This window comes from Corylus avellana, chromosome 5 (genome assembly GCF_965113065.1).
Source record: "Corylus avellana chromosome 5, dhCorAvel1.hap1.2, whole genome shotgun sequence".
In the NCBI taxonomy this organism is placed as follows: domain Eukaryota; kingdom Viridiplantae; phylum Streptophyta; class Magnoliopsida; order Fagales; family Betulaceae; genus Corylus; species Corylus avellana.
Window position 1 is genome coordinate 22,744,843 of NC_142494.1, and position 70,448 is coordinate 22,815,290.

The 70,448-nt window shown below is 34.4% G+C and overlaps 7 protein-coding genes across 9 annotated transcripts; 4 read left to right on the top strand and 3 right to left on the bottom strand.

Annotated features, from left to right (window-relative positions):
• Positions 1-260: 260 nt before the first annotated feature.
• LOC132182899 (endoglucanase 9-like) lies at positions 261-3,592 on the top strand. 2 transcript variants are annotated; one of them, XM_059596266.2, is made up of 6 exons: positions 261-467; positions 553-1,062; positions 1,225-1,374; positions 2,251-2,362; positions 2,488-2,651; positions 2,736-3,592. In XM_059596266.2, exons 1-6 carry the CDS (start codon positions 261-263, stop codon positions 3,069-3,071), a joined length of 1,479 nt encoding a protein of 492 aa, XP_059452249.2. In that variant the 3' UTR covers positions 3,072-3,592. The 2 variants fall into 2 exon arrangements, with proteins under 2 accessions (XP_059452249.2, XP_088372368.1); XM_088516242.1 differs by lacking the exon at positions 261-467 and adding an exon at positions 2,122-2,126 and having other exon boundaries at positions 595-1,062; positions 2,265-2,362.
• Positions 3,593-4,532: 940 nt separating this feature from the next.
• LOC132182900 (RNA-binding (RRM/RBD/RNP motifs) family protein) lies at positions 4,533-6,937 on the bottom strand. Its single transcript, XM_059596267.2, has 4 exons — positions 6,770-6,937; positions 5,679-5,890; positions 5,087-5,258; positions 4,533-4,988 (listed from the first exon to the last, which is right to left on the bottom strand). The coding sequence occupies exons 1-4, from the start codon at positions 6,801-6,803 to the stop codon at positions 4,819-4,821; spliced, it is 588 nt and encodes a 195-aa protein (XP_059452250.2). The 5' UTR covers positions 6,804-6,937; the 3' UTR covers positions 4,533-4,818.
• A 10,214-nt stretch (positions 6,938-17,151) lies between these two features.
• On the top strand, positions 17,152-18,932 carry LOC132181391 (cytochrome P450 89A2). The gene has a single exon (XM_059594593.2). It carries the CDS (start codon positions 17,344-17,346, stop codon positions 18,874-18,876), a length of 1,533 nt encoding a protein of 510 aa, XP_059450576.2. The 5' UTR covers positions 17,152-17,343; the 3' UTR covers positions 18,877-18,932.
• A 5,071-nt stretch (positions 18,933-24,003) lies between these two features.
• Positions 24,004-28,290, top strand: LOC132182606 (Galactose-binding protein). 2 transcript variants are annotated; one of them, XM_059595903.2, is made up of 5 exons: positions 24,004-24,244; positions 25,321-25,541; positions 26,256-27,511; positions 27,651-27,736; positions 27,859-28,290. In XM_059595903.2, exons 2-5 carry the CDS (start codon positions 25,379-25,381, stop codon positions 28,103-28,105), a joined length of 1,752 nt encoding a protein of 583 aa, XP_059451886.2. In that variant the 5' UTR covers positions 24,004-24,244; positions 25,321-25,378; the 3' UTR covers positions 28,106-28,290. The 2 variants fall into 2 exon arrangements, with proteins under 2 accessions (XP_059451886.2, XP_059451884.2); XM_059595901.2 differs by lacking the exon at positions 24,004-24,244 and having other exon boundaries at positions 25,179-25,541.
• Positions 28,291-31,297: 3,007 nt separating this feature from the next.
• LOC132182060 (putative glycosyltransferase At5g03795) lies at positions 31,298-33,444 on the top strand. Its single transcript, XM_088516836.1, has 4 exons — positions 31,298-31,522; positions 31,611-31,783; positions 31,862-32,210; positions 32,785-33,444. The coding sequence occupies exons 1-4, from the start codon at positions 31,298-31,300 to the stop codon at positions 33,442-33,444; spliced, it is 1,407 nt and encodes a 468-aa protein (XP_088372962.1).
• Positions 33,445-35,584: 2,140 nt separating this feature from the next.
• On the bottom strand, positions 35,585-49,228 carry LOC132180616 (dynamin-2A). Its single transcript, XM_059593504.2, has 22 exons — positions 48,755-49,228; positions 47,981-48,031; positions 47,748-47,868; positions 47,322-47,414; positions 46,137-46,198; positions 45,930-46,047; positions 45,334-45,676; positions 44,746-44,893; positions 43,452-43,553; positions 43,216-43,335; positions 42,749-42,832; positions 42,466-42,593; positions 42,078-42,162; positions 41,794-41,932; positions 40,852-40,928; positions 40,615-40,671; positions 38,488-38,635; positions 38,216-38,370; positions 37,772-37,885; positions 37,615-37,682; positions 37,222-37,394; positions 35,585-36,265 (listed from the first exon to the last, which is right to left on the bottom strand). The coding sequence occupies exons 1-22, from the start codon at positions 48,902-48,904 to the stop codon at positions 36,012-36,014; spliced, it is 2,790 nt and encodes a 929-aa protein (XP_059449487.2). The 5' UTR covers positions 48,905-49,228; the 3' UTR covers positions 35,585-36,011.
• A 5,285-nt stretch (positions 49,229-54,513) lies between these two features.
• On the bottom strand, positions 54,514-57,915 carry LOC132181299 (uncharacterized). The gene is made up of 4 exons (XM_059594459.2): positions 57,608-57,915; positions 56,541-57,260; positions 56,273-56,454; positions 54,514-56,176 (listed from the first exon to the last, which is right to left on the bottom strand). Exons 1-4 carry the CDS (start codon positions 57,764-57,766, stop codon positions 56,149-56,151), a joined length of 1,089 nt encoding a protein of 362 aa, XP_059450442.2. The 5' UTR covers positions 57,767-57,915; the 3' UTR covers positions 54,514-56,148.
• Between the last annotated feature and the right edge of the window lie 12,533 nt (positions 57,916-70,448).

The window sequence follows — 70,448 nt, forward strand, 5'->3', positions numbered from 1 at the left end:
AATTAGTATGTGAACTTGATCTTTTAATAGAACTATAAAAAAAGCATTTTCTTTTCTAGATATTCAAGAGACATATGACAGTTTTGTAACTTATTTCGGAGGAATTCTAAATTGGAGGAAATTTCTCTCCATTAAATAATAACAATAAACAAAATGATTATCTAAAGGAAAACTATATATAGTGTTTTGTGCATCCTCTTCTTATATAAAGGCATGTTAAAAGTTAAAACAAACCATATTTGATGCATTAGCAAATACCAATGACAATGATAAAGGGAGCTTCTTTGTGCCTCTTGTTTTTCACATCTTTATTTGTTTTGGAGACTGTTCAAGGCAATCCCAACTACAAAGATGCCTTAGAAAAGTCTCTGCTGTTCTTCCAAGGCCAAAGGTCTGGGAAGCTCCCTGAATCCCAGAAAATTACTTGGAGGTCAAGCTCCGGCCTGTCGGATGGTCAGCTAGCCAACGTATGTCGTTTTCATCGTCATTGCACTTATGTTTTCTTTCGTGTCAGAATATTTGAAACTCATATTTTACTTTTAACTTCTACAGGTGGATTTAACCGGAGGATACTACGATGCCGGAGACAACGTGAAATTCAATTTTCCGATGGCCTTCACCACCACCATGCTATCATGGAGCACGCTTGCATATGGGAAGCGAATGGATAGCCTGAGCCAATTAGAAAGTGCAAGGGCTGCAATACGATGGGCGACTGACTACCTTCTCAAGTGTGCGACTGCCACGCCTGGGAGGCTCTACGTTGGTGTGGGAGATCCCAACGCGGACCACAAGTGCTGGGAAAGGCCCGAGGACATGGATACGGTTCGGACCGTTTATTGGGTGTCTTCTAGCAAACCCGGCTCGGAGGTGGCGGCCGAGACTGCAGCTGCTTTAGCTGCTGCTTCCATGGTTTTTAGGAAGGTTGATTCCAAGTACTCCAAGCTACTGTTGAAGACGGCCAAAGATGTCATGGCATTTGCAATGCAATATCGAGGCTCTTATAGCGATTCCCTCGGCTCTGCAGTCTGCCCATTTTATTGTTCATATTCTGGATATAAGGTAAAAGAAATAAAAGGATAAAAAAATATATATTTAAGTGAAACGAAATCATCATTTACCATTATCCTTTTTTTTTTAATCAAGGACACTATTTTTCTATTACGTCCTTAATTACTTATATTATTCTTATTGATTTTTTTCTTTTTCTTGTAAAATTTTCAGGATGAACTGCTTTGGGGAGCTGCATGGCTGCTAAGGGCTACCAAAGATGTTTCTTATTCGAATTTCATAAAATCATTGGGAGCTGATGATTCTTCAGATATCTTCGGCTGGGACAACAAATTGGCTGGTGCTCGTGTTCTCCTAGCAAGGGTAAAGGAGCCTACCTATATATTATCATTAATAAGGAAAACTTCATTTAACCTTTTTGAATTGTCAATATTTTTACAATTATCTCTATAAATTTAAAAAACTCTTAATTTAATGTATTATTCTTTCAATTTTTTTTCAATTTCACCGATTTCTGTCAAAATACCCATGTGTTTTTTTTTTTAATAAAAAAAAAAAATTAGGGCATGGGTATTTTTGAAAATTTTGTTAAATTTTGACCAATGTCTAAATTCTTACAAAAATTTTCCTTTAAAAAAAAAAAAAAAAAAAAAAAAAAAAAGGGGTATTTTGAGAATTTTCACACTTATCCGTTAGGATTTTCTGTTAAAATCCTAACTGATGGGTGAAGTTAAAAAAATAGAAAAATAAACACACCAAATTGAGAGTTTTTAAAGTTTAGTATAGTAATTCCAAAGGTGATCGATGAAAGTTCATGCGGGTTAAATGAAGCTTCTCCTTGAAAAATGATTCACGTCAATATTTTCCTTATCTTTTCTCCATCTCATCCTACAAATTCAATAAATCAACTATTATATTTGTAGACTCATGTTTACCCCCCACACATTAAATGGTGGATTCATTCATTCATTCACCAAGGAGATAGTTAAAAAAAAATGGTTGAAAAATGAATAAATTATATCATTTCTCTTAATAATTACAAAATGTTACCAACTTATCAAGTTAAATTAAATAATAATAATAATAAAAACTTCCAATGCTAAGTAGGAGGAATTGTTTTGGATTTTCCATACACTTTCAACAAATCTGAACCAAGTAAACCTGAATATCTCTATCAATTGTATTATTCCCGTTATTTGTCTCTTAGCAATATTTGACATGCTGTTTTCCTTTATGTAGCGAGCCTTGATAAGCAAAGACAAGGACGCTGAACCATTCAAACAAAAAGCTGAAAATTTCATATGCATGATTTTGCCCGACTCTCCTTCCTCATCTACAAAATATACACCAGGTATTTAATTAATTAATTAATTAATGCCACCTATTTCAAGATTTCAAGAGCTTTTATTCAAGTTTTCATCCTATAAATTTTGCTTAATTATATTACTAACCAATATTAATTCATTTGAAATGAAGGCGGGCTTATCTTCAAGCTACCTGACAACAATCTTCAGTATGTTACATCCACAACATTCCTGCTTACAACATATGCCAAGTACATGGCCAATACCAAATACACATTCAACTGTGGGAGTCTTTCGGTCACTTCGAAATCACTAAGAACCCTAGCAAAGAAACAGGCAAGTCATCAAACATGTTATTTGTCTACTTCTCATTTTATTTTTCCTGGGTTTTCTCCTCTAACATGTGGAAATTAATTACAGGTTGATTATATATTAGGAGAGAACCCGCTGAAGATGTCATATATGGTAGGATATGGGACAAATTTTCCAAAGAGAATTCACCACAGAGGATCTTCCTTGCCTTCAGTAACAAGCCACCCAGATGCCATATCTTGTCAAGGCGGTTTCGACCCCTTCCTTCATTCATCGAACCCGAATCCTAACATCTTGACCGGAGCCATTGTTGGGGGTCCAAACGACAACGATGAATTCCCAGATGAACGGACTGACTACAGTCATTCAGAACCTACCACCTATATTAATGCTGCTTTTGTTGGACCTTTAGCATACTTTGCCAAGAGCAGCTACAGCACTTGATGCCATTTCCTTCAATAGTAGTGCAATGTGTATGTATATATATATATATTCTAATTTTCCCACCTAAAACCAAGCATGCACCACCAAGATATTGGTGGACTATGTGATCGTGTTTGAATTTTTTCATATAATTCTGTGATCCAAGGATCTTCAGATTGATAGGACAAGCTCAAATTAAATTTAAGTTTGAAGAGTCATGTAGTCGGCAGAAACAAATATGGAAATGATATTTCAGCAATCAACACTCTTATCAATTTATTTTAATTACGTCACTAACAAATGACCCGTCAGTTTGTAAAAGAGTTAATAATATCATAAACATTTTCCCTCTCGCATATGGATGGTATATATTCACATGTGAGAGACTTGAGTAAAGGAATATATATATACAAATAAAAAAAATAAAAATAAAAAAGATAATGATATATCATAACTCGAATGAAAGGTGCTCTGCCACAGAATCTATTATATCACTTGGGAAGGGAAAGATAGTGTTCTGCCAGCTTCCGTACCTTCATAATAATGTGTAATAATTTTTTTTTACCAAAAAAAAAAGATAAGATCACATTAACAACTAACTAAAATACTATTCATTTCATGATAATATTTTAAGTTTGTGCATTTTATGGTGTATAATTTTACATTATTTAATTTTTTAAAAGACGTCAAAATTAATTTTATGTACACGATTAAATGCACCAATTTTAAATTCTTAACTATTTTATAGATATTATCCATTTTATTTGAAATAGAAAGATTCATATTCCAAGGAGAGAGGGTAAGATGCCCCAAGGGCTACAAACAAAAACACATAACTATAAAAACAAACAAACAAAAGTACAACATACAGCAAAGGACACCATACGAGGAACATCAAAATGTATGCAACAATGGCAAAGGTACTGAAAAAAGAGCGAGTGAAAATGGATGAGAAACCCAATCCAATAAAGACCTTGACCCAAATATCAAGATCAAGATCAAGGGCTGTCGTAAATTAGCGATTACAAGCATCGCCAGCACAAAGCTCCGCTTAATCGTATTGTTTAATCGCATTTGAATGTTAGTTATCTAACTTAATTGGATGTCCCTGATTCCTGCCTGTGGGCTTGTTATAACTTCATCAACTTTTCAAATTATTTGCTTGCTGATTTCTTATTATTACATTAACTTCATTATGCAATTAACACCATGTATGTTTCCTCACCTCTTCTTTATTAAGATTGTGCATAATGAAGTTGGAAGATTTTTTTATATCAACAATATAATGTATGAGAACTACAGAAAAATCTGTCAATTTTATCCCAGAAAACAGTAACTAATGATCACAACAAAATACTCCTCCTTTTAATGATAAAAAGTAGGAGAGAAAAAAAAAAGTACGAAAAGACCACAAAAACAGGACAAATTTCAGCTGCTACAAAGGTTTAAGACCCAATCACTAAGAGACTTGCTATTAAAATATCAGAGTCAAGAGAAACCTTCACTATTAGATAAAACTGCAATATCAAAGAAGAGTAAACAAAGAACTACACCCAATAAGTCTATTTCTAGGAAGCACAACACAACAAACATAGCTGAGTACAACCTACCAACATGGCTTAGTGATGAAACAAATTAACTTACTGTTTAGCATCGTCCACTATCCTTCTACACATCCAGAACAACAGTAACACTTACGTTGTTTGACTGTTAGGAAGACTCACCAAGGTGGGAGTTTGATTGATCTCTAACAATCTAATAATAATTATCACAATGAAGGATAGTAGATTGGGTTACTTGTATCGTGGCGGCGTGACCTAATATGGTTAATGCTATCCATCGTCGCCCCGAAAACTCTTCGACTGTATTCATAATTGTTGTCATTGAAATGTGATCCATACCCATTAGATTGACTACTTACACCAGGGGGGGCAGGCACTGTATTGAAAAGAAGCCTTTTTTAGAACCTAGACATTACAATTTTTTGGGATAGGAGAAGGAAATAAGGAATTAAAGGGAAGAGAAAAATACGTAACCTTGAGGAGGATTCTCTTGGTAAGCTGAAAACCTCGATGGTTCTGGTAACCTCATGGAGTGCTGAGAAATCTCCATATTGTTAATTGGAACGGGGTGAGACCTCGGTCTATGAGATGAGTTTGATGCGGGTGTCGTTGACATTGGAGGTGAGGGCTTGTCTTGTCCAGATATCTGTTCACCAAGGATCAAATATAATTATCAAGAGCATTTTCAAACTTTTTTTGTAATTAGGCCCAACTTTTCTATATAAAGATGAAAATGCTAGTCTACTGCCAATCACTGCGAACCCCACCATCAGCAAATATGCCAGCAATTTAATCAGAAGAGCACGAATCAAACTAGTGATTCCTTAATCTGACTGGGTTAACTGAGGCAGAAGTCTCCATTAGATCGTTGCTCATGCACTAACTGGATACAGGCTGGGCTAAATTACAAGAGAAAAAATTCCATCCCATAAAAGAGCTTGAGAACCTAAGAAAGTAAAGAAAATTGATATATAATGATATAAATCCTAGACTAATAAAACTATTTGGCAGAAAATGACACTAAACAAGTTACAGCAAGTGCAAGCAATAGGCAACAGGTACATACTGCAAATTTCAGTGTTCGATTATAGAGAGTCACAAGACCAGAGAAAAGCCTGACAGCATAGCCCGCAATCTCTTCAGTTTCATATTCTACAAAGGCAAAACCTTTGGGTTTATCTGTTTCCTTGTCTCGTGGGATGTACAAGTCTACCACCCGCCCTGCTTGAATCAAAATATCATACAAGACCCTTTCATTCACCCTCTCATCCAGATTACCTGCATAAGATTGAAAAAGAACAAGTCAGAACAAATTCTGCTCATGAATAACTATCAAGAAAACAGGCAAAAGAAGCCACATGCCAGTACAACAAATCGTATCAAATACATTTGTTTCAATTTAATAAAAGTATAAGAAATACATCAATAAAAAGGATTCTAACCAGCCAAAACACAACCAATGATATCCACTTGGGAGCAGAGAATACATCAATTTGAAGGAAAGAAATCAAGAATTTTTCAGGCTTACTCTATCAACTCAAATAGAGATCAGATGTCACTCTATCTCACACACTCTATCTCCGGGATCAAATTGTTTAAATGACGAGAAAATTTGGGACCCAGATAAACAACTAGTCGTCCAACAAAAGAAGCCTAATTCAAGGCTCCATTCCAGCGCAAACCCATCCCAAAATCATATTCAATTTCTCAAATTACTCTTCAAATTCCAAAACGCAAAAATATCCGCAGGTTTCTATCTAATCAACCTAACATAACAAAATTCATAACAACCTCAGAAACCATCAACAATAAACAGGGGGGGAAAAAAACTTGACTCAATTTTCGGATTCCAAATTTTGTAAGGGAATTTTACTAAAAATAATAAAACTTTTATTTTCAAAATGTAATTACAGATACCTCGAATTCTATCACAAACATTTTACATAATTTTTTTCCTCGAAAAAATCAAATTTCCCGGGAAAATTTTTTTTCCACGTTTGAGAACATTTTCGCAGAAGAAAAAAAAAATCCTTTAATGTTCAGGTATTTCTGATTTTTCGTAATACTATTTTTCCGGGGAAACATTTTCCTTCAGAAGCAGAGACAGCGAAATGGAAATCAAAATCGAAGAAGGTGAAGGAATTGTCTCGATCTTACCTACGTAGACGCTGCAACTTGAGCTTCCTGACATGGTTGGTATACTTGAATTTCTGAAACGTGATGCGAAACCCTAGCTCGAACGACGCCGTACAACGATGAGATCACTTTCTTTTATCTACTCTCTTTCCGGAAGATAACAGGAATAAAGTCTGCGACAGAGAGACTTCCGATCATAGTCAGAACAGGAATAAAGGTTGCGACGTCGTTATATGTATAAGGTTGGAATCACCTACGTTGGATTTACAGCGATTTATGTACAACCGCATTTAGGCTACTGACACGTGGCTTAGAGTCCTAGGTTATCATTCTTAATTAGTTTTTTTTTTCTTTCTTTAATTAGGTCGCCTCAATTAACAAGTACTAAGAACATGTTTAAGATTGCTTTGAAAAATAAAACTTTTAAAGTCAAAATGAATTTTTTAAAATGCATTTCGACAATTTTTAGAGTAAAAAAGTCAGAAAAAATACTTTTGAAATTTTTTATCAAACATACGAGCTTCTTGTTTGGCATAACTTTCTAAATATTAAAATTATTTTTTACCCTTCTTAATATAATCCCAAACAGATTCTAAACAAAGCCGCACTGTGGTTTTTAATTTTCAATTTGCTTCACTGGATGAATGTGGCAGAAAATCTCTTATGTCTATCAATTGGTGCTACCTCTTAAGTTTTCATCAATGTGTTCATTTTTCATCTTTTGCAGTTACATATCTCAGCATTCTGATTTCTATCAACTGTTGGACAATATTGACATCTTGGTATATAGATAAGGTGATAAGAGTATCACTCTGCCAATAAGCCCCAATTAAAACCTTGAACAAATCCTCAATGTGTAGAATATAACTAGTTGAACCTTTGGTTTAAGTATCTATTTGGGTGTGCGTTTGAGAAGCCTAAAAGTACATTTAACACTCAAAAAGCCCGTTTGAAGAAAAAAATATCAGTTTAGTAAAAAAAAATTAAAAGCGCTTTTAAAAGTCCAAAAAACTTAAAAATAGCTAAAACACACTTTTAACAAAAGCTTAAAAATAAAGCTTCTGCTAAAAAAAATGGTTTTTTTTTACTTAAACAAAGATTCGAAGCACACTAGGGTAACCCACATAAAGAACAGAATTCATTTAAGCTTGGAGAAAAACTCATGATATCAGATAACTTATTTAATTAGAAAGAAAGGTCCTGTAACTCACAAAGTCCACCTTGATTAAATTTGCTCGTGTAGAAGGCTGAATACCTTGGAATCTTCTGAATAGCCAAACGTGGACTGCCAAATCCACGAGAATGTCTTGTTGTTGGATCCTACAACCATAGCAGAAACCAATTTGTCATTCATCTGCAGAAACCCACCATCCAATATACAGTTAATTTGCAGCATATATGGTTGAAAGACAATGAATCTATGTCATGTAATGCGTAATAGCATTACCACTAAAGTGAGGTCAGTGCTTGCTGATTAAGCCAATGAATGTAAAATATTAGTTCCCTGTTTAGCAAGGTAGAATTTCAGGTGATCATCAACCACTAGTCCCCATTTGCATGCAAGAATTTCACCAAAACTGGGCAACTGTAACTTCTTGCAGCCTAGGAGGGTAAAATATTAGAGACAGTTAAGGCCCATTCTACCAAAAATTCAAAGAATCAACTGTAAGAACAAGTCTTGCATGAGCAGAGGACAGATACTGACAACAGGAACCACATATCAAAGTATCCTTAAGCAACATATCCATAATGGACTGACATACACAAATGAATTTTTCACCAGTACCTTCATCACTGTTACATTCCCAGATTCACCAAACCAACTCATGTATTGTGACACCCTCGGAAAGTTAGTCTCATATTGGAAAGATGAATTGTCATATTAAATGGATGGATTATAAAAGTACTCGTGGGCTTTAAGTCTTACATTTGTTCCTTACAAGATTGGACTTTATAAGTGATTTTAAGGAACTCTAATTATAACTTGACTAGTCCTTTTGAAGTGATAGTGCAGATGTACTTAGTACTTTCCTAATGGTCGTTACATGCCCTTCACTATCAACATCCCAAGGAATACTCCAAACCTACCAAAAACCACATCGAGAAAAGGATTTATACAATATTAACCACAAAAAAAGTGGTGTGTGTATAAAAGTGTAAGGGTGGTTTTCTGCTCAGCGTGTTATTTTTATCACAAATTGCAATGAGGAAATGCCCCAGAAGCCCACACACTGAAAGAAAAGGCCTTCTCACAACTTACAACAAATTTCACACCAATTACAATTTTTGGTAGGCTAGAAAAACTGGCTTCATGAACTGCATACAGGCCATAGTAAGCCGCCTTATGACTTTGGCAGTAGGCAACGTAACAAGGGGCCAGGAAAGACAGAGCATAGCTTTATGAACCTTAAAACTAATGAGACTTTATCCAAGATACAACAGGTTTAATTGGAAAGTTTCCATGGAACATTGTTACAAATACTGAAATGTTTATAGTAAAAAACCAACAAACCTTAAACAACCAGTTCCTTAATAGACTTCTTCCCCTTCCAAAATCAACTAAAAGCCTATGTTATAAACGAAGAGTCCAATGTCTGCAAAATTCAACTAACAATTTAAAGGCATACAATGACCAAATGACATAGCCTTTAATATCTCGAGCACCATGCATTTGATTTTCCCCTACAACCCTTGTCTTGTCTACAACAACAGGACACCATCAAGCACATAATACCAAACTGCAGAGCCTTATCCAAAAGGACTACATTTACACTGACTCCTCCTTTTAATCGCCTCATTCCCCACCAAGCTTTCATCTATGGCATTATATTTGATTGAATGTAAGATTTGAGCCCCACATTTTCTTTGCCAAGAAGTTATCGTTCTGTTTCTGTTTAGATTACATTTTCTCAAATCCTTCATTCTCATATTGTTCCCAAAGGCAATTAAGCATACAATGTTTACTTCTCCCACGTTATATACGCATTCAAAATTTACTTTATTCGTTTATCTATAAATAAAATAGAAACAGTAGGAAAAAAAAAAAATTACTTTCAAAATATTGACAACTAGTAAAGATTCCAAATTCTTGTTTTCTTTTCGTTCCCAAAGTTTCTCAGCCACCAAACAGATGTCAGAGGCACATAAATACAGGATAAAAGGAAAATCGGCTACCTAGAGCTATGATTTAGTTTGCGTATGTTATCGCACCTGAATCGCAGAAACCAGGGAAGTGGTTTGATAGGAGTAGAAAATCCGGAGAGAGAGCAAGAGAAACATCTATTTATTTCTTTTCTATCTAATTTTAGTTTGCAATGTCCACGTGACCTAAAGATTGCATTATTTTTTTCACAAACTATTAAAAATTTGTAATTTATCCCAAATGTCAAAAATATTTCTAAAAAAAAAGGGGGATAAGAAGAGGTGACCGAGCCACTTCATTGGCTAATTGGAAGGTGGCTGAAACCATCCCCAAATGACCTAGAGGTTCGACTACCCTTCAATTTTTTTATTTTTTATTTATTTTTTTCATTTAGGGGTGGCTCACTATGGTAGTGGTTTGGCCAACTCTAGATATGGCCAAACTGTTCTATAACCTCTTCGACCTATTTTTTAAAAAAGAGAGAAATTAGTTTTTAGTTCTAGTTTGGCTTATTTATTTTTCAAGCGAAATTTAGTTTGTTCACGAACTATCAATTAACTAATTTATTCCTTATATAAAGTAAATATCATAATTGTTTATTTTTTCATAAATCCATACTAATGATTAGTTAATTGATTTTTGTTAAGATTTTATCATTTGATTCAATTAAACAAATTAACTAGAATATATCTTAACTAATCTACTCTCGAATTTATATGTATGTTTCATAGTATGTATGTAAATTTATTATGCGCGCACATACACATATTTATACATACATACAAACACACATTTATCTATATCAAGGCTCACATTAACAACAATTCAAGCTATATCTATTATATTAGGACAAGAATTCATCTTTCCTTAAGATGTTCTAATTACGAAATTAAAATAATATTATAAAATAAAAATAAAGTTATATAAGTTTATTCGAGCTTATATAAGTCGATCAAATTTTATATGAGTATAGCTCACTAAGTAATCAAACATAATTTTGTGTTCACGACTAGTTCATATATTAAATGAATGTTAGTTTAAAGAGAATATATATATGTTTTTCATGAGTAATGCTATAAACCATCTTTTTATCCTTTTTTTTTATTTTTCTAAAGCTGATATGACTTTTAAAATCACCATTAAATTTTAGATGAATCATACTTGAATTTTAATCTAATAGTGATTTTGAAAGCCACATCAGCTTTAGAAGGATAAAAAGAGGATAAAAAAAATGGTCTCTAGCATTACTCGTTTTTTATATTCATTTTCATTGGCATGATGATTTTTTTTTTTTTTTTTTTTTGACATGTCCACACAAGGGAAGGAGAAGGAAGATTCGAACTAGTGACCAACCTCCGCTTTATGAAGCGTGGTTCAACAGCCGATTGAGCTACCCCTTGGGGACAGCATGTTGAAAATTAAGTCGTCGCTAAAGTTTCTTTTTTTTTTTTGTGACGAGCTTTGTTTTCAACAAGGCGAAAAGCAGCCTCTATAAACAGCTAAAAAAAAAAAAGAGCATCTATATAAAACCATTTGCTAGTGCTAGAGGAGGAGGTGAACCACCTCCTCCTCCTCTTTTCCTTTTATTTAGTTTTATGCTTTTCTTTTTGCTGGGTTTCTCTCTTCAGAAGTGAACTCTTATTTCTCTAGAGCTTGCTCTAAATTCATCCTGACCTTCACTAAACAAAAGCTACACCTTCCTTCCCTTTACGGCCACTTCTCCCCCATCGTGGATCGTCTCCTTCAACGTTTCGCCAACCAGATCTATGGAGTCATGAAAATCGACCTTTTTCAAAGCTCGATCTACTCCTCCCCATCAGCCCTTGGCCGAAACGCACTCCTCCACCAGCATCCCCGACGATCCAGTTGCCTAGCGCTGTGTTCGATGCCCTGTTCCGACATTGACGCGCCGGCGCGTGGACCACACATTCCTGCGTGTGGATCTTACTCGCCGGCGCGTGGGTCCCATGCGCCGTGCAGTTCACCACCGACGACCTCCTCTGGAGCAGCCGCTGTTTTTTGAGTTTATGCTGTTATTTTATATAACTTTTTGTTGTTGTATTGCTTATTGGTTAACCCGAACTAGATGGGACTCTTTGGAGTTGATCTTTTTTTCTTTTCTCTTTGGTTTCTTTTTGGAAACCTTTTTTCCACAGTTACTTTTCATCTAAATCTCCATGGTTTTTCAGGAAGTCTGTTTAGATGTTTGATAGGGGTATTCGTACTCCCTATGGTAGTATCCATCACCAGTATACGCCACGACAAGGGTTTTCTTGGGCTGCATTCGCATCTCTTTTTTTTCTTTTATGATCTCATTCCTGTTTTTGAGATTTGTTCGGTTGGGGTGCTAGTAAACTTGCATTTCTTTATTTTCTGTCCTCTGTAACCTCTCTCTTTGAATGGAAGTTGGTTTGTTAAAAAAAAAAAAAAAAAAAAAAAATGAGCGCCTTTATACACCATAATAATCGAGATGGCTACTCCTCTATCCCTTGATGGGAAGGAAACGGACGTGACATTGAAGCAATTAATGTAGAGCTAGTAAGGCTAATAATTGAGATCAATTATGCAAATTCAAACATATATAATTAGTGATTTAATTTTTAGGATAAATAATAATTTAACATATATTGTAAAATAGTCAATAGCATTTAATTATGTTATCACTTCAAAATAATTTTTCAAGTTGTAATTAGAACTTTTCACAAAAAGCTCAATCTCATTTATTAATAAGTCAATAGAAAACTTAGCACTTATAAGCATCTTTATAATTCACTTACTCAATGCTAAAAGCATACAATTTTTTTGGAAATTTAATGATTTATTTTGTATTATGACTTTAGGCACTAGGCATGCATGTCTCTAGAACCAACCAATAAGTTTTGAAGTTTGATATAAACATTGGGTCTAAGTTATAACTCACCCTTAAAAACTAGCTTGCAAAGGGAAAGTACTCAAAAACTTATATACATATAGTTAATATTAGATTTAACCCATGTGATCGAGACATAAGGATCATAACATACCATCATGCTTCTACAGCCGATACACACAGTGGCCCACTATATTGACACTAACCCGATGGTAACATTTTCTCTTTTGGCAACTTCACTCACCTATCGGTATTTTAATCTAACCCCTAAGTCACCTCCTCCGTGACTTGAACATGTGACATGTTATTTGGTTCTAAAACCTAATGATACAAACATTGGGTAAAACATACCTTTAAAAACTGGGTTACAAGTGGCGAGTGCCTAAAAGTTTATATACACATGGTTAAGATTAGACTTAACCCATGTAAGACACAAGTATCATAACAAAGTTCTAAAGGGCTGAAATTAATTTCAATCTACCATTTTTTCTTTGCTTATGAACAATGACGGAGGAAGAAGGGCCGGTATAAGCCTAGCTTATTGGCCCCTACCAACAAACTTTGTTGACTTTACCCAATAAAAATTTTGGCCGTATTCACTAATTATTTTGGCCCACTCAATAAATCTTTTGACTCTTACCCATTCAAACCTAGAAGTTTTAATTGTATAAAAATTTTGTAGTCCAGACCCAATAAATATTGATCCTTACCCATTCAAACCTAGAAGCCCTAATTGTATAAAAATTTTGTAGTCACTACCAATGTCAGCTACCACAAGCAAACAAGTTAGTCGAATAGAAATGAGAAAAAAAGAATAGATTGATAAGACATAAAGGTGAATTTGAAGAAATTTATGGCTTAACTCATCTCATAAAACTGATTCTATAGGAAAAAGGTTGTCAATTCTTTACAAACATGCTCAAAGTCTTGTCCACAAACAATAAATAACTTTTTTGAATAAAATAAAATAAAATAAAAAGTAATCCTGAAAAGTTTGTACGTGGAGTTTGTTCTTTTTATTGGTATTTTAGTATTGTATAAGAAATTATTGTTATTTAGTTGTAACTATAGCTATTTGATTGTAGACTGCAATATTTTTTTTAATTTTTAGTTGATATTTATAGTCTGGGGTAGTCTTTAATTCATAAAAAAATAAAATAAAAATCGTGAGAACCAAAAAATAAATAAAAATCTGTTTTGGTTTGGCCCTACCCATAAGACTTGTCCCTGCTCATGAACGTCTTCAAATCGTGCTTATGAACGTCTTCAGTAGTACAACGTTGTAGAGTTGTTGAATAGATCCGCATCATGCTTCTGAAGATGTAGGGCATTATTTTATTTTTATTTTATTTTTATAGAAATTTCTTCCAAATCAGTATGAAGAAAATATTTTTCAACACATCTAAAATAGTGCCATGTGTCTATAAATATTTAAAAGACACATTAAATTTTTAACCTCATTAACAGGGAACAAGATCCTCTCCAGTCCAAGATCCTCTTGGACTGAAGAATATTCAACTAATGATCAGGGTCTCTCTAAAGAGATCATAAGGTCATAAATGAGACACATGTTTATTAACAAAAAATAATAATAAAACAATATATATTTTTAAAAATAATTAAAAATAATAATAATAAAAAATTTGGTTAAATACCTATACCCCTTGGGTTTCAAAACTTTATTTTTTCTTCACTAGAGTTTGATTTTTATCACAGGAGGTCCTTGTGGTTTTGATAAATGACCAAATTAGTCATTCTGTTTGTTGACCATTAGTTGACTTAACAAACTGACACATTGACCAATTAAAAGTTGACATTTGGCATAAGTAATCACGTCATCACTAACTAATTTTTTTTTAATAAAAAAAATTAAGAAATTAAAATTTTTTTTTTTCCCAAAAGAAAAAAAAATCCTTCCTTTGGCCCAGGCCACCCCCATTTGGCCGGATGTGGGTGGCCGAAACCACCCTCATGGAGCTAAGGCCACCCCCATTCGGCCAAATGGGGGTGGCCAGGCCACCCCCATGGCCATAGCCACCCCCAAATGGTCAAGGATTTTTTTCTTTTATCTTTTTATGAAAAGAATATATTTTTTATTTTTTTTAAAAAAAAAAAAAAAAATTCATCACTGATGATGTGGCCACTTATACCAAATGTCAACTTTTAATTGGTCCATGTGTCAGTCCGTTAAGTCAACTAACGGTCAGCGGACGGAATGACTAATTTGATCATTTATCAAAATCATAAGGACCTCTTGTGATAAAAATCAAACCCTAAGGAAGAAAAAATAAAGTTTTGAAACCTCATGGGGTATTAGGTATTTAATCCTAAAAAATTTTAAAAAAATAACTAAGGGGTGGCCGGCCACCCCCAAGAGCCAAATCAATTTTTTATTTTTATTTTTTTGATTGATCCTTGGGGGTGACCCCCAACTAGGGTGGCAGGCCACCCCTTAGATTTTTTAAATTTTTTATTATTTTCTTTTTTTATTATTTTTAAAATATATATTTTATTTTTTTATTAATGGGACATGTGTTCCATTTATGGCCTTATGATCTCTCTAGAGAGATCCTGACCATTAGCTAGATATTCTCCAGTCCAAAATAGACTGGAGAAGATCATGTTCCCATTAATAGCAGTTTACTAATTTAGACTAAATTTAATATGTCTTTTAAACGTTTATAAACACTTGGCATTATTTTACATGGGTTGAATGATATTTCCTCCATACCGGTTTGGAGGAAATTTCTATCATTCAATTATGTCTAAGGGCCTGTTTGGGATTGCGTTTAAAGGACCTAAAAGTGCTTTTAATACTCAAAAGCCCGTTTGAAGAAAAAAATACTCGTTTGATAAAAAAATTAACAGCGCTTTTAAGAGTCCAAAAAGCCTAAAAATAGCTAAAAATCACTTTTGACAAAAACTTAAAAATGAAGCTTTTGCCCAAAAGCTCTTTTTGACTTAAAAGCTCTATTTCTCAAACGCAATTCTAAACAGACTCTAAGTTAGTAAACTGCTATTAATGACGTTAAGAATTTAATGTGCCTTATAATGTTTATTGACATATGACACTATTTTAAATAGGTTGAAAGATATTTCTTCTAAACTTATTTGGAAAAAAGTTCTCTCTAATTTTTTTTTTTTTTTTTGGATGTAACGGCACCAGAATATGAGACGTACATTACGCGGACTTAGACAAGAGGCGGAGAAGACTCTAATAAGGGAGGCCTCACACACGGATTTGGCTTCTAGGCGGTAGTTAGTTGTGGTAATTACGGTGCAGTTTTGAATTACAGCTGGAAGGAAAATTTGTGGGCCCCGCCCACTAATAATTACAAATATTAAAATTTTAGAAATTTTAAAAAAACTGAAAACAAGAAAATATTAAAAAATTATATATATAAACAAAATGGTGGTTCCAACCATCCTTGGTCAAAATGGGGTGGGTGGCCGGCCATAACCGGATTTGGCTTCTATGCGGTACAAATGGTGCAGTTTTGAACTACATGAAGGAATAATTGTGGGTCGCGCCCTCTAATAATTAAAAGTATTAAAACTTTAGAAAAATTTAAAAAACTAAAAACAAGAAAATATTAAAAAAAAAATAGAAAAAACAAAAATAAATAAAGGGGTGGCGGGAACCAAAATGGGGTGGCCGCCAAGGGTCCACCTTCCTCGTCCTCCGCTTCACCCTCACTCTCTCTCTCCCCCTCTTCCTCCTCCTCATCCAATTCTTCATCAGACCCATCAAATTCCTCATCAAAATCCTCACTTTCCTCTTCCACAACACTCCTCCCACCACACTCCTCCTACCCTTTGATAATTGATTCCTTCTTCTCAACCTCTAGAACCTTCTTGAGCTTCGAGATCTCTCCTGGGTTCTTCTCGAACTGTTTCACCTCGCAGCGGATAGTTGGCAGAGGGGGATGCGCTTGGGGGTCCATTTGCTGCCATATCTGCTCGGCGTCGAACCCCTGGGTCAAGAGCTTGTCGAAGGGCGTTTTGGGCGTGAATGGAGTGAGCGAGGCGAAGAGGTGCTCCGAGGCAGTTCAAGCTATTTGGGAGAGCGAGGGGCTCGGCGCCAACTACACCGGTGGGGTGGCCGCACCACCCCATGGCCCTTGGGGTGGTCCGGCCACCCCAAAAACCGGCCATGCGAGGTGGCTCCTTTTTGTTTTTTTCTTTTTTTTAAAAAAAAAAAAAATTAATATTTTTAGTTTTTTAATATTTTATTGTTTTTAATTTTTTAAAATTTTTTAAAGTTTTAATATTTGTAATTATTAGTGGGCGAGTCCACAATTATTCCTTCCAGCTGTATGCGGTAGTTTGACCGCCGAATAGAAGCCAAATCCCTCGCACACACTTCATGCGGAGGATATATAGACGTACAATTCCAAAGAGAGAGCGTAGAGGTGCCAGCAGGCTGATCACTTCTTCATGGTGATCATGGTCTTACAGAGTTTGCCATGGTTGTTGGTTTGTTGCATATAAATGAGGCCAGGCGGCATATGCATCCATCTTCAAGCTAACACATTGTAATTCACCATAATATTAATACTTCGAGCTAGCTAGCTAGCTAGATCCATGGAGTTCTGGCTCATCATCCTCCTATCTCTCTCTGCATGCTTTTCCATAAAAACCCTCTTCACTCTTCTCTTCTCCTCCAAAACCACAAAAAAGAATGAATTTCCACCAGGACCCCCTTCTCTTCCCATAATAGGACACCTCCATTTACTTCCCAAATCAACAATTGAACTTCGATCCCTCCTCTCTAACCTCTCCCAAAAGTATGGCCCCATCATGACACTCCTCGTCGGCTCCAAACCCCTCGTTTTCATAACCTCCTACCCCATCGCCCACCAAGCCCTTGTTAAAAACAGCGCCATCTTTGCAAATCGCCCACCAGTCGTCCCCGTCAGCTACATTCTCAGCAACAAGCGCAAAGATATTGGGGGATCCCCCTATGGCCTTACTTGGCGTGTCCTTCGTCGTAATCTCATGTCCGAAGTTCTCCACCCTTCGAGCTTGAAATCCTACTCCTTCGCCCGCAACCGATCCATGGAAACATTGGTTAACAGCTTCAACCAGTGTTCCAAACAAGAGGGCGACGCCATACGACTCTTTGAGCATCTCCACCGCGCCGTGTTTTCCTTGTTCATTCTAATGACATATGGCGACATCGGCGAGGATGCAATTCGCGAAGTCGAACACATACAATATACATTTCTTGTCAGCTATGCCGAGTTCAGCGTGTTTGCTTCCTGGCCGAGACTAGGGAAGCATGTCTATAGAAAGCGCTGGCAAAGGTACACTCAATTTTTAAGGCGTCAATACGACATCCTGATGCCTCATATTAGAGCCTGCCAGAAGTTGAAGCAAGAGAAGGGCGCCAAAGAATTGGAGTTGGTTACATACACAGACACCTTACTAGATTTGGAAATTTCTGAGGGCGCCGGCAAGCTTGAGGAGGCCGATGTACTTAGCTTGAGCTCTGAGTTTATCAACGCAGGCGCCGACACAACCGCAACGATGTTCCACTGGGTCATGGCGTATTTGGTGAAGCACCCGCGTATTCAAGCCAAGCTTTTTGGTGAAATCAGCCGAGTTGTGGAACAAGGAGCGGAGGAGGTTAAGGAGGAGGATTTGCAGAGGATTCCGTATTTGAAAGCGGTGATCCTCGAATGTCTCAGAATTCACCCTCCAAACACCTCCTTAGTTCCACACACAAACACAAAAGATATGGAGTTATGCGGCTACACTATCCCCAAAAATACAACGGTGCTCATCGGGACAGCAATAATAGGGCGCGATCCAACGGTGTGGGAGAATCCTATGGAGTTTAAGCCTGAAAGGATGATGAGTAGGTCTAGTAGTAGTGATGACAGTGGAGAAGAAGTGGGTGACGTGTCGTCGTTTAAGATGTTGCCCTTTGGTGCTGGGAGGAGGATGTGTCCCGGTTACAAATATGGATCCCTTATTCTTGAGTACTTTGTTCCAAATTTGGTTTGGAATTTTGAGTGGAAAGCGGTGGATGGTGTTGATCTGTCGGAGAAGGAAGAGTTTTTGGTTGTTATGAAGAATCCAGTGCGAGCTCAGGTTATCCCAAGAGTCAAGTAGATAGTACGTACGTACGTAGTTGTCAGTTGTTTGTATATGAATAATTAAAGAACTTATCGTTCGTAGTTGTTGGTGTTTTTTTTTTTTTTTTTTTTTCTTTTCCCTAATTGTAGTTCTTCAGTTGTTTGTAAATGAATAATCGTACGTAGTGGCCTCATGGATGACATGCATGCTGCATACGTGCGTTGTTTGTCATGACTACCTTCTTTCTTTCGGTCACAAATACATGTACTTACAATAATTTCACAAATACTTGCAGAGGAAATTAATTCTTATATATTCTCAAAGTCATCACTGGATCATCTGACAATTTAATATATAATCACATGATCAAAAGATAAACCAATTCATTTCAACACCTAGCACTCCAAAATAAAACAAACCGTCGCAAGTTGTCAATTTGTACATAACAAATTCACCTCATAATATTTATAGGGAAAAATGCAGTTTACCCCCCTAAAGTTTTAAGAGTTTTTCAATTTTAACCTCAAAGTTTAAAAATTGACAATCTACTCCATTGAAGTTTAAAAAATTAGCAATTTAAACCCTCCGTTTAATTTTTCTGACTAAATGGACGGAAATCTATGAAATTACATCATTGCCCTCATGCTTTTTTAAAAAAAATTTCATCCAATTTAACGGAAATTAGTAACGGAAGGTTTAAATTGTCAATTTTTTAAACTTTAGGGGAGTAGATTGCTAATTTTTGAACTTTTGAGTTAAAATTGAAAAACTCATGAAACTTCAAGGGGGTAAACTGCATTTTACCCATATTTATACCTCTTTTGAAGTGATAAAATAATCAAATGACAAAAAGAACAGTACATAAACTATGGTGTTCGTAGTAGGTTCTTGAAGTATAAAAAATGGTATATATAGGAATATTAGCTGAAATGGGGCGGAATATTCAAATGAAATTGATAATTATTGTAATGTCATGACAATGATAATTATTGTACTGTGTCATTGGATCTTGACATTAAAAGTTTTATAATTCAGATAATAAAACAAGAAAAAAATAAAATAAAATAATTCACGATAATGACACAATACCTTTAATCAATGTGACATGAATTATTTTTTACATAAAAAAATTTAAAATTTTTAAAAAAATTTTAAATTTTTTTTTTTTTTTTTTATTTTAAAAAAAGTGCTAGTGTATGGTGGTGAGCTAGAGGGTGCAAGCAAAAAGGAACAACACAAAGTTTTACCCATGCGTGCATGATTATAATGTTCCTTCTCAAGCGGAAATAGAATCCTCAAAATGAACTGGAGAATATTCATTTAGTTGTAGTGGAGAAGTATTTTTGTCTTTTCACTTTTTAAAATGACAAAAATACATCTCCACTATAACTAACTGGATATTCTTCTATTCAAATAAAATGAAGAGAATCTTAATTCTTCTCGGCTAGTCTTTCTTTGACATTCTGGACCCACTTGTTACCAATTCGATATTAGCCCCTATAGAAAATGAAGCCAATAGGGGCCCTCAAAGGTAGGGTTAGTGAGTGGGTTTGTCAATGGCCATTGGCCAATTACGTAGGATGTTAATAAAAACACAAATTGAAAAAGGGTAACGACCCTTGCTTATAGATGAAAAGCCTCAAGTGTGAATCAAGAGTAAGGATTCGAATATTTAAGGGAAAACTCCTATATATATAATTTATAAGTTTTCCCGCGATTTTAATTTATTCATTGAATTTTTAATTTAATAATTATGTCTTTAAGATTTACTTTTAGTTTCAAACAGATCATTTTATCAACTCAATGTGCCATGTCAAACCAATAAATCGATACCATGTGACTCATGTTTGACATCATGTGCTAACTATATATAAATCTCTACATGACAATTTTACTTTAAATTATAAATATACTCTAAATAAATTTTTTTAAAAAAATGTGGTCAGCCACTCCCTCTATTAGGGAGCTGCAGCCCTCATTGGTGAGGGGGGGAGCTTCTACTAGGATGAAAAATCGCCCCTTTCCTTATATTTAAATTTGTCTAGTCTAATAGGCAACGGCGGAACCACTTTAATTAAGGCTTGAGTAGTCCCAAAAAAATAAATTTTTTTTAAATATATATATATATATATATATATATATATAACTTTAAAAATTAATTTTTGCCCTCTCCCGACTTTTTTAAAAATAAAAATAAAAAATAAAAAATAAAAATTTGCCCCCTAAGTTAAATGTTCTAGTTCCACCCCGGCTAATAGAATGAAAATAGCTACTAATAGAGGGAGAGAGAGTTACATTACATTTTTATTTTACTTTTTGACATGTCTATGCAAAGGGAGGAAAACGAGGGAAGGAGATTCGAATTAATAACCTCTCCTTCATGAGCGTAGTCCTCAACCAATTGAACTACTCTTTGAAGACAATTACAATAAAATTTAAAACAAAAGGCAACAACCAGTTGATGAAAACTCTCATTTGGGTCCAATAGGAGAAAAAATCATCCTATTGGACCATCCTATTTGATTCCCCATCCTAATAGTAATAGGATGAAAAATCATCATTGGTCCAAAAGTTTGAATATGATTGAAATTTTAATTGACTAAATTATATTCTAATAGATTTATAATTATAATACTTGTCCCCAATAGGTATTTTAATCAGCTTAGAACCACGCCTCATAAAGCGGAAATCACTACTTCAAATAAATAAATAAATAAAACTATAATTATAATACTCCCAAGTTGTAAAGCATGACTTGTATAATGTTTTGGGTAAGCTTTGACGCTAAGAAAAAAGAGTAAAAGAGAAAATGGGCCTGGCTAGTTAAGGATGTGATTATTCATTTTGGATCTCTCTTTATTGATAGGCTTTGATATTGGGTCGATATTTTTATTGAGTTGAGGGTATTAGGCCATTTTAAAGCTGGTGGACTTGGGTGATTGAATGGGCTTTTAGTGGGCCAAACCCATCTATCGAAAAAAATAAAAAAAAGAGAGAGATGATCATGTTTGATTAACCAATAATGTTGAGCTTTTCTCCAAGTGACAACATGCTTGAAATTATGTTTGAAAAATAAAAATTTTAAGTCAAAGGCAAATGAATACTTTTTAAACCCTTAAAAATGTTTTTTATTTTTTTTTACCAAACAAATATTTTTTTCTTTTTTTTTTCAAATCGACTTTTTAAATGTTAAACACACTTTTAGGCTCCTCAAATACACTCCCAAACAAACCTTGAATAGGCATTACTGGGCTTTTGGATTTAGACATCCCAATCAATATTGATCCCCATTCCCCAGTCCTTGTGAAGCCTTATCCTTTTCATGCCACTCGTTCTTATAAAATCATAGACAATCACAATCGTCGTCTTTGTATGGCAATTATTGGCGGTATAGCTGATTTGGAACACTTGATAGAGTCATCGAATCTTTTAATGTTGTCGAAGGACCACTAGATAGTTCATCGCTCAATGGCTTGTCAGTTGTCACATAAAGTTCTGGCTGTCCGTCTTTCTCTGATCAGCTGCCCAATATAATGTGATATTGTATTGTGATCATGCAATAGCAATGACCTTAAGAATAAGAGCACTTAATACTGTATTGCGATCATATATTATGGGCTCCGGATCCATATTTTTTCTGTTAAAAGAAATATGATGGGGCCGGAATTGGCCCATTAAAATGAGGTTGTGGCGCTTCTTGAGTTGCGCCCCACATCTTATCGTTTGAATGTGGGCCCGCACTCAGCAGTCCTTGATACCAAAAATAGCCCTCAAATCAAAATTTCCCCCCCCCCCCCCCCCCCCCCCCCCCCTTTCCCTTTTGTCGCTGACGTGCACCCACTCGAAATCGAATAACGCGATTCCAGGTCAGACCCCCCCTCCCCCCCCTAAAAAACGGCATGATGCAAGCGACCAATGGGATGCCTCATTAGGACGTCACCACCTGTCCGTGGCATTTCTTTATTTGTCCGGTTCAAGGCTGCAAGCAATTGACAGCTATTAGCTCTTGTTTGCTTTAGACATGTATGGGTCCCTTTTTTAACTAAAATAATTGAACAAGTCGGCAAATGGAAACTTCATAGCTTAAATCCAGCGCCATTTTTTTTTTAATATTTCAAATAATAAAAATTTGATATATTAGATTTTGTTTTAACTAAAAAGGCGAATAATTGTCTCCGAGATTAGCTCAATCGGCTGGAATGACGCCTAATGAAGCGGAAGTTACTAGTTCGAATTCATCTTCCTCTCTTATGCAGACATATAAAAATAAAAATAAATAAATAAAGAAAGTGAAGAATTAGTTTAAGACTAAAGAGAGTGTAGTTGGCAAGGACAGGTTGCATGCCAAAAACACCCAGCAAATTGTCTTAGTAAGAAATCAAATGTTCTCTCTTGGCCAGCATAAAAATAATGCTCATTCTAAAGTCCTTTCTTTTATTAATACCCCCAAACATCCTTGTTTGGAAGTAGATTCAACTCAAATCTGAATTTTAAATCTAGAAAATTCATGCACCTCTTTTGGATTTCGTTTTCCAAATTCAACTAATATATTATTATTTTTTAAGTGTGAATTTCATTAATTATAAAAACACGATAACTTAATTTTAAATTTGTAATGAAAACATAAACAAGAACAAATCCATTAGAGTTTGTTTTCAATTTGCATATCAAAAACACCAATTTCCATGAAATCCCTCGCCCCAAAACATGAAAAGCCTCACTAATCATATACATGATTCCTAAACTCCATATATCTGCGATCTTTTTTTTTTTGACATGTCCACACAAAAAAGAAATAGAGAATTCGAACTAGTGACATCTACTTTATATGGCATAGCCCCGAGCCGATTTACCTGCTATCTTAAAGATAGACAAAGAACATCTCAATTCCATCCCAAAGGGATAATAATAATAATAATAATAATAATAATAAGAGTAAATAGTATTAGAGTGGGTTTTGCATTGTGACTTGGTAGATAAAAATATTTGAGAGTGTTTTAAAAAAAAAAACTATAATTTAAAAACACAAATAAGGAAATATTTTAAAAAATGCATAATTTTAAAAATAAAACTGTAATTCTTTCAAACATTTTAACTGTTTTAAAATTACTCAAACAAATCCTTAGAAGGCCTTTAGAAAGGCTTCGAAACAAAGACAGAGTATTAATATGAGACGCTGGGTGGAAGGCAATAGGGCCGTTACTGAAGAACGAAGCGACAAGAAAGCATATGAAAACGGCAAGGACGCCCAAACCACACGGCAACGCCGAGAAGATTCGCGTTAGTCTACGCCGTTTCCATGATGACTCCGATTTCCCTCACTCTGATCTCCAACATTCTCCAATAAAATATTGATATTGTAGTTGTTGTTTGTTGCCAATCCCGAGAGAAAAAGAAAAAAAAGGTAAGAATACCCAGGTGATTTCCAATTTGAATCTCTGTGCGCGTATCTATCTACTTCTAATTTAATCTAATCATTCTGGTTTGCATTTTTTGGATTAAAAAATTATTGTATTAGATCTAAAAGTAGTTTGATTTATATACTCTAGCTTGAACTGTAGCTTTTTGTTAATCACCCAGTGAGATCTCCGTTCTCTTTGATTTCTCTCTTTCGAGGTTTGTGTTATGCTATTCCTGTATATGTTTGCATGTTTGAATGGTTTTATATCTTATTTTTTGTTTGGAAGGTCAGAAAGTCGAGGAATGGAAGAGAAAGTTATAAGATTGTTGGTGTCGTTTTCTCGTGTTTTTTCAGAATCATGAAATGATAAACTCAATTAAGTTACTAATTGGGTGGATTTTTTTTCTTCTTCTAATTGGTATTATGTGGGAGGATGATATGTTACATTCGAAATTTTTGAATTATATTTTGTACTACTTTTTCTTCTCTTTGGGTTTTCTCTGTAACCAAACATGGTTTGAAAAGAATGGAATTTAAGTCTTTGTGACTTGCGCTTGAATTCAGTTAAGGAAACTTGTTAGGTGTTGTCTTTTTCAGATTTCACCATCGGTTTCGTTGACACAGTATTTCTTATGAACTAAGGGTGATTTTGCTTGACTGCTACGATGGAGTAATTATTTAAGAATACCCATTACAATTCTCTAAGTGTCAATGAGTATATGGGGGTCGATTTTCTTACACAAAGAGTCTTGATTTTAGAAATATTTAGTATGGTATACTGTAGAAGAATGATCATCATCGTATTGTTCAATATGTGGAAGTGGGATTGATCCAAAAAAGATGAAGATAATTGTGTGTGTTTGAATCGTTTAAGTTATTTAAGCTGAAGCTACAAGCAAAATGCTCTTTTTGTTAATTCAAAGGTACCCTTGGGAATTTGAGCCATTGGACTTGGATCCGATCTTCATTTACAAGCAAATTAGATTATTTATGTATTTTTTGATTTATTGTTTTAATTATATAAAAAAATGATTTGTGAATGTAGGAGTAAGAGAAGGTTTCTGTATTGTGTGGTGCAGGGTATTTCCTGTTTTCTTTAGTTGTTCAGCCGTCAGCTTTGGATCAGATTGATGAGCGATGCAGAGATCACGCCGAGCTCTTCTGCAAAGAACAGCTTTGGAGAAGGGTATAACTGGGAGAAGAAATTGCTTCTACAAGGTTTCTCTTTCCTTGGTTTTTGTTCTGTGGGGACTTGTCTTCCTTTTTAGCTTATGGATCAGTTTTGGCCATGGTTATAGAGGTAAGCTCTTTAAACTAAGTTTTCCTTATACACTATTACTGAATCTTCTGATAAATTGCTGTTGTGAGCTCTAAAGAATCTGTAGGATGCCGAGCTGTTTTACATTCTTGCAATGAATAATTGTTATGTGAGATCTCATATTAGAGGTAATATGAGAGGTGTTTCAGTGGTTCGTCTTTCTGCTTTCTGGTTATGTTGGCAAGCCTATGCTTAGCATAAGTGTATTTATTGTAGTTGGCAATCTACACATTTCCTTTGTGGCTCTATACATTTCCAAGATCCATCATTTGTACTGAGTAGCCTCCCCTTGATTGCTTTCCCATGAAGCATTGGCTTGATTGTCACATTGCAGCCTTTAACCCACTTCTTGGGATTTATGTAGTCGTGGTGTAGGAACTGTTATGTTGTTTCCTATGGGTACAAATAAGATGGGGTTTTGATGCACTAAGCATATGGGGCAGTTTGGGGAGGACACGAACAAATTATTTCTGAATTATACTATCCAAGTTAAAGTGAACAGAAAATCTAACACCATGAACAGCATATTAGGTGAATATTTGTAATTGCTATATATATACTTATCAAAATATATATATATATATAAGGATGCACTCATCTTTAGTCTTGTTTTCCACAATGCATTTTGTTTTTGGTTTGTGCTGTATTAATAACTTGTTCTGATTAGCTACTCTTTATTCATTTTTTTGGACTTAGGTGAATCTGCAGTACTTCCGGTTGGCATATCCACTTGGGATGAAGCTAAGGCAGGACGTAATGAACACTCAGATAGAGTAGAAAATCATCAACTGAAAGAAACTGATTCTTTTTGTTCTCCTGAGGCTTCGTGCACAAATGGTGCTGAAACCAGAGGTTGTGGTAGTAAATTAGTTTGTGGTGAAGGAAGTACAAACGATGTCTCAGTTGAAGGGAGAAGGGATGATCTCTCAACTGTTCGAGAGCAACCTGAGGTGGAGAACTCCAGTTCAACTCTGAAATCTGAAAATGATGATCCAAAGACCGATCATCTGTCTCATAGTGTTCCACTTGGTCTTGATGAGTTCAAGAGCAGAGCCTTCAGTTCCATAAGTAAACCTGGAACTGGTCAGGCTGGAAGCGTGATACACAGAGTGGAGCCTGGAGGTGCTGAGCACAATTATGCTTCAGCATCCAAGGGAGCAAAGGTTTTGGCTTTTAACAAGGAAGCCAAGGGTGCCTCTAATATCTTAGGTAGAGATAAGGACAAGTATCTTCGAAATCCATGTTCTGCAGAAGAGAAATTTGCTATTATAGAGCTTTCAGAAGAAACCTTAGTAGATACAATCGAAATAGCTAACTTTGAGCACCACTCTTCTAATTTAAAAGATTTTGAGCTGCTTGGCAGTTTGGTTTATCCAACAGATGAATGGGTCAAGCTCGGGAATTTCACTGCTCCAAATGTGAAGCATGCTCAGAGGTTTGTTCTTCAGGAGCCAAAATGGGCAAGATACCTAAAGTTGAATCTTCTGAGCCATTATGGTTCGGAATTCTATTGTACACTGAGTTTTGTTGAAGTTTATGGTGTAGATGCTGTTGAACGAATGCTGGAAGATTTGATATCTGCTCAAGATAAAAAAGTGTATGTTCCTGAGGAAGTAACTGGTGACCAAAAGGAAATACCCACCCAGCCAGAGCCCACTGAAGGTGTGAATCCTGATCAAGATATTATAGAAACTAGGGTGCCTGATCCAGTTGAGGAAATGCGTTACCCACAACTTGGCAGGATGCCTGGGGACACTGTTCTCAAGATATTGATGCAGAAAGTACGGTCACTGGATTTAAATTTATCTGTTTTAGAGCGATATTTGGAGGAATTGATTTCCAGCTATGGAAATATTTTCAAAGAAATCAACAAAGATATAGGAGACAAAGATATAATTTTAGAGAAGATCAGAGAAGACGCAAGGAATCTTCTGGACAGTCAGGAGGTCATTGTATGTGAAATTCTTATCTTTCTGAATCTTGCTTATTGATATTATCATTGTTTTGTGTTGTTCTTATAAAATATCATGATCAGTGCTAGTATTACCATTATACTTGCGATTAATTTTGTAATGGTTTATTTCATTGCAGGCTAACGATGTCGACGATCTTATTTCTTGGCGATCCGATGTTTCCAGGCAGTTGGATAATTTACTCCGGGACAATGCTGTTCTCAGGTAGAATTCATTTCTTGCTCATATGCTTCCCCCCCAATTGCTTAGCAACGTTAACCCAAAAATTGATTTTGGTTTTATCCAGTTTGTTTTTGCAAGCCCTGATAAATGCCATTCATTTGCAGATCTCAGGTTGATAAGATCCATGAGAATCAGAGGTCTATGGAGAATAAGGGTGTCATAGTATTTTTGGTATGTTTAATATTTGCAGTTTTGGCTCTTGTGAGGCTATTCTTAGATCTGGCGGTGAGTGTTTATAAAGCATCGAGTGTTTATAGAACAAATATGTCCGGGAAATTTTGTTGGATGAACGCTTCCTGGCTATTCTTACTACTGAGCTGTACTACCATTATTTTCATACTATCAATATAGAGAAATAGAGAAATGTTTGTTTTCTATATTATGCCCCTCTCTTGTCCATCTCCGGACAAGAGACGGGTAAGTCCACCATTAAATATGTTGAACTATGTGAGTTCCACATATTCAATGGTAAATTTGTAGAAGAGAAGTATGTGTAACGGTTCACATCACTATAATACATATTTTGTTGGAATAAATGCCTATTGCGCCTCAATCTTTCTTGCATAATGTCCTACTTTTACATCCATCTTGGGACAAGTTATATCGAGCGAGATCTCCTTCATTTGGTTGTCCAAATTGCAGCGATTGAGAGAGGTCTCAATGGAGTTCACTTATGATGCCCTTTTTTATTAGCTACACGGCCGGCTATAATTTTTAAAAAACGCATTATGAAATGGTAATTTATGTGATTTTGTTTAAGGGTTAAATACCAAATGCCTTCCTGGGGTTTGGTAACTTTATTTTTATCCTCTTGGGGTTTCATTTTTATCACAGGACCCTTCCTGGGGTTTTGATAAAGGACCAAGTTAGTCCATCCGTTAGTTGACCATTAGGACTGATATGTGGACCAATTCGATATTGACACGTGGCACCTATTTAATTTTTTTAAAAAAAAAAAAGAAAAAAGAAAAACAATTGGCCACCCCCTTAGCCATTTGGGGGTGGCTCAATTGTTTTTCTTTTCTTTTCTTTTTTTTCTTTCTTTTTTTTTTAATTAAAAAAAAATTAAATAGGTGCCACATATCAACATCTGATTGGTCCACGTGTTAGTCCTAACGGTCAACTAACAAATGGACTAACTTGGTCCTTTATCAAAACCTCAGAGGGGTCCTGTGATAAAAATGAAACCCCAAGGGGGTAAAAATAAAGTTACCAAACCCTAGGGGAGTATTTGGTATTTAACCCTTTGTTTATAATTGTACTTTTAACTTGTGAAATTGCAAAGCCAAATGACCTCTATCTAAACTGTATGCAAAATAAAAGCAAACTGCCGTACTCATTAATCTCTTTTCCATATACATAAAATTAGTATTTGTACCACATCTTGTTTTGTTATTCAATAACATTGCTTTTCACACTCATTATCACACAGGCATATGAAACGTGTTTTAAGTGGCTTTTCTTTTGATTTTTTATTTTTAATGGCTGACATAAGAAACCACTTAAAGCATGTCACATCAACTCATTTGAATTTGCTACGACTCATGTGAATTTGCTACGATATATGGGCGGGAAGAGTATCATTACTCTTTCATATTTTTAGTTTGCTGAACTCTCCCAAGATGCATGTTTGAAGAGTGGGTGGAAAAGCCACAGGGAGGAAAAGAAGAAAGTAAAAGTAAAGACAAGATTTAGGAAAGGAAAGAACGATCATTTCTTTTCCATCAAAGTGTTTCTTAAGAGAGACGGAAAAGAACAAACGAAAAATAACGACAGAATTTAGGAAAGGAGATTAGAAAAGAAAGATACTTTTCCTTTCCATCACAATTCACAAGTGTTTCGTAAGACAGAAGGAAAAGTAGGTGGTGAAAAAAATAGATTTCCACTTTCCGTTGTTTGGTATAAGAGAAGGACGAGAGGAAAAAAAATAATATATATATAGTAATTTGTTTCTTATAAGAGGGAGAGGTGGATTCAAACTAGTAACTTCCGTCTCATGAGGCGTGGTCTTCAGCCGATTAAGTTACTCCTTGGAGACATAATTTGTTTCTTTTAAAAGAAAATGAAAATATTAAGGCTTTAAAACATAAGGAGTAAAAGGTAATTTGAAAGCACATCAACTCTGATATAAAATGTAATAAAGATAATAAATACCAAGGAGATAAATCTGAAACAATTGTTTTAAAATATTTAGAATCTGAAGAACTCTACTAATTAATATTGAAAATTTAGAATATTTGATCCCAAATTGATTCAAGTTGCTTTTTTTTTTTTTTTTTTTTTTCTTTTGACATATCCGCACAAGATGGGGAGGGAATTCGAACTAGTGACCTTCACTTCATTAGTCGTGGTCTCAGCCGATTGAGCTATCTCTTGGAAACTATTGATTAGCGTTGCTGATCCAACATCGAAAGACTTTTTAGTGAAATTTTTGTCATAAAACAAAATTTAACATCTTATGCTAAAGGTAACAAAGACTTTTCTAATGAACTAATTAAATTTATTTGTTTCCATGTTTATCATATTGTATCTCTACAGAATAATTAAGTTTAATTATGATTTATTTATCATTTTTGTAAATCCAGTGAAGGATATTTAAAAGTCATAATGGTTGGAAAGGTGTGAAAAAAATTAGAGGTCTTCATCCTCTTAATTAAACATTGGAAAAACTAATCAAATAATGAAGGATGACGTGGCAGACCCATAAAATTACCTTATTAATTTGGTTGAATCGGACATTTATATCTTGACCTTCCATATATATATAGATATTACATACACCCTATTCTAAAAAATTTATGATATATTCATTTTATAGTTTCCAGCAATAAATAGCTTCGAATTAACGTTTCATCTTTAGAACTTGTTTTTGGATACTTCATTAATGTATTGTTTTAATTAGTTGATGGTTCATTTTTTAGTATGTAAAGTTGAGTAAACATGAGTTGTCTAGCTAGTGGAAAATAAAATATATCCTTAATAATGTCCTTTTCTTTTTCTTTTCTTTTTTGGACCACCTTAATAATCTCCTTAATTAAAATTCTTATAATTAACTTTGTTTCTTTATATTTTGATTTCGACATGATATATATACCTCAAATATTACAAACTGTGGGGTTAAATTAAGTTTCCTTGTGAGCTTTTTGCTGCCTAATTTACATCAATTATATAATTACATTTTTTTTCAAATCTAGAATTTGAACCTGTTCTAATAAATAGTGACTAATATCTGTTAGCCACAGAATTATGCAAAATATTTATTAAATTATATATATAAGCAAATTTAAAAAAAAAAAAAAAAAAAAAAAAAAAAAAAAATAGGAAACATGGGTTATTTTGGAAATAGAGCCATACTCATTATCAACACCTCTAACTCTTAAGAAAGCTTTGCATGGCATTAATTAATTCTGAGCACATTCTAGCAAATAAATTGTGACGAAATAATTAATGAATCTCGAAAAGATAGCCATTTACCAATTGACCATTAGAAGAAAAAAAAATAATAATAAAAAAAAAAAATTAGGGTACGTTGTAGAGATAGACATGCCCTCTTCCGACAAGCCGCCATTGTGTTCATCCTACCGACCATCTCCTTCATGTCTGGTTTTACTGTTTCTGGCACCTTTAGTCGTCTTCTCACTAATCCTTTGCACACTGGGTGATCCCAGGTCTTCTCCATGTACATGGAGAGTTTGTTATATCTTCGGTTTTGGTGGACCGGCAGTTGCTCCATCTTTTTCTAGATCTTCTTCCCCCCTCCCTCAATTTGTAAGTTCTTTTTTATTTATTTTTCTTTTCTCTATGTTGATATATTTAATATTTATTTATTTTTTATTTGTTTTTGTTGGGAGATTAGGAAGTAAAGCAAGAGAGACATAGATCAGGGTTAGGAAAAATTGAAGCAAGTTTGGCTAGAGCCAGGCTAGCCATTAAAGAAGCTGGAAGAGTCCAGAATCTGACATCAACCTATGACGACCCTGAATATGTTCCTCGGGGCCCAATATATAGGAATGCAAATGCTTTTCATAGGTACATTTTATTATTAATTTTTTTAAAACAAAAAATTCTAATTTGAAAAGAGAGAAAAATAAAAATAAATTACTGTAGGAGTTATTTGGAGATGGAAAGGGTTTTCAAGGTATACGTATATGAAGAAGGAGAGGCGCCGTTGGTTCATTATGGACCATGCAAGAGTATATATTCGACGGAGGGAAGCTTCATTCATGAGATTGAAATGGGAAATATGTATAGAACCAGAGATTCCGGTGAGGCTCACGTGTATTTCCTTCCGTTTAGTGTGGTGGAGATGGTGAAGTACCTCTTTGTGCTCAACTCCCATGATATGAGTCCCATCGGAGATGCTATCGCCGACTACGTCCACGTCATCGCCAATGCACATCCCTTTTGGAATCGAAGCCTTGGTGCTGATCATGTCATGCTCTCCTGCCATGATTGGGTAAATAATTATCCCCTACTACTACTTTTATCTTAATTCTCATTTTTCTTGTTTGATTTTCTTTACGAGCATTGCTATTCTTTACACATATTTATTACGCACTCACTTTATATGTCACTACTTAAAAAATAGTTTAAGTAAACATAGGTGTAAAATTTGTATGCAAAATGGATAAAGATCATTTCCATTTCAAATTAAATGAATTTTATAATTACGATTTAAAGTTTGTGTATCTGACTGTGTACATGATTTTGTATTATTTAAAATTTTAAAAGACGTGTTAACATTAACTTCATATAAATCGTTAGATGCACCAACTTTAAATCCTGACACAGAAAAAGAGATAATAGATACTATCCATTTCACCATGAATGAATCCTATTTCGTAAAAAATGAGTATGAATAATAAATAGCATTTATCTTTTTTTATTGATTAAAGAAATAATAGAAAACTATTAGTATTACAAGAAGAGAAATAAGTGCACGAAAATCACTACATGTAACATTTCTCTTACCATAATTCTATACGAATTGATACCCTAACTTTTCTTTATGGAATATTGCTAATTTATAGGGGCCTTATACATCTTCATTTGCTCCCAACTTATACAACAACTCCATAAGAGTATTGTGTAATGCAAATACATCCGAAGGATTCATCCCATCCAAAGACGTCTCATATCCAGAAATCCATCTCATAACGGGAGAACTACTCAAGGGACTTCTCGGCGGACCCTCGGCCTCCCGCCGACACATTCTAGCCTTCTTCGCCGGCGGCCTGCACGGCCAAATCAGACACGTTCTTATGGAGCACTGGAAAGACAAAGACAGAGATGTACAGGTCTATGAACATGTTCCAAAGGGAGTAGACTACAACTCAATGCTGAAGAAGAGCAAGTTCTGCCTATGCCCTAGCGGGTATGAAGTGGCAAGCCCTAGAGTTGTGGAAGCAATCTACGCCGAGTGTGTGCCGGTGCTGATTTCCGACGGCTATGTTCCTCCGTTCAGCGATGTTCTCGACTGGGATTCATTTTCCGTCCAAGTGAAAGTGGATGATATTCCGAACATCAAGAAGATACTCATGGGAATCTCTCCAAATCAATACAAGAGGCTGCAAAGGAGGGTGAAGCAGGTGCAGAGGCATTTTGTGGTGAATGGGCCTCCAAAAAGATTTGATATCTTTCACATGACTGTTCACTCTATTTGGCTTAGGAGGTTGAACATCCGCTTGTAATCCGGTATATATATATATATATATATATACCAGCTGTGTTTAATTTATATATGTAAGCAATCAAGAGAAATGCTAGTGGTTAATATTTTCTCTAGCTCATTTCATCTTACAAATGAATTATTAGATTTGTAAATTTATGTAAACTCTACACGAGCCAATGTTGGATCCTCATCCTACGAATCTAATGATTGATCTATTAAATTTGTTGGAGAATATGAGTCAAATCTAGAAAACTTATTTGTGAGATACTTCTTTAGATGGTAGAAGCTGGAATATGAACAGTTTGTCAAATCAATTGAATTTTCAAATGAGAAATGATACACACTCTCACTTCTACTCTCTTAAATGCGTTTTTTGACGTGGCACTAAAAATTACCATTAAATTTTGGATTGATTACTTTTTTAATAATAATTTTTAAAGCCATATCGAGAAGTGTGCATTTGAGATATGAATCATTACTCTTTCAAAGAGCATTTGTTTAATATTGTAGAATAGAAAACTTGCTCTGCAATGGTGTACACTTGATATTAAATAACATTCTTCTTCTTTTATAGTACTAAATTACACACTAAGCTTCCCTGAACTATTATCTCATTCGTACTTAGATCTTTAAATTTTGACTCACTACAACTCGCCCTATAAATTATCATTTTGTTTTGAGTTGCACCTCGGGTCAAATTATTGGAAAATACATCACAAAGTTTAGAGACGTGAGTACAAATAAAGTGCTAACTTAATTGGAAGCCGAATCCACATGAAAAAAATGGGAAGTTGGTGAAATAAAGAAAGGAGTGTGGCTACTTTGGGAGAAGTTGAATTGGGGTTAGTGAGAAAGATCAGTAAGGCACAGATATTTAAAGAGGGAGAAGTGAGAAGTAAGGATAAGACTATCTTTAGTTACAAAATGGGCTTTCTTATAACTCTTTGTTTAGTGGGTTGTTACGGGGTACTGCATTTTGTTAATAGAATTTAAGGAACATGATGATCATAATATTCAATTAGTTTTATTAAAATGGTATTTTTGTTTTTTACTTTTTGAGGGGACAAAAATACCCTTCTAATATAACTAGCTGAATATTATCCTGAAGATATTCTAATTCATGCTTTTAAATGAGTGGAGTATATAACATATTTGATACGGATAATTGGGATAGTTGGGCTGATCGGCTGTCGTCCATTCTCGATTGTTCGTTGAGTAATTAGGACCCTTTCTTTTTAGTTCAATTTGTATAAATCCATTTTAGTGTATTGTCGAAGCCATCTTTAGAAAATACAAAATACAAAAACTCCTTTCTTTCTTTCTTTCTTTCTTTCTTTCTTTAGAGATTCGCCTCTCGAATCAATCATCCCCAACCACATTTTTACAACGAAACCACATCAATTTCATACAAACCGTTTTCACCAATTTAATTCCTCAGCCACATTTTTACAACGATAATACATCAATTTCATACAAAAATTAAAGTGGCTTGTTACAATCATTTCAACTTTTAACTTTACCGACAATTGCACCATCTAAGGACCAAATTAATGGGACCGGACCAATAAAATTCATAAAGAGTAAAGGTTCATCCGAAACATGCTCATACTCCACTAGGTCAGCCACCTTAATGGGTCAGACAACTAGACAAGCATACCGACTACATAACAAACCAGACACGTTACCACGCGCTGTCCCCAAAGTCATGATCACAAACCCACGTACACAACTTACCAAAAGAATTTACATCACATCTCGAATAGGATAAAAATATAAAAAAATATAAAAAATAAAAAAATAAAAAATAAAAAATAAAATTATATCATATAATATTTTTCAGAAACCAACATTATGGGTAATGCTAATACTTTTGGAAAGGCTAAATCCTTCCAGTAAAGTAATATTACATACTCAACTTTCATCCCATAAGACTAATGTGATAATACCCATCAACACTTAAACCAACCTTTATTAAAAATAAAAAATAAAATGAACATTGTCATATCAGCCTCAGTGAAATGATAGTCGAGTATTTAAAATTACTCATTCCAGCCATCCCATATTGAATAGCATTAGCATCTAAAGCAAAAATCTATGCAAGCAGTTAAAACTGCTAGCAGAGAGACGGAACGGGTTAAACTCTGAAGAGAACATAAATGTAATGGGAAACTAAATATATCCCTTTACTTGAAAAAGATAATCCACATGTTACAAGTCCATCAGAGATGGGGGGAAGTACACATGAAATCAGAATCAATACAAGCAAATACATCTATAGCATCCAAAAATGAGCGGAGCAATAGGAACAAAATATTATGTGAAAGAAGAAAAATTGAATAGAATTATAATAAATGGATTTCAAGTGAACCTTGAATCCATCTTTGTGACACTGGGCCAAGCCATGAAGAACATGATACCGAGGAACTGTAGATTTTTATGTACACACTCTCTCTCTCCACCGATACTAATAGGAATATAGAATTTTAAGATGACCAAATCCTCGAATCATGAACCGGCCGAGTGGTCTCACCCACCAAAAATGCAATGAAAATATGAGCCATAAACCAACATCAAATCAGCCATTTATTAATACTTATAGCCCGAAGAACCAGAATGTGGCGGTGGAGGCGGTAACCGATTAGGAGTACGTCGACTGCCGGAGTTTGAACCAGAGTTCATATCCCCATTTTGTGCTGGATCGCTGTGATGTCGACTGTGACCGTTGGATCCAGACCTAGAATAATCACCATATGAATTGTAGTCAACAGAGCCATTAGCAGCTGCATCAAATGCAGATCTCCAGTCATCACCAGATGAACCACTGGTTTTAGGGCTGCTTTCTGAAAAGGTCACAGACATATATAACGTCATAAAACAACTTCAGGAGGAAAGTAACATGAAGATCAACATGAATAGACTGCAGAGACTTCAAATAGCATCCCTATTGGGGAAAAAACAATTATAAAAACTATACATCCTCCTACGTAATGTTGAGGCCTTGCTCTTACAGATTAACTAGAGGGGGATATAGAACAAGTTCAGGCACCTAAAACTCAAGTTGTGCACAAGAGTGAGACCCCCTATCTGCTATGAGATGGGTAGCAATCTATGTTGAATTTCACCGGCATCTCAAGCCTAAACTCAATCTATTCATCTATAAAGGTTAAAATACAGCCAACTTTAAAACCTTTGAAAAACGAGAAAAAAAATGAAGCCAAAGAAAAATAGAGTCCTCAATTTTGATGTGTAAAAAATTATGGGTCTGTCTGGCAACTTTCTAAAAACAGTTTTCTCTTCTCAAACGCTGAAAACTCTACTCAAGTATCAACTATCCAAAGGGATTATCAGATGCGACCCCACTAACACTTTTCAAAACAAGCCACAAAACTATTTAAAAATAAAACACGAAAAACTTCTCAAAAAATAACTACACAAGCTCTTTTTTTTCAAGGGTAAATCTTCCTTGTGTCATTAAAAAAAATGGCGGCTGGCATGGTGGCTGTTAGATAGATCTAACGGTCGGCCCCACAGATCACCACTGCAGTGGCTGCTGTACAACTATTTTCAAAATCAAAACACTTCTCAAAACTTTACCAAACCAACCCTATGTTTCTCCCCATAATGATTTTCATGTTACAAAAAAATAATAATAATAATAATTGACTCCAGTTTTTGTTCATGGTATATTATAATTCATAAAAAGCAGACATTTTCAAGTGTTTTGAGATGGTTAACAGCATACACCAGTGATCTTTTGCGTTCAGACCACAGAGAGAAATTTTTTTTAAGTAAATACCTGCACCACCACCATTAGACCAGCTGGAGGCAGCAGAAGCTCGGTTGTCGTGAATGCTGAGTTGGCGTGTTAGTGTTGAAAGGAGAGAAGACTGTTTTTGGATGCGCTCCCTCTTACGCTTTACATTCTGGTCCTCTTGAAGCAGCTCTTCAATCCTTGCTGTGCTTTGTGCGCTGCCCATGAGCAAAAATAAATGTGATCACGTAAAAAAATTTTGTTCTCAAATGTACAATTACTAGCCACATACTGCAGAACAGTATGAAGCACATTCACCAGATAGTTAGAGAACAAGAAGGCAACCTCTCAGCTCTTCTTGGACAAGCACAAGCTTGAAAAAACATCATAGTAGTGAACAAAAACAACAAATGTGGAGTAAATAGAGAAGCATTAAACCTGATGGAGCTATACAACTGGTTTAGCATGTCTTCCTTGGCTTTCTCAACTTGGCAAAGAACAACTGCCTGTTCAACCAGTCAATCCCAAATGTATTTTATCACTTCACAAATTGACTGTGAGGATGAAAAATGCAAAGTTGATAATATAAGCTTACTTTAGGGACATTAGCAGCCAAACTGTTCAAAACTGCTTCAACATAACCACGTACTTCTTGAGACATCCACCGAAGCTCTTCTTCCGGATCAGCAGGTTTTCGTGCCATCATATCCTTTAAGAGGGGGGGGATGGATGGAAAAAATACTTAAGAAAACGACAAATTTGTGCAATAACATTTATGGATTGCTAAAGCAAAACAGAGATCAGCATATGGTTCCATCAAAATTGCAATGGGAAATTGGCATTTAAGGAAATTCCAATGGCCAAAAATAAATCCCCAAGCAAGAAAAGTAGTGCAAATTTGACATTGATGACGATAAACTGAATAAAATGGCAGAAACCCAAAAATTTGCGAAAAGAAAGAACAGAGTAAGTTATACAAACAACCATTAGTTGCTACATGAAAGAATTTGCATAACAGCATCCAAAAGTTATAACTCACCAGAGAACCATCAGAAAGACTCTGTCGGAGACCACCTTCATTGGATGCACCCTTCAATTGTCCTCCTTTAGAAGGTTGAATAATACTTCTTATCTTATTCATCCATTCAATCTTATCGGTCATACTCTCAGCCTTCAAAACAACAGCACTATGGGCTGCAAGATAAATGGAGATTGCGTTGAAAATCGGTTTGTAAACTCAAAATAACAAAAAAGGGGTGTGAGGCAATGTCCACATCTAAGAAACTACATTGATCAAAGGAAAGGGCAAACCTTTCAAAACAGTTTTATATGGAACCTTGCTGGTGATCTTGAACACAAGACTGGGTGCTTTTCCAGAATCTGGTCCATTAGCCTTCTTATCCTTTGAACTCTTTGGTGGAGGTTCTTCCTCATCTGAGGCCTCTTCAATATTACATTCCTGCATAATAATTATAGGAGTTGGGAGATCAAGCTATTAGCATGATGTATCGTAATAAATGATTTTTCAAAGTTTAGATTACCCTTCATGGGCATGGGTAGGCATGTATAAGCTGTGTGTATGTGCAAATGTAGTTCATCCATAGATTTATCAAGATGAAAAGGCTAATAGGTATTGTCTAACCAACCAAAACATGACCAGGCTTATGAGATATGTCCAATTCTTCTATTAGAATGCTGATTAAATAATTAAATTCACCATTTTTTATGAGCTTCAATTTTTGGATAATTGGTTTTTACTTTTTTTATTAAGTAGAATGAGAGATTCAAACTAGGAGCCACCATTTTATAAGGCGTCACCATCAGCCAATTGAGCTACTCCTTAAAGTTGATAATTGGTGATTCAACATGGTATTAAAGTGAATCCGTAACTCACATCCCATTTTAATTAAATATTTCATGTGCTATGTAAACAGAAGGGGTGTTTTAGCTATATTAATATATTAAATATTTAATTATTACTATATTAATTAAATAATTAAATTTACCACTTCCTATTAGCTTATTTTTTTGGAATAATTGGCAATGTAACACTACCATACCATCTACAATGGGTTCCACAATTTTACCCTATGGAAGATAGCCAACATGAGATTTTTTTCTTTTTAATAAGTAATTGCCAGCAAAGTCCTCGAACTAGTAACCTCCGCTTCATGAGAGGCATTGTCCTTAACCAATTAAGCTAGCCGTTGGGGTTATAGTCAACACAAGATTTGACTAACTCTCTCCTTGTTAGGATTATATATATATATATATATATATGAAAATAAAAAATCTCAAACTTGGGATTCCCAATGAGCATAGTAAAGTCAAACCGTTTTAGGCATCAATTTCGCTAAGTATTTCCATGTTAAAAAAAATTTTGATAAGTATTTCCATATTAAAAATTCCAATTGCTTTTGGTTTGTATGAGCAAAACTCAATAGCCACAATTTTTTTTTTTTTATAAGTAATGTTGTATATATCAAAAGCGTAGAGGGGCACAACCCTACTACACATAAAGTATACAAGGAGAACGCCCAAGTAGGAGAAAAGAATAAGAAATTCAGAAAAAGTAATCACTATCGGAGCTAGCCAAGCAGCTATCCAAGTGAAAAGGGTAAAGAAAAAAAAGAGCCTAAGCTCCTCTAGGGTCCGTTCTGAATCCTCAAAGCACCTCACATTCCTTTCACTCTAAAAGCACCTCAATAGCTACAATTTATACCAAGTTTCTGCGCTTTGATTAATACATCTTTACTTATTAAAAAAAAAAAAAAAAATTATACCAAGTATTTAAAAGATACTTTCAATTTTACAATAACATATTTACCTAGAACTGATCTCTAACACAATACTGAAAAAAGAAAATCAGTTTTACAACTGCTTTAACTTTTTGTTGCAGCCCTCTTATCAAATGTGATTTGACCATTTAGAAAGAAACAATCTTTTATATTGATTTGTTTAATAGCATGAGATTTACATATAAAAAATAATTGTTATTTTACATGCCCAACATTGCAGAGCAATAATAAACAATACAGGCATCGTTTTTTTACTAAGTGAAACCACATATCCGCTCACTACATCAAATAAATTTTGTATTTCATGCACATAATAGATTTTCTGAAATTTGGACCCTAGACAAAATTGGTTGCAGACCTCCAACCCCAATCCCATCCCATAAGGAAAGAATATGTCCAGTTAAAAGATCAGTAGAGAGTTCTCTCCACAACACCATCCCAATAATTAAACGCATACACCACAATTTAAGTACTCATATCTGAATCCACAATTTATTATCCCTAGAATTGTTTATGCATCCTGTCCAGCTTTATCAAGGATGACAGAATTCTAAACAGTAAAAAGGATTTCCAATAATTTGGGAAACAAAATTACTAATCTCAGATCTGAAAGCATACAAGTATCAACAGTTGTCCTTACCTCCAAAGTGATAACTCCGCGAAAATGTCTTTCTTCTTGCTTTTTAGTGTAACCAAGCTGTAGAATAAAGAAGAGGTCAAAGTAAATCCTACAGATCACAATTACATTAATGGAAGTAGCTACATCAGCAATGACCAAGTGTATTATATCACAAGAGTTCACATGTCTAGATATCATAGAACCCCAATTTGTACATGTAAGCTTCAATTTGGCAGGCTTGGAACCAATTTTACAAACCTTTCCAGTCTTCTCATTCAAAACAAACCACCGACGGCTCCATCCATTAGTTTTTGCACTTTTCTTTAATATAAAGCCTGCCAAAAATAAAACAAGATATGCACAGTTAATCAAAAGCCACTTTCCAAAGAAGTTGGGCTATAGCTGTATAAGTCATAAAGTTCTCGAGTTATATGGTCATGCATAGTTGCCCCTAAAAGCCAACATATTCCCCTTAAACGGCTATTGTAATTGCACCAAGAATTCTATTTCGGCACAAAATGCACTTCCAACATGAAGTTCTCGAGTTATATGGTCATGCATAGTTGCCCCTAAAAGCCAACATATTCCCCTTAAATGGCTATTGTAATTGCACCAAGAATTCTATTTCGGCACAAAATGCACTTCCAACATGCATAGAAAACAAAAATGCCCCGTGAAAAGGACCTAGGGCTGGTACCGCGGTGTAAGAACGTCATTTTACTGAGAAGTTATTTAGCTAAATGCTAAGTATTTTTCATAACATGAAACATTTTAACAATGCAATAAATGTTATGTGACCAAACCCACTTCAATCTCCATAACCAACATGTTTTTCCCTTTTTAATATTCAAATTAGGAGGGGAAGGGGTATGGCTTCCAGATCCCAGAACTCAATGATACCATGAATCAATGAACGTGTTCCAAAGATAACTGTCCCATGGAGTTCCTCCCATTCTTGTATCATGGATCAGTAAGGACATTTTCTTTTCAAAGATGACTGTCCCATGGATTTTCCTTCCATTCTTTTATCATGGATCAATAAGGAGATTTTCATTTTCTGTGTACTCTCTTCAAGTATTTTTTGTAATAGAGAATTAGGAAGAGTATCAAAGACTATAATGTTGGATTTTGAAACCCTGGTATCCAGATTCTCGCGAGTAGAATCTAGTAGCATAATGTTTTTGTAATTTGCAAACAAACCTGCTGTTATTTCTCCTTCAGGACCTGCAGTCTTTAAACCTGAACCCTCCTGTACTTCTTTCTCTGCCTGACCAGGTTTTTCCTTCATTGATTTCAAACTTCCACCAGTTTGCTGACCACCTGTTTGAGGACTAGTTGCCTAGGGCAAGAAAACAAAAAACATACAATGAGCAAAGCATACTAAGAAGGGGGGGGGGGGGGAGGAGGAGCAACAAAATCCACTCAATAGACTTGTTCTTCTAAAACTCATATCCAATTTACATCAGAGAAAAGGGATCTCCTACCCTGTTTAGCATTCCTTGCTCTGCCTCTTGTCCTTTTTTTGAGGATCGAGTTTTTAGCTCCTCCTCTCGGCGCTGTCTCTCCATCCTATAACAGATTATCCAAATAAGCTGCAGGTATATATTGGAAACGAATAACAAAGAATTTCGTACTGAACTAACAATGACACAGCTGTAAAAGCATCTTCCTTAATAAATGATGCAAGACAGAAATAGGCATACCACCTAGCAAATTTTTAGATTCTAACAATTGTACACAAATTGACAAGCACTTAACCAATGCCAAACATGTTATAATCTGAAACCAAATACTATATAACATTAAAATCTGAAACCATAAGCTGCAAAACATATTTTTGGGGGAAGGGGGGAGGGAGGGGACAAAGAATACCTCCGTTGCACCAAACGAATGAAATGTTGGGGGGGCACAAAAGCTCGCTCCATATCAACTAGTGCAACAACCATTTTCTTTGCTTCACTCTTAAACCCATCTAAGGCAGCACTTGCAATGGTCACAACCTTGTACAAGATTAAGATCGTGTAAATTTCACAAGACTAAAAATAAAAGAAGCGAATTTAACCAGACAGACTTGTAGTAATAAAATTAAACAGAATAATATAAAAAAGGAACAAGATAAAGAGGAAAACTTCGACAAGAAAACAATGCCCCACACCTCTCTCTTGAAAGGAGGGTATCTTCCAAGACCTGGAGTAGCATTTGCCGCAGCAGAAACTATATCTACCAGAACGCGGTGTACCTAATTTACCAGTCAGCAATCAATTAATAAAGAAGTGATCAGAGTATAGAATAAATAAATATAATACAGAAGAGCACAGAATGCATGCATTAACTGTAGAGGAAGCAATTTGAAACCAAATATCTAAAAACACTTCTTATTCGAAAAGTTCATTCACCATTTAGTATGTGAAGGCAAATTGGAAAGCCCAAGAAAATGCTAGCATCTTTTATAAAACAAGGACATGTAGTGTTCTATGGCCCACCTCAAGCCTTTAACAGTAATTATATAGCAGAAACAAGACTTGGAATCTAAATGGTCCACCTTTATGAACAAATAGAGTACTGAAGCTACACAATATTCAAATCATACTACAGCAAAAGGCACTGAACGCCTAGGTTTACCTCATCAACACAAAGCCGTGATGGTTCTTTCGCAAGCTCCAAGACGCCTTTAATTAAGGATCTTAAACCTTTTTCAGGAGATATGAGATATGGCTGATAACCATCCGCTTCCAACACAATCTAATACAAAATTTGAAAATGAAAAGATCATAGAAAGACCCAAAAAGAAACCTTGAAAGCAAGGCAAGATAATCTTCAGCAAGGGAATTTGGAAAAAGAGGAAGGACAAAGTATACCCTCTTGACATTGTTGATATCGAAATGTCTGTCCAGAGGAAGCTGCTTGATTCTATTTGGAAAGTTCCCCTCGAAACTGGCAACAATTTTCCAACCAGAACCCTGCAAAAAAATTAGTTTCAGCAACCTCTAGGACTCATGAATCTAGAAACTAAATGGCAATTAATGGAATGTTAAAATTCATGATCATCTAAGAATATAATTAGCTGCTGAATGCCGCAATAGTTTCAGTAACTTTCAAAAATCAGGCAATTGTTACTGCAACAGGCTATCCAAGTTTAAGACCAGAGTCACCATGTGAAGAAAGTTGGGGAAAGAACCAGATGAAATTTTGACAAAATGATTACTTTAACCAAATAAAAGTACTTGGAGCAAAATGACACACAGCTTCATGAGGAAAAATGAAGGGAAAGTGGAAGAGGAATTGATGACAATCATACACTAGTAAAAGCGATTTTGATCCAGTCATCTTACATTAGCACACCTATGTACCACAAAATTGTCTTCATACCACATACATGATCTCCTCGAAATAAATTTAAAGTAAACCTGCACCTAAAGATCTTTGACTCACTCACTACACTCAGTGTTTTATAAGGACCTTGAGCTTGTTAATCACAGCTTGAAAAGCGCCCAACTAAAATTTAATACCATTCTTTCACAGTTCTAAAATACGCTTCCTTCAAATTCACCTTCAAAACCAGCCAGCTTTAGAGAATTCACTAGAGTGGAACTGCCTCAATTTTTGGAAGGTAAGACCTTGGAGATCACCTCATTTCTAGTTGATAAGGTTGGTTCATTAGATAATTGAGGATGCTTGTTATACTATAATAAGATGAGCAGCACCTAAAACCTCTGGCACAACTTTGGAAATCTCACACCCTATTTTAGAAGGGGGGGAAAAAAAAAAAAAAAAGATACTCAAGATAAGTGAGACCAAACTTCTTGACAAATGGTAAGAAGAATTTCTTGACTATGAGAAGGAATATATAATAGATAGATTTCAGAGCACAATTATATCCCCATCAGAGGGGATTGGTTTATTTTTCTCTCTTTTATTGCTTTCCTTTGTCTTTCATCTGTAACTCCACAATGCTCTTAATTTGTGTCTCATGCAATAGAACACACTAAGAGTTATCTCCCAGAGACCTTGTTGGACTTCTATCAATAAATTGAAGGAATTAGAAAAATATTTGCAACAAAATTTACCTAGTCATTGGCAGAAGAATTTTATGCTCAAGACTTATTATTAAAAATTCATTAAATATATATATAAACAAAAAAAAACCCTCACCTCACCAGATGTAACATGCAGGAGAAACTTATCCTCAAATTCACGGCAAAGTTCCAAAGCTAGAGCTCGGGTGCCCTCAGAACTTTGGACCATCTGCTCACCAAGCCTCACCAGCTCATCCTGAACTATTTGAGACTTCCCCTGTAACCTGCATAAATGTAAAACAGGCATTGATAGAAACCCAATTAACTGGAAAAATAATATCATGCTTGGCAGAAGAAAGATTAAATGCATGTCCGCATTACTTGGAAGTCTCAATTCTAAGACCAATTTAGACAGCTAAAGCTTAGCAGAGATTTACATGAATCAGTTATTAAAAAAAAAATAGCATTTGAATACTTCCTCAGCTAGGTCTTGTCCTGCATATGCTGTTAAACTCCACAATCCAACATTCTCATAAATGATAACAAAATAGAGGAAACAAAGTCACATTTATGAGTACTTAAAACATTAGGCATTACAAGAATAAAAATTAATATTAGAAAAAATAATAATAATAATCCAAAGGATGCATGAAAACACAAAAAAAAAAAAAAAAAAAAAAAAAAAGTCAAAACAGAAAGTCATGGCATCCAGCAAAACACTCACCCAGAAAGGAGATTTGGAAGTCGAACTTTCATACGTTTGCGAATCTGCTGTGCCAGGGCATCCACCAACGCTATTCTCCCAAGCTTACTTTGTGGGGCTCCAGTAAGTATTGATTTAAGACTTTCACTCTCTGCTCTCCATGCAGTTTCCAAGGAACTCTCTGAGCCAACAGATCCAGATTGTGCAGAGGCAATTGCAACCGATTGACCTATTAAAGCAACCCATGGAATATCAGATGTCTTAGATGGCCCCTGATTTAACAGGAGAGCCTGAACTGCAGCAAGAGATTTCTGGTCTGATGCAGCTTGATCTATTTTACTAATTACACCAATGGTTCTGGTACCTGTAATCAACATTTAACTCCACTTAATTACTTTCGAAATCAAGTGATTAGCAAAGAGAAAGATGAGAGGGAAGGAAGAGGATGAATGCATTGCACACCAAGGGAAATAAAAGTGCATGAACTTTAGGACAGCAAAGCTCCATATGCACTAATAGGGCACTAATTGCAATAGAATCAAGTTCATATGAAAGACTAAAGTCTAACTTAACCTCCTTTCCCCAAATAAATATTTGCAAACATAAAATAAATTTACCATCTCCATCAAATTCCTTGACGAATCTCAAGGCTCGAGAAGAAGCAATTTCAGGTGCCTGTGCGGCAGGTACCATAACCAGCAGAATGGCATCGTTGTGTTCAGCATATTCACTAACCTAAGCAAGGACCATTAAAACATTATCAATCAAAACAGTTGCATTTCAGCTACTCATTCAAACGCACTAAAGTACTACCCTCTACTTACCAGTGACTCATCCATTATCCGTTGATCCAGCCCAGGTAAATCAATCAACTTCAGGGGAGGTGCTGAGGAGAATCATGTCAGATGAAAATTTAAGAAATAAAATCAAAAAAACCAATGAATCAAAGAATATACATGATAGCAGGAAATCAATGAACCATGTACAAACCCCAAGACAGATGTTGGTCTAAACTGTAGAGAACTTTTAAAAAATCTTCTTGTGTCAGATCAAATGAATAGCATACAGATGCATGTAAATACAAAATTTCTATAAAGTAGCATTTACCATCCAAAGATAATATTAATCAATGCTGCCAAATTTCAATATATGCATCTACTTATGTTACCATTTGAGATTTACCCTACATTTGAAATGCCATGCACAGAAGCACCAAAAGTTTTGATATTAATGTTTCCACAGTTCGCATGATTTTAAGTCCATGTACAGAGTAACATGCTTAGTACATAAAGCCCAAGTAAGATGGCATATATGTGTTTACGTCAGCATGCCTTCATCCCACCTACTGAGGAGACGGATGAGACAAACTATCTTAGATATCCCTTTTTTTCAATCATAAAAGGTCAAACACAAAATCTGCAAACTAAAGCATTTTGCTTCAAGGAGCTAAAGTACCCACAAATTGTAACATGAAGTTCAAGGAATTGCTTGATATATATAATACATTATAGATGAGATATTTCTTTCTAATCAGCTTCATAAAATGCATTCTAGAGGAAGAAAAAGTAACAGGAAAAAAAAAAAAAAAAAAAAAACACTTATAGCCACAGAACGTATTACTGTGAGCAACCAAATATATATTTTACATTTTTCTATTGTAAAATGGCTCGTCAGCATCACAGCTACTAATAATCCATGCAACTATCAGAAAAAGAGAAAAGGAAAATATATGATAATAGTCAACTCCTAAAAGTTTCTTTGCACCACAAGATATTGTCAGTACTATTAGCCACTATAAAATCTGGAACATGATCTCTTTCACCATCCAAATGTTGATAGATGCCTTGACAAATTTTAAGTACTCCTGAACCTCTGGCAATATCCATACAAGAACTTTTGGAAAAACATCACATTTCCCAAATTAGGAAGTCATCCAGCAGACAAACATTTCTAGTTGAATCTTAAGCGCAAACTTAATAGAGGTGAAAGACTATCAATTATGAACCAACCTGTACTTGTGCGTAGCTTCAAATATATTTCATCTCGACTCTTGCCTGAGGAACCCTTGCTCAATCTATCCTGTAGAGAATGCCGTAAAGCACCTGCAGAAAAACCACAACAATCAAATACAGCACATTAAACAGTTAGAGAGAACCAATAAGAACACTCTTGCATATTGACCAAAGGATAGATATTTGAAACATTCCCCAGTATTTGTTACATTATCATAAACCCTGATAACACAGGGATTGAAAGTGATGCAGGCATCACAAAGTTACTGTCTCAGAATATTTTATTGACCATTCTAGAACCACAAGGGTAGGTTGTTATACTGTTGACATCCTCGGAAGAAGCTTATGATATTTGTCGTATTGAACAAAAGCAGTTGTAAACATGAAGTAATGGTTATAAGAGACAAATTTGTTGGCACTAACTTGCAGAAACTTGTTGAGATTTATTGTCAATCTGCAAAATGATTGATTTGCTGCTCAAAGATCCATCCCTCTGTAAATCAATGCTTATGGGAGCTCGAGTGGCACCATTTTCACCAGTTGGCTGAATGAAGAAGAGAAAGAAAGCTTAAAAATAAAGATAAAGCTTAACTCGGTTCTACAAAATATAAGAAATAATCAAAAAGATAAAGGAACGACTTAAAATCCAAACTTACCAGAACAGGATGCCCAATTAAACTGTTCAAAACTGCAGACTTACCAGCACCCTATCCAATTTGTGGCACACCATAAAAAAGAAGAAAAAAAATGAGTAACAGAAAAAGCAAATACATCAGTACCTCCAAACAGTGAAAACAATATTTGACAGCATAAGAATGGATACAATAAGACTAAATGATACCCCTTGTAAGCGCAAAATACACAAAAAATTTGGAAATTCCACTTTTCAAATACAAAGTTTGGTAGCCACCACCACCAAGGCAAAAGGTATGAAATAAGCTTACCCCAATTTGAAATCCAACATGCCCTCGTTTCAAGTAAATATTAAAAAAATATTTATCTAAATGAGATATCAAAAACAGTTAAACGCAATTAATCAATAACAAAGGCCAATTCTATCTCCATAGTTGTCAAAAGCCCCAATAACACTTTCGAGTAATTGAACCACAGTTCCTCAGAGTAAAAGCCGTTTATACAAATCTACTACATGAATCAAGTCACAGTAACCACTCAAAACACAGAGCCATTAAGACATATACATATAGGGTCACATCAAATACTGAAAACCGAATACTAAATATCTCTCCCCTTACATACAGGATTCAAAACCGAAAAAAGCTTAGGCATAGACAAATCGAAGTGATCTCCCTCTCTCTAAACACATAAATCTAATCTACCTAGACAATGATACAGAATACATAAAGACACACACACACACACACATATGAAAAGAGAAGTAGAAGAAGAGAGAGATGAATAGGAGGACTTACAACATTGCCAAGAGCTACGACATTGAGGAAAGTGGATGCCCTTCTAGAAGAACCGGAGCTTGAGCTTTCGTCAACGTCTTCATCGGCAAGCAGAGCCGAGGCTTGCCGCATCGACTCCGAGAGCTGAGCCAACTCTTCGATCGCCTCCATCGACACCAAACCGCTTTTCCAAGATCACCGATCTGATCCCAACAATTAACTAAAAGCTTCCTCCAGATAATAAAACCCCAAAATACCGTGAGGAAAGGAGGTGGAGACGGATCGATCGGAGTGAAACCCTTAGAGACGGGAACGGAATCGGAGAGATCTGAGGGAATTAGATCTCTTTCTCTCTCTCTCTGCGTGTGTTTAGGGTTTGAATTTCAACGAGTCGAAAGGGAAAACATGAGGAGAAGAAATGCGCAAAGAGCAACCACTCTCTGTCTCTCTCTCCACTTTCTCTCTCTATTCGATTTTGAATCTTGTTTTAACTCTGTTTCCCCTTTTTGTCAATTTTAAATCTCTCTGCCGAACTGTGTTGTTTCTCTTTCTTTTCTTTTTTTTTTACTGTTTTTCTTTTTTCTTTTTTTGTGGATCTGGATCTATATGTTAAACTTTTATTGTGTTTTAATTATTTAAAACTGCCCAGAAAAAATAATAATAAAAATTGGAGCAAAAAGGTTGGAGATAAGAAAAAGAAAAGAAAATTCTTGCAATTGCGGTCAGGTGCTGCGCTTGATTTCTCCTTCCCAACCAAAATAAAAATAAAAGCTTTAATACCTCTTGCTTCAAGAGTAAGTCTTTGAGCTCTAATGTAACTTATTTAGGAAAAGTATTAATAAGAAACTCAACACATAAAATATTCATTATTCACAAAATAATAAAATTATTTTCACTAATATGTCACATGACAACCAAAAAAAAAAAAATCATTTCAATAATTTATTGATATACTCCATTATTATGGAAAGTAAAAAATGTTAATATCATGGCATGAATATTGAAAAAGAATGCACACCCAATATCTCCCACTGATTTAGTAATTGAAAATGCAACAAAATCATTGTAATATGATTTGCTCGAATCAAACAATGATATTATGGAAAGTGAAAGGTTGATTAAGCTGGAGCTGGCCATACTAATAAATTTATAATTATAAAAGATTAGAACCTTAAGATCAGTGACAGAGCCAAACAAATTTAAATAAGAATAAGAATAAAAATTAAATTAAATAAAAAAGAGAAAAGAGTGAGTCGTGTCTGTCGGGATCTAACTCCTTTGTTTGGCAATGAACTTGGCAAGTGATTTTTGGTTTTAAAGTGATTGATGTAATATAAAGTACATAAAAGTTCTTAAGTTTTTTGTATGGGAAGTGAACAAACTTTATTTTTTTAGTGAGTTTTTTTGTTTGAATAATAATAAAAGTGATTAATATGATATAAAAAATAAGAATATTGGGATGTTTAATTAAAAAAAAAAAAAAAATTGGGACTTGGGCCTAGTCCATTACCAAATGGAGCCGAAGAGTGACCCAAAATTCAAAACCAAGTTGGATCCGACCATAACCAAATCTAAGTACTAATGTAACGACCCAAAATACTAATTCCTATAAAAGCAATTGGATTTGGGGAAGCTACTAACTGCACTAATCTTTAATTACGCGGCCAAACAAAAAATCATAATAAAACATTTTATAAAAGCCACAACAGTGAAAATTTTAAAATATTCTCCCCATCACAAATACACCATAGCTCTAATTTCTCACAAAACAAAAACATTTGTTATAAACTCCTCATATAACATGAAGCATTACATATAATTCTTGGTTACGTACAATCTACATATCCATAATATTACATATAACTTATACTTGACTATTACATTAACTTGAAGTAACCCAAAATAACATAAGAATATTAGCAAAAAAGAGAAGAAGAAAAAGAAAAACACCAACTCTACCATCTACGACAATACCTTCCACAATCTCCTCGGCATCATTGGCATGGGAAGGGAAAAAGAAAAAAGAAGAAGAAAAAGAAAATCGTACCATAATTATTTTAAAAGGAGTAATATTATAAGCTATGTTTTTATTATGTAACTGACCATCTAGACTCCTAATCAACCTTTGGATCACTCATTACTTTGTGACATAGTTGTGGAACAAAAATGCCTTATATAAAATTACTCTTTAAAATTATTGTTTTTGCATTTAGATCTTGGATTTTAAAAGCCCTTATTTTCTTTTTCTTTTTCTTTTTCAAAAAAATTGAGACAGGGATGATTAGGAGCACCCTAATTGTCTCCACTATTGCCTAAGATAATTTTCTATATAACAACTAGAGTCATATTATTCGTAGGGGTGCTCAAACGGTTATAACCGGCGGTTATTGGCTATAACCGCAACCGCCTTGGGCGGTTATTTACAAATGAAAAAATCAATATATTATATATATATATAAACACCCTAGGCGGTTATATATATTTTATATAACTGCTTTGCTCAACCTCTAAAACCGTTAACCGCAACCATCCTAGGCGGTTAGCAATTTTTAATAACCACCTAACAATGCGGTTAGCGCTTGACGATTAGCAATTATAAGCGGTTAGCGGTGCAGTTATAACCTCACCGTTTGAACAATCCTAATTATTCGAATTCCATTATAGGGAAATTCGTGAAAATTGATAACTCATTCTCAGAAGGGTTACCTTTTGAGGCACCAATCAATACAGGCACGTTACATAAATAAATAAAATGGGTCCCAAACAGGCATTTTGATTCAATTATGGCCATTGTCTGAGCTACAACATTTATTGGATCCACAGATTTTTATTTTTTATTTTTTTATTTTTTAACACCAGGCAAAATAGTATTAGGATCCTGTTTTGGAAATTATCTAATTAGTTATAAAAGAAATGTATTTTTATCTCCTCAAAAAGTGAAAAGACAAAAATATCCATCTATTATAACCAATTGAATGGAGTTTTTTGTTTTTTTAAGAAAAAGAATTAAAAAGAAAAAGAATATTAATTAGTATAGAAAAGTAAAAAAATGGCATTAAAAAGTGAAAAGTTTTATTTTGTAATGATTTTTTTTCATTTGATTAATAGCAAAAAGTGAATAATGTAATATAAAAAGTGAGAATGTTTTAATGTTAATAGTAAGAATACCACTACATTTGTGAACTCTTCTCCAATTTTCTTCTCTATCAACAATTAGATATGAGAAGCCCTTCGCAGATAAATTTGAGAATTTATATATATTTTTTATTTTAAGTAAAATTGAGGGGAGTTATTTTATGGTTAATATTAGATTTCATAGATATAATGGTAAATATATTGTCACATCATTTAAAAATTTTAAGTGATACTATGTACACCATTAAACGGACAAAACAAATTATTAAGGATGAAATGATCCTATTCCGAATCAGAACATTCTGTACTAGTGTTTGTGTATGTGCTAAAAAAAAAAAAAAAAAAAAAAAACCTAAAATCACCAACAATGGGAGAAAATGACAAAACCAAGATATAGGGCATCAGTACATTGTTATTGAGTCCCCTCTTGCAATAGAGAGATTTTACTTAGGAAAATGCTAGGTGTCTTTTTAGTGTATTTCTGATGTCATCTCAACTGTAATGTGATTTTTAAAATTATCGTTAAATTTGAGATTATCATTATTGAATTTTAATCTATTAGTGATTTTAAAAGCCACACCACAGTTAAGAGGACATCGGAAGAACACTAGAAGAGCACATAGCATTTCCCACATTCTTACTATCACACTTTTTTGCGATTTTTACAATCATCATTAAATTTGAAATGAATAATATTAGATTTTGATTAATGATAATTTTGAAAACCATATCAGAAAATGTGTAGCATTTCTATTTACTTACTCTTTGATCTTTCATCACATTTACAATAATTCTTTCAAACTTTAAAAACTCTCAACGTCAAATATCAAAGTTTAAAAAAGTTTGTAATGTCACTTATACTCATGTAAAAATTTTAAAATTATAAAATTACCCTATTTAAATAATTAAAAATTAATATATATATATATATATATATATATATATATATATATATATACTTTTAGTAGAGTATTTTGAGAATTTCAACTTTTCTCGTCTATGATTTAATAGAAAATTCAGAGGAATACAGAACGCAATAGACCACCAATTTCCGAAACATTCTAGAAAAAGAAGAAAGGTTTGCCGTCGGTGTTGGACTCTGTGATTTAATAACAATAAAAATGATTTCTTTCTTCTTTGTAGTGGGCGTATAAAAAATGGGAAGCTGTACTAGTTGTCCCACATTGTTGGAAAATGACATCTCCAATTAAAAAAAGGGCTATCCATGGGCCGGGTTACTATAAAAGGTTGGATTTGAATTTCAAAAAGTTTGAATATTACCTTTCACAGAACTGACAGAAGAGAAGAGAAGAGAAAAGAAGTAAACGGTACTCGGTCAGTAATCTCAAAGGGCCAATCCAAAGCTCCAACCAAAGCCCCAGAGTAATACTATACGTAGATTTTTGTTTTATCTTTATCTTAAAAAGTGATGTTGATTTTAAATTTGGGATATATTATTATTAGATTTTGATTTAATGTTGATTTTGTTGAGTATATATATATATATATATATGAGTCTAAAATGATAGAGTCTTTCATTGGAAATATGTAAGAAATGTGAGTTGTTAATATAGTATTGTGGGGCTCAAATTCATAGGCTTAAGCTTTTGATTGTGTGGTGTCTCAATATGTTACGTTATGGCTCATTAAAAGACTCTCTTAGGAATCAATCTTCTTAACAAGTAGTATCAAAACCAATGGTGAAGTAACGTAGGCACAGGCAAAAGGTCTCTAGAGTACGGACAAATAGATGCAAGGTGGGAGCATGAATAATCGTTCTTGGAATGAAAGGCAAAGGTTATTGGTATGGGCTTGACAATGGTTCAAGGAGTAAGAGCAAATGTGCAAGTTGTGAGCATGAATGAGGCCACTAGGGTCCCTGGTAAAAGAGAAAAAAGGATCATAGTACATGCACAACAAGAATCCATGGAATAGAGACAAAGGTGTGTGGTGCGGGCAAAACTCACATAGTCTACAAGTGATATTAAAGATGGCCCATAAGATTGATAAAGTGTTTCCATTTAAGGGGGAGTGTAGCAATGTGACGATAGACTAAGGAGATTGTTGAATATATATGTGTGAGTGTAAAAAAAAAAGAAGATAAAATTGCCAATGCCCTTGCCCTCCCATCCCTGCACCTCTTCCCGTTGCTGTTGTCGAAGAGTTTTTGCTGTTGCTTTTTTGCCTTTTGCTTTACTATGTATTTTTCATTGTTTTCTTATTTTCTGTTGTTTAGCTTCTCTGCTGCTTTTTTTTTTTTTTTTTTTTTGCAACCCAAATAATTTGAGCAACAAATTGTCAAATTGTATGATTGGAACCGTCATTCTGATTCACAACATGTTCAAGCTGCATGTGTTTGAAGCTTATTCTCTCTCCCCAAGAAATGTTAAGCCAAATCGTTTGGAAACCATAAAACCAAAGATCGATTCATAATTGTTCACAAGCCATTCACAAGGCGAGTGTACAATTATGGCACATAGCTACACCTACACACGACACAAACATCAACATTTGCAGAAAAAAAAAAAAAAAAATCTCTGCAGATTCAGGTTGAACCATCGATCTTCCCCCCACAACCCAGATCTCCAAAGGGCACCGCAAAGGGCCATGCATCTTGAAAATCATGAGAAAGAGAGAGGCCGATGGAACCCACAACTAATAATAAAAATTTATTGATAATAATGACTCATTTCGGGTAGGAGAGACCACAATAACTCCTTTGGGGTAGAAGAAACCACAATTGAATTCAATTCGAGTTGGAAGCAAACCACAAATAAGCTTTTGCTTAATAATTCTTTATTTAAAATAAACTACAACTACTATCCCCTATTTATAAGATAAGATAAGAAAAGAAATCCATGTAAAAGAACTAGAAAGATTAATTAATAAAGGACTATAACATAAACTAGGACTTGGAATATAGACTCCTTATTGTAATAATAGACCTTTCTCCTTGTCTCAGAAGAATAAGTAGACAAGTCCTTGCTTCTCAACCCTCAATTGCCATATGAGACCAACGTGGCATTGGTTCTCCATCAGAGGCCAGCAAAATTGGGTGCCGACTCTGCAAGTATTTTGGCTGAAAGGCTACTTTTGTTTGAAATCAGTGGCACCATCTCTTTGAGACAAAAACAGATCAAATATTGCAGGTAGTGTCACCGACTCACAGAAATCTAAAAGGAATCTACCCCATCCACAATCGTGCCAACATTAGAACATTTTAGTAAGACAAAGCAATCATGATGACAACGTAGGAAATAGGACCGTTTGTACAATGTTTCTTATTTCTTGTTTATGATAATTATGAAATAAATAAAGTTTTTTCTTTTACCATTATATCACATCAGTGATCAGTCCATAAGATTTCAAACGAAAGATAAGGAATTAAATAGCTGTTGGGCTTCCAACAAAATCAGAAATTTAAGAAGTGGGCTTGGGAGCATGGGCTAGTTCCACAACAGCTGTCCTTTTGGGGCTTTTAGTGAGTAATTGTGAGCAAATTATAGGTGTATATATTACTTCTATTTCTACTCGGGGGTAGAGACGGAGTCAGAAATTATTACAGGTAGGGGTTAGGAGCTAAAAAAAATTATTACTAAGGACCAGTTGGCTAAAAAAAAAAATTATACCTTGTAACTTTCTTCTGCTTAGGAATTGAGGGGGTGCTATGGGCCTATGGCCTATACGAGTACCCACTCCCTCCATCCCTGCACTCAGCCTATGGAGTAAGGAAGAATAAAGTTTGTCATCACGTAATTATACGAGTAATTTTTTTTTTTTTTTTTTTATGATGTAATTATAAGAACAATAAAAGTACTTTAGAGAAGAGAAGCAACTATAGGATAACTGTTATGAATGCTCTTAGAGATTAGCTCTAATGCTTCTAAAGACTTGTATAACTGTGGGGAATGTCTTAGACTCAGCCTATGTTGTATGGAAGGATTAAGTAGGACTAACAATTTTTTACACCCATATTTTTACATTAAAACTCTAAAATCTAAAGAAGAGTAGAAGACTCTCGAACTCTTCAGTCTTAAGCTAATGGTAGTCTTGTTGGACACTTCTCTTCTCGCCAGAGACTTTCCCTAATAAATGAAAGTGCATAATTTTGAAAAAGTAGCGTCACGTGAGAATTTAGATAATTTCACTTACAACATGCTTGGTGGAAATGAACATGCATAATTTTGAAGCCTATAACGTTTTTAGAATTTGTACATGAAAAAAAAAAAACACCTTTCTGGACTACATCTCCAAAATAGACTCTGCACTTCCAATGCGATTCACCCTCCTTTCATCATTTCGTGTACCCTGTTCACATATTTGTCATTTTTAAATTTGCATTACATAGTAACATTAAAAAGAAAGAAAGAAAAAAAAAAAAAATTTGGTGATAAATTTTCTTACTCATATGGTCGTGTATAGAGTCCCATAGGCTTACTCTCGAAGAGGTCAACCAGCCTGCATCCAAAGAAACTAGGGGGATGATTCAAATTCCTCATAAGGCAATCCAACAATTTAGCACAAATATCTGGAAGTTCCTTGTTAATAGCGTTCTCAATTTCTTCATGACCCTTCTGCTTCACTCCCTGTCAATAAATACCAAATAAAAACTGCATTATTATAATATATATGAAACTAAATTATTTAATTAAAAGAATTAAAAACCAATTACCTCATTGCCATCCTTGAAGTGCACCAGCGTGTTCCGAATAAGTGTTGGAATACTATTGATATACTGAGGTCCTTTTAAATAGGAATTGCGCGTCAAAAATTCATAAACCGAACTTTTTTTAGAAACCTTGTCGGTCCAACCAGCTAGCTCATAAGCGTTATCACACAGATTTAAGTTTTTATCAAACGCATCACAATTTATCTCCCGGTATTGAGCTATCAAGTGCATAAAATTAGTGCGGTTACTAGAATCGAAGAAGACTGGATGAAACATTTGCCAAAAACTATAGTCTTTCACATCTTGTAATTCCTTCGATTTAAGCCTATCCTTAAAAATTCCTGAGAAAAATAATAATATACCCATAGACAGACTTTTTTTTTTTATCCTCATTTCGTTTTCGATCATCTTTGCCACAAGGGATCTAAACTGGAGTGTGTCGTTCATAATACCTTGCATCAGATCATCATCATTTTTCGCCTTAACAGGATCGGTAGAAAATGTTACATTCAAATCATGACTATTCAAACCATGACTTATACGGATGCTTTTGAATAGAGATCCACAGTAATGGCCTCCAAGGTGAAAACTCCGTAGATTGTGAGCTATTTGTCTTAAAATGTGTTTTCCATCTTCATCAAATCCCGTTATATTGTTGCCAGTGTTAGTAACTATATTCCAATGCCAAGATTGTTTTTGATGCAACAACCATTTGTCAAGATTCTGTATGAAAAATAAATTTATAGTTACTTACTAAATGTAAAGGATAATCACAACAAAGATTGATAATCAACTTCAAAGTTTAAACTTATAGAAACTTGTTATCTTAGATAAGGCTCATTATCATAGATAAGATTGTTACAGTAGATAAGGTTGTTACAGTAGATTAGGTGTCTCATCTCTTCAATCTTCAATTGTAAATCTTATCTTTTTAGATAAATTGTATATTTCAAACAGATTTTATTTTATCAATACAAATGTCCAATGCTCAATTGACTAAGGCAGGCAGAATATTCAAATCATTCACAAAAAACAATAAAAAGATAAAAACAATTATAGTAAAAACTTACATAAGTAGTCGGCGACGCATCAGTAGTCGAGATTATTCCATATCTTTTCCCTAAAAAATAAAAGTTCTTACATTCATCCTTCAAGAAATCCTCAAAATTTGGGATTTTTGGTGTGTAAGGAATGGATTCAAAAAATTTCGGAAACTTAAACGATTCCATGAGACAGAGATCTCAACGAAACTGGTGAGTGAGAGAGAATGGAGTGATCTGTGATCGGTCGGGTCAGTGATCAACGAGAATGGAGATCAGAGATATGAGAGAGAGAGAGGCGCCGCTGGTGGAGTTGCTTCGAGATAAGAAGGGTTTATATAGTTAGTCTTTAATGCTACTGAGCTAGGGCTGGGCGCGGCTCGGAGCAAGGCGGGTATTGCCCATTTCTAGCATTTGCCCGGCACTATGCGGGTTTGAATATTTTAACCCGTCACCCGCATACTATAAGTCTATATCTATTATCCGCGCGGGGCGGGTTTGGGAATGATGTTAATGGGCTTTTTTGGGTTTTCCTTAATTAGTTGATTGGGTTTTTAATTAATGGGATTGTAATGGTAGATAATCTGTTGATTGGGTTTTTTTAATCCGTTGGGTTTATTTTTTCTAATTAGTTGATTGGGTTGAGTCTGAAAGGCGGTTTTTTTTTTTTGTCACATAAATAATGTGCTTTTTTTTTCTTTGTATTGTATTTGTTACTATTTTCATAAAAATAATGAGTTTTCTTTTTGTGAATCAAATTTACACACTGCCATACTCGTACGACATAGCCACCGGTTTAAAAAATTATAAATATGTGGCATGTGCATTCTAGACTATGCGATCCTATAACTAGATGAATAAAGTTGTATCCTAATTTGAGGGCTATTGTAACTCATACAGCCACCTAATAGGTGTGGTTATTAATTGTAGCATCATCACTTGGGGGAATCGAAATTTTCTCTTTAAACCTCAACTTTTAAGAAGAAAAAAATTTGAGAGTTATTTTATTTTATTTTTTATTTTTTGTGAATTATGTCTGAAAAATTATAATTTATGGGATTGAAAAAAAAAAAATTCATAAAAATTAACGCAATGTTTGGTAAAGGATACGTCAAATCAAATATTCGATTTAACGTCTCTAATTTTTAGTTTAATTAGCTGAAGACCACATCTCAAAAAGTTACTCGTTGATCACCAATTTTCTTACAACATGCGGATATGTAAAAGAAAAAAAGAAAACTCAAATTACAATCCTTAACAGTTTATCATCCTTGTGAGAGAGACCAAAAATAAAAATATATCTCTCTAAATTTACACACCACCATACTTTTTTCCGGAACTTTCCTATCCCTCAACATCCCTACGCACACAGAGAGACTGAGAGAGAGAGAGAGAGAGAGAAGTGGAGGCAAAGTCACACCAAAAGGCTATCGGGGGCAGACAGGAAGAAGCTTAGACGAACCGTCAAAGACCTCTTTCCTAGAGCCTCCGATGCCAATATCGACACCTTGCTTCCTCCCAAGGTTTTTTATTTTTGAGGTTGATTAGAATTTTGAATATCCTCTGGTAGTGAGGTTTGCGCTTGTTGGATTTGGCATCAACTTTGTTATCTTTTTGAATTCCAAATACCGTGACTGCAAAATGGGATTATTCTGATTCTGATTACTCATGTTATTATTCAATGTTCGTGCCCATACGGTATGCTATGTCCAAAAAATTAGGCAACTTGGTTTTGGGTCTTAGTAGTGTATGTAAATCGGATAATTTTGATTCTGGGGTATTCATCTTATGCTTGTTGTTTGTTTGTGCCATGCCGGTGGGTATGTCCGAGCGGAAGGTCATTTTGTTATGGATATTACCATTTCCGTATATGGTGTAATGGGTTTGGCTCAAATTGTGGCTTGTACATTCCTAATGATAAAGGGGCATGCCTGGATATGCCATATGAGTTTTATAATAATAAGTTAATGAACTCTTAACATATATATGCAATTTTATGTTAAGAATCATTTTTTTGGTGCATTTCAAGTAAGCCCATTGTAATTGGATATCCCTGTTGGGTAAAACCCCGAAAACACGAACCTGCTTGCAAGAATCATGTATTAGGTAATTGAGGGGACTTGAACAATTGACCTCTTGGTATTACACCAAACGGGCGACCATTCGAGCTAATCCTGACAAGCATTTTTGTTTTTTAGGTTTTTTTTTTTTGTTTTTTTCCTTTTAAATGAAATAAGAATCTCATATTGTGGTGTTTATGTGATCACAAATTTGCATGAGGTAGAAAGTCACGTGGATTCATGCTATTCGGACTGCTCCAATCAGTATTAGACAATATTGGTTCCAATGTTTCCTAAGACATGTATAATTGTATTAGGAATATTGTCTTAATTAATTTTTTAGGTCAAGAATGTTCGAATTAATTAGGCTCAGCCTATGGAGTATGGAAGGATAGAGTTTGTCACATAGTACTACACAATTAAATAAAAATAATAATAAAAGTACGTTAATTTTTGTTATATGTATATATATATATATATATGTGTGTGTTCTTCATTGCTTGTCAAAAAAGACACAAGCAGGAAATTCATGTTCTACCAATATTTCCAATCGCACATGTTTTACTTTGTGATGCTAAAATCTACGACCTCACCAGAGTTATGGGTTTTGTTTTAGGAACCACACGTCTTTCCAGTACTTCTTCTTTTTTTTTAATAAATATATTCTTCGTTGATAAAAAAAAACACATCAACCAAAGGCAATTTGTTCACTAATTATAATACCGTAGATATAAGTTGGAATTTCCCCTCATGTTAAACATTATCTATGACATACTTTATGGCTTCTCTAACCAAACCATGAGCTGCAAAATTTGCGTCTCTTTTAATATATTCAATCGTGCATGATCTTAACAAATGCATACGTTCTTGAATCCCAGCTACAATATGCCCGAAACTACTACAATATTCCAGTACTTTTCTTGAGCGAGGCTTTAAACGAACAAACCAAACCAACTAATTGTCGAAGGACAAAGTTTTCCTCCAAACTAGGTTGGAGGAATTTTCTTCAACCTAATCTATAAAAGTGACATGTGTCCCATGAACATGTGAGATGTACATGAGTTTTTAATAGAATGGACAACGTTGAAATAAATTTTAGGGTTAATAACTTTCTTGGTACCTAAGTTTGCACTTTTTTAATTTTTTCCTCCCTAAGTTTTAAAACCGTGCAAATCTAGTACCCAACCTATGAGAAAAGATAGAATCAGTACCTCTGTCAGTCAATGAAATTAGCACGTGTCACTCCCATAATACGGCAGATGGCGTAAAAAATTAAAAATAATAAAATAATAATTAAAAAAAAAAAAACCAATCTTGGCTCCAAGGGGGTGGCTCCTTGGGGGGGGGGGTTGTTGATACCACCCCATGGACCCAAGGGGGTGGCCAAAACCACCCCCAATGGGGGTTTGGGAGTGGTTTCAGCCACACCTAATACCCACTAGGGGTGGTTTCGGCCCCCCCCTTGGAGCCAAGGGGGTGGCTCGGCCACCCCCATCCGGCTAAGCCACCCCCAAATTGTTGTTTTTTTATTTATTTATTTATTATTTTTAATTATTTTAAAATTTTTACCCCACGTAGTGTATTATGGGAATGACACATGCTAATTTCGTTGACTGAACTGATAGAGGTACTGATTTTGTCTTTTCCCATAGGTTGGGTACTAGATTTGCATATATGGTTTTAAAACTCAGGGAGGAAAAAATAAAAAAGTACAAATTCGGGTACCAAAAAAGTTATTAACCCTAAATTTTATTAAAAACTTATGAGCAGTTCACATATTATTAAAAAATGGACACATTTCACTTTTATAGATTAGGTTGAAAGAAATTATTCCAACCTAATTTGGAGGAAAACTTTGTTGATTGTATAACGTGATCATGTTATTAACACTCTTTTAATATTTATATTTTTTAAGATTTTAATATTTTTGTTAACTTAAATCAATCACCTTTAATTAGTAGTCTTGATAAAAAGAAAAAGAAAAGAAAAATTACACAATTTTAGAATATGAGTATAATTAATAAAAAAATTTCCTTCACTTAATCCAACCATCCCAAAATTCCTTCCTAATTTGCAGTACGTTAGCGATATTAATCAGTCACCTTCACTTTTGTTGCAACATTTTATTCAAATGTTTCATATTGAATCCCCTAATTGCCACTCATCAGCACTTACAAGAGAGAAACCAAAGAAAAGCTAAATTAAATTGGAGAAAATACGAGAAGATAGAGGAATTGGTAAAGGGACCTCAATATGGGTTATGTGATTTTGAAAGATAAGTTGTTTTAGATTTTCTATATATATTAAGCCATATTTGTTCATAACAAATATTGAAACACTGATTTTTTTAATAATTAAAGAGGAGAATTAACCCTGTATACACGCATCTAGTAATCATAAGATTAAAGACACAGGTAAACCCCAAGCATTTGAGCTGTCATAGCATATCCACTTGTCAATTGAGACAACCCCCAAGGGAGTTTATTTTATAAAGTTCACTTAACCCCTTCAAATTACCACTCTAATGACAATCTACCTCTCAAACTATCAATTACGACAATTTACCCCAAAACTACCAAGACAATGACAATGTATCCCCAATTCTAACAAAATGACAAAATTACCCTTACTAAAATAAAAACAAAAATACTAAAATTTATTTATTTTTTTCAAAATTTAAGGGTATTTTTGTCTTATTGAAAAAGGGATAATTTTGTCATTATGCTAGCATTGGGGGGATACATTGTCGTTGTTTTGGTAGTTGGGGGGTAAGTTGTTGTAATTAATAGTTTTGGGGGGGTATATTATCATTGGGATTGTAGTTTGAGAAGGTTAAGTGGACTTTAACCTTATTATTATTTAAGGAGGCTTAGTACTCTACTTTTTTTTATTTTATTTTTTATTAAGACAATTAATGGTTAACTTTAATTTAAGATGTTACCTAATTAAGAATATGCTCCTAGGATATGCTAGCTAGGGGAATTTAGGGGTTAGAGGGCCTAGGAATTATAATAATTCACCATAAATAAATAGTTGTTTCATACTTAACAATTAATTGCCGGACAATTTCATAATATATGTTCCGTATTTTCCTCCTCCAATCCACAAATAGGATATAAGGAATCATGCAATATTTTCTTTTTAAACAAATTAGCTTTAGTCGGCAAAGCATTATTACAAGCTCCCCTCATAAACATCTTAACCGCACTTGGCACATCCATTTTCCATATACTTTTTCAAGTATCAGTGTAGCACCTCGCATTTGAACTATCCCCTTTATCAAGCATAGTACATGAGGTTGCAAGGTGATAGACATTTCTTTATGTAAAATCCATGTCCGCTAAGCACATTTTAAGAGTTACATCAATTTTAGGAAGATACAAGAAGGATATGAGTCTTCTTTATAAGATTACTTTTAAAATAATTGATATAGGGAAGAACTTCTTTATACATTGGGTAACACTGTAGTATACCCAACGTTTAGTAAATATATGGGGAAGTTGTTGCAAATGGGTTTTTATAGTATTTTTTGAAAATTTTCTTATATTTAGAGAAGAGAAGTAGTTGTAGGGTAAATATTGTGAATGCTCTTAGACATTAGCTCTAATGCTTCTAAAGACTTGTATAACTGTATGGGGAATGTCTTAGACTCAGCATATGCAAAGTATACCATATGGAAGGATTATATAGGGTTGATAATTTTTTACATGATCCGCGAATCTAACACAAAGTTATAGAGTTGGAGTTTGACATAAACAGATTAGGATCATAAACGGAACGTGATAAACGGGTCAACCCGACTGACTTGAGGGTTAACCCGTTAGACCCATATATTTAAAAAAAAAATAAAAAATAAAACTCTAAGACCTAAAGAAGAGTAGAAGACTCTCGAACTCGATCTTCAGTTTCTAGTCCTCGAGCTAATGGTAGCCCTGTTGGACACTTCTCCTCTGGCCGCAGACTTTCCCTAATGAGATCCTTTCTCATCCTTCCTTCTTATCACTGGATATGATATTTTATTTAGATTTTTTTCGTGGCTAAAACTCAAGGCATGTGTCTTGTACCTTCAGTTTTCAGACATAACCTGAGCTTGGGTACGTAAGAGGAGAAGTGAAGAGATGGAAAGGTTGAAAGTTGGGCTGGCTTGGAGTGATTCAGGAGGAGACGTCTCAGAGGGGCGTTCAAGACATGTTACATATAATTCGTTCAACATTTTTTAATCATTTCTTTTTCAATAGATTCATTATTGAATTTGTGGACTTATATGTGAATTTCACATAAATGTGAATTTACCGGTTCACTATACGAGAATAAGTGAAAATTAAATGAAAAATGATTTTTATCATTTCTTAGGGGCATCCAAGGCAAACATGGCGCTTTTAGAATGAGATTGGGAAATCATAGTTTAACTCAAGATAGCTGTTTGGCGTAGTGAACGAAGGATTGGCGTTTTGTATGAAAGGCCGACGAAGATAGAAAGATCTTTGTAGAGGAGGCTCAAAGGCATCAAAATATCCTGAATTTGAAATGCAAATATCTCTGAAATGCTTCTCTTTCTTCTAGCCACGCTCTCGCCAACGGCCTCGTGGCTATGGAAGGGGGCCTGCCTCCAAATCTCATATGGTACAATTAATTTTGTATTGAATGATTCTTGGGTGCTTGATTTCGAACCAAACCCAATCCCCATTGTTGGACAACTTTCACTCATATGTATATCTCTTACTCCATATTTTTTTTAATAGAAGGCACTATTGATGATTATACCATAACCTAGAAAGCTAATATGATTTGTCTTGTATGTTTTGTGTCTATTGTTGGCTAAATGGTCATATGGGTAGTGTCGGGTTAGGTCAACCCGGCATGACTTGCTAGCTAAAGAGGTTATACGGGTCGTGTCGTGTCAGCCCTTTATTTAATGGGTCATATTCGGGTTGACCCTTAACGGGTTAGCGGATCAAACAGGTTGACATGAACCCGACACACCAACCTGTTTTGCCGCCCCTAGGATTAAGGGTGGACAGAATATTCAATTGGCATCTACCAATCGCTTATTGATTTTCGGTGGTCGGTAGTTAGAATAAAAAAAAAAAAATTGTTTTGATGTCGTTTTGATTCAATAGGCAATATAATTTTTATTTCATGGGTTAACCGAAACATACTGACTTAACTGACTTTGACCCTCAATAGTTTTTTGTTTAACTTGTTAAGCCCAAAAACATGTCAAATAAACATTTGTTTAGCCCCTAAATAAAATAATTTGAGCCACAAAAATATCCATTTTGGCCCAATATAAAAAGGCAACTACTAAACAACTTAACTGACCGACATTTAACCTTCACTGAGTTAACCGAAATAATTGCAAAATTTATTCATGTTGGCATGAAGTCGGTTGATTAACCAACTTAACTAAATTTTTTTTGTTCGGTGAGCGAAGATACTCTTATGGTCACTAATTTAAGTGATACCTAGTGCTAGGAAGGATAAAGTTTGTAATAATGTAATTATATATATGATGTAACTATAAGAATAATAAAAGTAGTTTAATTTTAGTATGTTCATTGGTGAATGTTTTATCACATTCGTGACAAAAATTAATGAGAATGTATCCAGGATGAATGCTTCAATTACAAGCTATTTTTGGATATCATATATATATATGGAAATATTTATTTATTTATTTTTTTATATGTTCGCACAAGATGGGAATTCAACTAATGACCTTCGTTTCATGATGCGTGGTTCCTTGCCAATTGAGCTATCCTTGGAGACGGAAATATTTATATAATAATAATAATAATAATAATAATAATAATAAAGTAATGCTAGGAATCATCTTTTTATCCTCCTAAAGTTGATGTGACTGTCAAAATCACCATTGGATCAAAATTTATGTATGATTCATCTAAAATTTAATGGTGATGTTAAAAGCTATATCAACTTTAAGAGAATAAAAAAATGATAAAAAGATGATTCATAGCATTGATCAAATGACCATTTCTATAAATAAAAACATTTATTTGTGGTCTTTATTTTTGAAATAAAATGATTAGCTTGCACTTTATAACCATGCGTACAACAAGTACAAATTCATTGAAATTGGACTGAAAAAAAAAAAAAAAAAAAAAAAACAGCTAAACACGATCTTGCAACGATATTGTAAATGTGTTCTTCCTTTTCTCATCGAGACAACTAAGTTTAGGATAAAATTTTGCTTTCCCTTTTTAATTCTCAAATCAAGGCAACTGTTTTACGGTTGGCTGGCTTTATTATGTTACCTAAATTAAGGTTAACAAATATATTATATAAACGTGTACATTTATATTGTTGTGACATATATATATATATAAAATAGAAGAAAATGGAAGAATTTGAAATAGGAGGAGAGCCGGCCATCTCCCAATAAATGAAGCTTCAAGAATCAAGAATCAAGAATCTAGGGAAAAGGAATCAAATTAATAACTTACCAAATCTAAAAAATACATAAATCTGGCGTAGATATTAGTCAACAAATTTCCATAAATAAATAAGAATAATAATAAATGAGTTGATAGCCGTAATTAATGTTGACATAGACGGATTAGATCGAATTACTCTATAAATAGCGGTAATTTTCAGATTCAGCCGCCAGACAACCGAAAAAACTTAAGAAGATCGAGTGGGAGTAATTAATAAAGAAAAATAGAGGAGAAAATGGAGGGAAGCAGTGCAAAAAAAGCTGTGGTTGCGATGATATTGCTTTTGCTTGTTGCGGTGGAAGCCGTTGATCACCCTACAGCCTCCCTCCATTTCCATTTGCCTTTCGGTAAAAAGACGGGTCATTGCGCTCTCAAGTGCGGAGCAAAATGTGTGTTGAAACTAAAAATCACTCCTATTCCCTTCGCCGTTTGCTTCGATCTGTGCATGATAGAATGCAGATTTTTACCAACTTCTCATGTCTCTGATTGTACTCACAATTGTGCAAAATCAAAGATTGCCAACTTCAAGCCTGCAGGTATATATATATATACACATATGAGATTTTCATTCCCATGCATGCATATTACCCTTTGTTTTGTTTGTTTCAACGTAAGTAAAATGGTTTGTAGAAAATATTAATTTGGTGCGAAGGTAAATAATAGTCAACTGAAAATATTTTTGATTTGATTTAAAAGGCTTTTTTAATTAATTTTCGTAAAATCATTTTCCTTTTTTAAAACTATATATCATTTTTTGAGTTTGAGTTTCTCATTTTTAAATTTCTAGACTTCTATCGGAACTCAAACTTTAGGGGTTTATTTTTTATTTTTTATTTTTTTTAATAAAATAGCAATCTCATATTATGGTGTTCATGTGATCACAGATTCGCATGAGGTGGGAAGTCACGTGAATTCATGCTATTCGGACTGCTCCAATCAGTATTAGACAATATTGGTTCAAATGTTTCCTAAGACATGTATAATTGTATTAGGAATATTGTCTTAATTAATTTTTTAGGTCAAGAATGTTCGAATTAATTAGACTCTGCCTATGGAGTATGGAAGGATAGAGTTTGTCACACAGTACTACGCAATTAAATAAAACGTTAATTTTTGTTATATATATATATATATGTGTGTGTGTGTGTGTGTTCCTCAATTCATTGCTTGTCAAAAAAGACACAAGCAGGAAATTCATGTTCAACCAATATTTCCAAATTCCAAACACACATGTTTTACTTTGTGATGCTAATTTTGTCTGTGGTATTAAAAGGAATCTACAACCTCTGTTATGGGTTTTGTTCGGGGTATCACACGTTAAATATATTGTTTATTGATAAAAAAAAAAAACACATCAATCAAAGGCAATTTGTTCGCTAATTACAATACCGTAGATATTAGTTAGAATTTCTTCTATTCAAACATTATCTATAACATATTTTAAGGCTTCTCTAGCCAAACCATGATGAGTTGCAGAATTTGCATCCATTTTAATATGTTAATTGTACATGATCTCAACAAACACATACGTTCTTAAATCACACATGCATGTTTTACTTTGTGATGCTAATTTTGTCCGGAATCTACGACCTCTTGTACAAGAGTTGTTCTATATATATTTCAACATTACTCTAGCCGTCTAATTATTATGAGTTTTGTTCGGGGTATATTATACGCTAGCTTTTCCAGTACTTTTCTTGAGCGACGTATATACCCCTATGCACAACGTTTTTATTTGTTTAACACCAATCAAGGCCAGGTTCGATAAACGATAATGTGCCCCAAGCTTTAACAAACCAGACCAACCATTCTTTTTAACACTCTTTTAATTTTTATATCTTTTTAGATTTTAAAATTTGTGTTAACTTAAAATCAATCACCTTCACGTTTGTTGGACTATTTTATTCAAATCATATTGAATCCTCTAATTGCCACTCATCAGCACTTACAAGAGAGCAGAGACCAGAGAAAAGATAAATTAAATTGTAGAAAATAAGAGAAGATGGAGGAATTATTAAAGGGACCTCAATATCGGTCATGTGATCTGAAAGACAAGTTCTTTTTCGATTTTCTATATATATTAAGCCATATCTGTTCATAACAAATAGGAGAAACTTCACTAAGGACCGCCAAATTTTCACCCATTTTAAAATACCTCTTCTGAACTTCAAAATCTTTCAATTTAGTCCCCTGAACTTTCAATTGCTCTCAATTTGGACCCTTCCGTTAATTTTAGCCGTTAAAAATTCAAAAAAGACCAAAATATCCATGATTTTTGTTTTTTTTTTTTGTTTTAAATAAAAAAAATGTTTTAGAATTTGGAATTTTATACAAAAGTCAGAGGTATAAATGTCATATGACGTTTAAAATCTAACGGAGGGGTCCAAATTGAAAGCAATTGAAAGTTTCGGGGACTAAATTGAGAGATTTTGAAGTTCAGGAGAGGTATTTCAAAACGGGTGGAAATTTGAGGGTCCTTAGTGAAGTTTCCCCTAACAAATATTGAAAAACTGATTTTTTTTTTTTTTTTTTTTTTTTAAATAGTTAAAGAGGAGAAATTTTGTATACACAGAGCTGATCATAGGATTTAAGATTATATTGCATTAATACACGGGTAAACCCCCAAGCATTTGGGCTATCATTGCATATCCACTCGTCAATTGACACAACCCCCAACTCCCAAGGGAATTTATATACCAAGGCTTTTTTTAGCATATCCAAGCAAATTTGAGTTCACTTTCATACGACATGGAGCAATTTATAATTTAGGCGACATACGTGGTCTAATTTTTTATTTATTCCTCTTTTTTTATTATTTTTATACAGCATCATTTAGGCTAACTACTATGACTAATTTTTTATTTGTTGCAAAAAAAATTTATCCACCCCTTGCTTTTTTTTTTTTGGTTTGAAAAATAGTTTAGTTTAGTTTTTTTATTTTAGTTTTTAAGAGAATAAGGGTATTATAAGAATATAATAATAAAAAAAATGGTTTTTTAGCACACTTTGGTAGTTTGATGTATAATTACTTTAGCACACTTTAAACTTTATTGGACTTCTTTAAAAACGGTTGTTAATTGAGAGAGTTTTTTTTTAAAATTTTTTTTTTTAATATATATATTTCCCTTATTTTTATTTAAGGAGGCTCACTTCCATTTTTATCAAGACCATTAATTGTTAATTTATGATATTACCTAATTAAGAATGATGCTCTTAGGATATTCTAGGGGAATTTAGGGGTTCGGTGAGTGAAATACTCTTATTGTCACCGATTTAATTGATACACAATGCTAGGAAGGATAAAGTTTGTAATGATGTAATTATAAGTTTTTTTTTTTTTTTGGATGATGTAACTATAAGAATAATAAAAGTAGTTTAACAACAAATGCTAGGAAGGATAAATTAAGTTTGTAATAATGTCTTAATTATAAGAATTATTTTTTAGATGATGTTCCAGAGAAATGGGCAAATTCTCCCTTAAGACTTCGGTAGGTACAAGGTGAATTGGGACGTTGTTGTCGATAGTCACAAAAAATGCTTGGGCTGTGGGAGAATAGTTCGGGACTACAAAGGTCTTCACTTTTGCCTTTACCGATCGAAAGACTCTAGCTACTTCTCTCCTCTTACCCAAGCTCAGGTTATGTTTGAAACTGAAGGTACGTAACACATGCCTGAGTTTTAGCCATGAAAAAAATCTAAGTAAAATATCATATCCATTGATAAAAGAAGGAAGGATCAGAGAGGATCTCATTAGGGAAAGTCTGCGGCGAGAGGAGAAGTGTCCAATAGGGCTACCATTAGCTTGAGGACTAAAGACTGAAGAGTTCAAGAGTCTTCTACTCTTCTTTAGATTTTAGAGTTTTAATGGAAAAATATGGGTCTGCCACGTCGTGTAAAAAATTGTCAGCCCTACCTAATTCTTCCATACTCCATAGGCTGAGTCTAAGACATTCCCCACAGTTATACAAGTCTTTAGAAGCATTAGAGCTAATGTCTAAGAGCATTCACAACAGTTACCCTCTAGTTGCATCTCTTCTCTAAATATAAGAAAATTTTTTAAAAAATTATAAAAACCCTCTCACAACAACTTCCATATAGGTTTCCTAAACATTAAGTATTCTACAGTGCTACCCAATGTACGTACAAGGAAGTTCTTCTCTATCCATTAATTTGAGAGTAAAAAAGAAGACTCATATCCTTCTTGTGTCCTCCTAAAATTGATGTAATTCTTAAAATTGATGTGTTTTGCGAACAAGAATTTTACAGTAAAAAATGTCTATCACCTTGCAACCTCACGTACTATGCTTGATAAAGGAGATGGTTCAAATGCAAGGTGCTACACTAATACTTGGAAAA

What these genes read in the sequence shown, in the direction of transcription:
- LOC132181299 (XM_059594459.2), bottom strand. Translation starts at nt 57,766, where the DNA reads ATGGAATCGTTTAAGTTTCCGAAATTTTTTGAATCCATTCCTTACACA. An exon ending in ATGCGTCGCCGACTACTTAT is followed by an intron (nt 57,261 to 57,607) that starts GTAAGTTTTTAC and finishes TTTTTCATACAG; the next exon opens with AATCTTGACAAATGGTTGTT. An exon ending in ACTTCAAGGATGGCAATGAG is followed by an intron (nt 56,455 to 56,540) that starts GTAATTGGTTTT and finishes ATTTATTGACAG; the next exon opens with GGAGTGAAGCAGAAGGGTCA.
- LOC132181391 (XM_059594593.2), top strand. Translation starts at nt 17,344, where the DNA reads ATGGAGTTCTGGCTCATCATCCTCCTATCTCTCTCTGCATGCTTTTCC.
- LOC132180616 (XM_059593504.2), bottom strand. Translation starts at nt 48,904, where the DNA reads ATGGAGGCGATCGAAGAGTTGGCTCAGCTCTCGGAGTCGATGCGGCAA. An exon ending in TGCATGTTACATCTGGTGAG is followed by an intron (nt 43,554 to 44,745) that starts GTGAGGGTTTTT and finishes ATTTTTTTGCAG; the next exon opens with GGTTCTGGTTGGAAAATTGT. An exon ending in GCGGAGTTATCACTTTGGAG is followed by an intron (nt 38,636 to 40,614) that starts GTAAGGACAACT and finishes ATTATTATGCAG; the next exon opens with GAATGTAATATTGAAGAGGC.
- LOC132182900 (XM_059596267.2), bottom strand. Translation starts at nt 6,803, where the DNA reads ATGTCAGGAAGCTCAAGTTGCAGCGTCTACGTAG. An exon ending in ATCGAACACTGAAATTTGCA is followed by an intron (nt 5,259 to 5,678) that starts GTATGTACCTGT and finishes CTTGGTGAACAG; the next exon opens with ATATCTGGACAAGACAAGCC. An exon ending in CCAAGAGAATCCTCCTCAAG is followed by an intron (nt 4,989 to 5,086) that starts GTTACGTATTTT and finishes TTTTCAATACAG; the next exon opens with TGCCTGCCCCCCCTGGTGTA.
- LOC132182060 (XM_088516836.1), top strand. Translation starts at nt 31,298, where the DNA reads ATGCCCTCTTCCGACAAGCCGCCATTGTGTTCATCCTACCGACCATCT. An exon ending in AATGCAAATGCTTTTCATAG is followed by an intron (nt 31,784 to 31,861) that starts GTACATTTTATT and finishes AAATTACTGTAG; the next exon opens with GAGTTATTTGGAGATGGAAA. An exon ending in TGCTCTCCTGCCATGATTGG is followed by an intron (nt 32,211 to 32,784) that starts GTAAATAATTAT and finishes GCTAATTTATAG; the next exon opens with GGGCCTTATACATCTTCATT.
- LOC132182899 (XM_059596266.2), top strand. Translation starts at nt 261, where the DNA reads ATGACAATGATAAAGGGAGCTTCTTTGTGCCTCTTGTTTTTCACATCT. An exon ending in CGGATGGTCAGCTAGCCAAC is followed by an intron (nt 468 to 552) that starts GTATGTCGTTTT and finishes TAACTTCTACAG; the next exon opens with GTGGATTTAACCGGAGGATA. An exon ending in CTCGTGTTCTCCTAGCAAGG is followed by an intron (nt 1,375 to 2,250) that starts GTAAAGGAGCCT and finishes TCCTTTATGTAG; the next exon opens with CGAGCCTTGATAAGCAAAGA.
- LOC132182606 (XM_059595903.2), top strand. Translation starts at nt 25,379, where the DNA reads ATGCAGAGATCACGCCGAGCTCTTCTGCAAAGAACAGCTTTGGAGAAG. An exon ending in TTTTGGCCATGGTTATAGAG is followed by an intron (nt 25,542 to 26,255) that starts GTAAGCTCTTTA and finishes TTTTGGACTTAG; the next exon opens with GTGAATCTGCAGTACTTCCG. An exon ending in CGGGACAATGCTGTTCTCAG is followed by an intron (nt 27,737 to 27,858) that starts GTAGAATTCATT and finishes ATTCATTTGCAG; the next exon opens with ATCTCAGGTTGATAAGATCC.